We start from the raw sequence: 60,948 nt of genomic DNA on the forward strand, positions 1-60,948 counted from the left end.
AAGCCGTACAGAGTCAATGTGAGGCTATATTGCGAGCACGCACAGAGTCGATGTGGAGTGTTATATACAGGAGCACCCCAGAGTCGATGTGAGGCTATATTTATTGGTGTGGTACCGCACATGCGGAGGCTATATATAGGGCACGCACAGAGTCGACATATTATAGTACCCCGCATTAGATCCATGAGGTTATATACAGTAATGGTAATAATACGTGAGTGTTATATTAAAAAGGCCGCATGCAGTCAATGCGAGGTTATTAGGGGCACGTTGAAAGTCAATGCGGAGTGCTGGGGGCACGTACAGTGAGTCAATGCGGAAGAGCAGGGGGCAATGCTACAGCCAATGCGGAGGTTGGAGCATGCGGCAATGCGAGTCAATGCGGAGGCCATATAGCACGCACAGAGTCACGAGTGAGCGCCATATTATGTACCGGCGCCAGAGTCACGTGAGGTTGAGAGAGCAGGGGTGTCGTAAGGCAGCTATATACAGGCAATGCATGAGAGCCGGCGGAGGCTGAGCATATAGTACGCGAGTCGATGCGGAGCAGTTATACAGGGCAACAAGTATAGAGACAGGCACAGTAGTCGTATGTGAGGCTGCAGTAGGGGTACGCTAGTTGAGTCGAGCGTGGAGGCGACAGGGGGTACTGGCACAGAGTCGTGAGGTTATATGTTGCGTACCGGGCAGAGTCAATGGATGTTGTTATTGCGAGTACCGCACAGTATGTTATATGTTGCGAGTACCGCACAGAGTCGATGCGGAGGCTATATTGCGTACCGCAGTCGATGCGGAGGCTGGTATTGCGTACCGGTAGAGCTCCATGCGGAGTGGTTATATTAGTGGTACGCACAGAGTCACGTGAGTTATAGGCCAGCAATGGCAGACACGTGAGGCTACTCGCTGCCAGAAAGTCAGCGTATATTGCGTAAGTACCGCGACACGTGAGGCTGGGGGGGCGTATGGCAGAGTCGATGCGGAGTTGGCATAATAGGGGTACGCGAAGCAGAGTCGATGTGAGGCTATATTACAGGTCGCACAGAGTCATCGTGAGGCTATGCTACGCGAAAGGTCGGGTACAGAATGGCGTGGAGGTTAGCATATTGCGGAGCAATTGCAGTCGAGGAGGTTATGTTGCAAGTACTGGCATGAGTCGATGCGGGAGGCTATATAAAGTACCAGTATTATGTCGACAAAAAGAGATATAGCAATACATAAAGAGTCAATGCGGAGGCTATAGGGGTAATGCGTTGTATCGGCGTGATAGTTAGAGCATGCGTGAGGCTATATACAGGAGCAGTCGTGCTATATTGAAAATGCACAGAAGTCAAATGGCATATTGTAGGTACGTACAGAGTCACGTGGAAGGCATGCGTCCCGCATGAGTCACCGTGGAGTACTTAAATATTGCGCGTCGTACAGAGCCACGTGGAGGCTATATTACAGGGGTACCGGTGAAGAGTCGAGCGTGATGTTGCGATAGGGGTACGGTAGCAGAGTCGATGGAGTGTTATATACAGGGGCACTGGAAGCGTGGAGGCTATATACAGGAGTACGCAAGGTGAGATGTGGGCAGCTATATACAGGAAGCGTCGCAGAGTCGATGCGAGGCTGTTGTAGGGGTACCGGCATGAGTCGCCGTGGAGGCTATATAGTACCGGCAGCAGAGTCGAGTGTGAGGTTGGAGTATACAGGGGTACCGGCTTCCACGTGGAGGTTGATATTGCGGTACTGGCAATAGAAAGTCAATGTGCGGAGTTGAGTACAGTATTATATCAATGCGGAGGTTATGATGCCAGCGGTCGACGCGGAGGCCAGACAGGGGGTACGTACAGAGTCAATGCGGAGGTTACATTGCGGGGTACCGCAGAGCCACGCGGAGGCTAAAGGGCTGCGTGGGGCATAGAGTCATCGTGGAGCTATATACTAGGCATCAAGTACAGAGTCAATGAGGAGGCCATACAGGCAATGTCACGTGGAGTGTTATATATTGGTGTGGCGTCGCGCAGGTCGAGCGTGAGTGTTATATATTGTAAAGTGTACATTCGATGCGGAGGTTGCAGGTGTAAGTACCGGTACAGAGTCGCATGCGAGGCCATATACGTACCGGCAGAGTCGATGTGAGGTTACACAGGGCAACGCTATTGTATCGATGTGAGTGTTATATATTGCGCACCGGCAGAGTCATGCGGAGGCCAAGAATACAGTCGATGCGGGAGGCCAGATATTGTGGTACCGCGTTAGTAAGTTTGTCGTGAGTGCTATATACAGAAAGTACCGCAATAGAAATGAGGGAGGCTATAGTTAGGAGTACCGCACAGAAGTCGAGTGTGGAGGTTGATTGTAAGTAGCCGCACAGAGTCGATGCGGAGGCTATATTGCGGGGCAAGTCAGAAGCAGAGTTTTCCGCATGCGGAGGTTATAGGCGCTAAAGTGGGTGGAATGGCATTAGAAGTCAATGTGCGGAGGTTAGTATATTGGTGGGGCGTCGCAGTCACGTGGAGTGGCTTTCAGATATTGTGGGGTCGTACAGAGTCACGGAGCACAGAAGGTGTCGCAAGCCAGAGTCAACGTGAGGCTATATTGTTGTAAGTATCGGTATGTACGATGGAGCTATATATATGCGTCAGATATCATGCGGAGAGTTATGTGGGCACAAGATATCGATGTGAGGTTATATAGGGGTGTCGTGGCAGAGTCGGGCGTGAGGCTATATACAGGGAAGTGTCGCATAGAGCGTGAGGCTATATATAGGAGTGTCAGACAGAGTCGAGCAAAAGGGGTACGGGTATGTATCGATGAGGCTATATTGCGGGGTACCAGTACAGTGTCATGTGGAGGCTATACAGGGGGGTACGCTTACAGAGTCACGTGAGGTTAATAAGCCGGCACATGTGGAGCAGTACAGGGGTACCGCACATGTGAGGCTAAAGATATTAGTGTCGGGCATAGGTTTCCATGCGAGGCTATAGCGCGTCAGCATGAGTCGATGTGAGGCTGTTGTAATACGGTTTGTCGATGTGAGGCTATACAGGGGTACCGCACAGCCGAGCGTGGAGGCTATATTGTGGGGTACGTAGCAGAAGTCGGCGGAGGCTATATATTAGGGTAATGTTAAAAGTCGGCGTGAAGAGCAGGTTGTAAGGCGTACAGAGTCAACGCGGAGGCTTAAATAGTATCAATGCGGACGTGCTATGCATGCGGAGTGTACAGCAGTCAATGTGGGCTAGTATAGTACGCAGCCACGTGAGGCTATATATTGTGTAGTACGCAGAGTCGACGTGAAAGAAGAGTCGATGCGGGAGCATATTAGTACCGGTACAGTCGATGCGAGGCTGTGCGTCAGCCAGAAAGTCATGTGAGGTTGCGACAGGTACCGGGCATAGAGTCGGCGTGGTAAGCTATATACAGGCAGTCGCATATCGGCGTGAGGCTATATTGTGGGGTACAGGTGGCAGAGTCGACGTGGAGGCTATATACAGGGTACCGGCACAGAGCTCAATGTGGAGACTATATACAGGGGGCACCAGCACAGAGTCAATGTGGAGGCCATATACAGGGGGTACCGGCACAGAATCAATGTGGAGGCTATATACAGGGGGAACCGGCACAGAGCTCAATGTGAGGCTATATACAGGGGGACCGGCACAGAGCCAATGTGGAGGCTATATACAGGGGGAACGGCACAGAGTCAATATACAGGGGGAACGTGGAGTGCCATATACAGGGCCACAGGCACAGAGTCAATGTGGAGGCTATATACAGGGGGCACCGGCACAGAGTCAATGTGGAGGCCATATACAGGGGCGGTCGTTAAGGCCACGTGAGGTTACATACAGTGAGCAATACAGAGTCATGCGGAGGCTATGTTGCGGGGCGGGGTCGCGTTGCATTACGTGGAGGCTATATGCGAGTACCGGTACTTGTCAATGCGGAGGCGTGATACAGGGGCAATGGTACAGGTCACCGGAATCTATATACAGTGGGGTCGTTGGTTAGAACAACGTGGAGTGCTGCAACAGTACAGAAATGCGGGATGCTATATACAGAGGTATTGTGTTAGTCACGTGGAGGTTATGAAAACGCGTTATAGTCAATGTGAGGCCATATTATGTCGCAGCAATGCGAGTCATGTAGCTATATATTATGGAGTAATCGTACAGAGTCAATGCGGAGTAAGTTGGCATAATATGTGTACGCACAGAGTCATCGTGGAAGCAGAAAGGTGGTATCGTACAGAGTCAATCGCGGAGGCTATATTGTGGGGGTGTAAGGGCAGAGTCAATGTGAGGCCATATACGTAAAATGGGTACAATATCACGTGAGGCTATACAGGAGTACTGGTACAGAGTCACGTGGAGGCTATACCGCCACGTGGAGGCTATACAGGGGCAAGCCAGCGTTATCAATGTGGCAAGGCATATTGCGTACCGGGTACAGCATCAATGCGGACCCATATTGCGGGGTGTCGTATATCAATGCGGAGCAAGCGAACATTGTGTTAGTATTATCAATGTGATGCTATACAGCTGCGAGGTACCAGTACAATACGTGGAGGCTATATTGCAAGGGCTGGTACAGTATACGTGAGGTGTTAGCTGCGCGTCAAGTACAGAAAGTCATGCGAGTGTTAAGAGATAGGGGGCGTGTACAGTATCAATGCGGAGGCTATAGGTGCTGCGCGTCGGGTACAGAGTCACGTGATTATATACAGGGGGTACGCGTTGCAGTCGCGGAGGTACAGAGTATTGTGGGGTACCGTACAGCAGTCAATGCGGAGGCCATATTGTAAGTACGTACAGGAGTCAATGCGGAGTACAGCAGCTGCGTGCGTCGTATAGTATCACGTGATGCCATATACAGGGGTACGCGGCCAGAAAGTCACGTGAAGGGCACGGCACAGAGTCAATGTCGAACAGTAGCGGCAGGGGTACAGTGCTGGTATCGATGCGAGTGTTGCGCACAGGGGAAGTGTCGGGCACAGAAAGTCGATGCGGAGGCTGGTATTAGTGTCGGTAGATAGAGTCGATGCGGAGGCAAAGCAGTACAGGGGGGTACCGTAGCAGAGTCGCATGTGTGGAGGCTATATACAGGGGCACGGCACAGATAGCGTGAGGCCATATTAGGGGTGTCAGAGCAGAGCCGACGTGATGTTGAGGCATAGGAGTACCGGCATTGTCGCATGCGGGAGGCTATATACGCGGAGTACCGCACAGAGTCATGCGAGGTTGCGAGTTGCGTACCGGGCATCATCAACGTGAGGCTTAATTGTAGTACCGGCAATAGAGTCAGGAGGCAGGGGTACGGCAGAGTCGATGCGGAGGTTATACAGTGGCAATGTGGAACGTCGACAGTGAGTTATAGCCAGGCACCGGCAGAAGTCGATGCGGAGGTTAAGAAGTATTGGGGTACGTATACAAAGTCACGCGGAGTGTTATATACAAGTACCGCAGCCGATGCGGCGTTGTTGTAAGTATCGACGCGGAGGCTATATGCAGGGCAAGTGGTTGAAGTCATCGCGGAGGTTATACAGGGGAGGTTAGATCACGTGGTGTTATATACAGTGTAAGGTCATCGTAAGCACAGAGTCATGCGGAGTAAGCAGTATATTGTGTCATCAATGCGGGCGTTGGCATGGCAGCCAGAGTCACGCGTTGCATACAGGGGGTACCGTTGTGTCAATGCGGAGGTTGGTTGTTGCGGTACTCGCGGCAGAAGTCATCGGAGGTTATATTGTGGCAATCGGTACAGAAAGTCATCGATAATATAATAGGGGTACGCAGCCAGAAGTCACGCGGAGTGTTAGCATTGCGCAATGCTATTGCGAGTCATCGAGGCCATATACAGGGCAGTGCCGGTACAGAGTCAATGCGGAGGCTATATACAGAGGTGCAGTACCGGCAGAGTCAATGCGGAGGCTGGCATACAGGAAATTGCAGTACAGAGTCAATGCGGAGGCTATATGCAGGGCTACCGGGCACAGAGTCACGTGAGTTATGTTGTGTCGCGTTGCATGCGGAGGCCATATTATGGGCACGTGGTACAGAGGAGGCTTCATAGTTACGTACAGTATGCCATATACAGGGCATCGCGTCAGAAGTCACGTGAGGCTATATTATTGCGAGTGTTCAGCACAGAGTCACGCGGAGGTTATACAGTCGCGGCAGAGTCACGTGAGGTTATATATGTAAGTACCGGCATCATCGCGGAGGCCATATACGGTAAGTACCGGCAATGCAGTCATGCGTGCGTTCATACCGGTACAGAGTCAATGCGGAGGTGCCATTGCGTACCGGCGTGGAGGCCATATAGGGGCACAGGCAGAGTGTCAATGTGAGTGCTAAGCAGTGGCAGGGCAATGGGTGGTGAGTCAACGTGAGGCTGGTGGGGCAGGCAGAGTCGTGGAGGCAGTTGAGACAGGGGCCTGTGTCAATGTGAGGCTGCATACAGGTACTGGCACAGATCAATGTGAGGCTGAGGAGGCTGTGGCATGTGGAGGCTATATACAGGGGGGCTGGTACAGAGTCACGGGAGGCCATACACTGCATTCTGTATATAGCCTCCACATTGACTCTGTACCGGTACTCCCTGTATATAGCCTCCACATTGACTCTGTACCGGTACTCCCTGTATATAGCCTCCACATTGACTCTGTACCGGTACCCCTGTATATAGCCTCCACATTGACTCTGTACCGGTACCCCTGTATATAGCCTCCACATTGACTCTGTACCGGTACTCCCTGTATATAGCCTCCACATTGACTCTGTACCGGTACCCCCTGTATATAGCCTCCACATTGACTCTGTACCGGTACCCCTGTATATAGCCTCCACATTGACTCTGTACCGGTACCCCTGTATATAGCCTCCACATTGACTCTGTACCGGTACCCCTGTATATAGCCTCCACATTGACTCTGTACCGGTACCCCTGTATATAGCCTCCACATTGACTCTGTACCGGTACCCCTGTATATAGCCTCCACATTGACTCTGTACCGGTACCCCTGTATATAGCCTCCACATTGACTCTGTACCGGTACCCCTGTATATAGCCTCCACATTGACTCTGTACCGGTACTCCCTGTATATAGCCTCCACATTGACTCTGTACCGGTACTCCCTGTATATAGCCTCCACATTGACTCTGTACCGGTACCCCTGTATATAGCCTCCACATTGACTCTGTACCGGTACTCCCTGTATATAGCCTCCACATTGACTCTGTACCGGTACCCCTGTATATAGCCTCCACATTGACTCTGTACCGGTACCCCTGTATATAGCCTCCACATTGACTCTGTACCGGTACCCCTGTATATAGCCTCCACATTGACTCTGTACCGGTACTCCCTGTATATAGCCTCCACATTGACTCTGTACCGGTACTCCCTGTATATAGCCTCCACATTGACTCTGTACCGGTACCCCTGTATATAGCCTCCACATTGACTCTGTACCGGTACCCCTGTATATAGCCTCCACATTGACTCTGTACCGGTACCCCTGTATATAGCCTCCACATTGACTCTGTACCGGTACCCCTGTATATAGCCTCCACATTGACTCTGTACCGGTACCCCTGTATATAGCCTCCACATTGACTCTGTACCGGTACCCCTGTATATAGCCTCCACATTGACTCTGTACCGGTACCCCTGTATATAGCCTCCACATTGACTCTGTACCGGTACCCCTGTATATAGCCTCCACATTGACTCTGTACCGGTACCCCTGTATATAGCCTCCACATTGACCCTGTACCGGTACCCCTGTATATAGCCTCCACATTGACTCTGTACCGGTACCCCCTGTATATAGCCTCCACATTGACTCTGTACCGGTACCCCTGTATATAGCCTCCACATTGACTCTGTACCGGTACCCCTGTATATAGCCTCCACATTGACTCTGTACCGGTACCCCTGTATATAGCCTCCACATTGACTCTGTACCGGTACCCCTGTATATAGCCTCCACATTGACTCTGTACCGGTACCCCTGTATATAGCCTCCACATTGACTCTGTACCGGTACCCCTGTATATAGCCTCCACATTGACTCTGTACCGGTACCCCTGTATATAGCCTCCACATTGACTCTGTACCGGTACCCCTGTATATAGCCTCCACATTGACTCTGTACCGGTACCCCTGTATATAGCCTCCACATTGACTCTGTACCGGTACTCCCTGTATATAGCCTCCACATTGACTCTGTACCGGTACCCCTGTATATAGCCTCCACATTGACTCTGTACCGGTACCCCTGTATATAGCCTCCACATTGACTCTGTACCGGTACCCCTGTATATAGCCTCCACATTGACTCTGTACCGGTACCCCTGTATATAGCCTCCACATTGACTCTGTACCGGTACCCCTGTATATAGCCTCCACATTGACTCTGTACCGGTACCCCTGTATATAGCCTCCACATTGACTCTGTACCGGTACCCCTGTATATAGCCTCCACATTGACTCTGTACCGGTACCCCTGTATATAGCCTCCACATTGACTCTGTACCGGTACCCCTGTATATAGCCTCCACATTGACTCTGTACCGGTACCCCTGTATATAGCCTCCACATTGACTCTGTACCGGTACCCCTGTATATAGCCTCCACATTGACTCTGTACCGGTACCCCTGTATATAGCCTCCACATTGACTCTGTACCGGTACCCCTGTATATAGCCTCCACATTGACTCTGTACCGGTACCCCTGTATATAGCCTCCACATTGACTCTGTACCGGTACTCCCTGTATATAGCCTCCACATTGACTCTGTACCGGTACCCCTGTATATAGCCTCCACATTGACTCTGTACCAGTACTCCCTGTATATAGCCTCCACATTGACTCTGTACCGGTACCCCTGTATATAGCCTCCACATTGACTCTGTACTGGTACCCCTGTATATAGCCTCCACATTGACTCTGTACCGGTACCCCTGTATATAGCCTCCACATTGACTCTGTACCGGTACCCCTGTATATAGCCTCCACATTGACTCTGTACTGGTACCCCTGTATATAGCCTCCACATTGACTCTGTACCGGTACCCCTGTATATAGCCTCCACATTGACTCTGTACCGGTACTCCCTGTATATAGCCTCCACATTGACTCTGTACCGGTACCCCTGTATATAGCCTCCACATTGACTCTGTACCGGTACTCCCTGTATATAGCCTCCACATTGACTCTGTACCGGTACCCCTGTATATAGCCTCCACATTGACTCTGTACCGGTACCCCTGTATATAGCCTCCACATTGACTCTGTACCGGTACTCCCTGTATATAGCCTCCACATTGACTCTGTACCGGTACTCCCTGTATATAGCCTCCACATTGACTCTGTACCGGTACCCCTGTATATAGCCTCCACATTGACTCTGTACCGGTACCCCTGTATATAGCCTCCACATTGACTCTGTACCGGTACTTCTGTATATAGCATCCACATTGACTCTGTACTGGTACCCTGTATTTCGCTCCACATTGACTCTGTACCGGTACCCCTGTATATAGATTCCACATTGACTCTGTACCGCACTTCTGCATATAGCCTCCATTATTGACTCTGCACCGGTACTCCTGTATATAGCTCCACATTGACTCTGTACCGGCAATTCTGCATATACCTCCACATTGACTCTGTACCAGTAATTCTGCATATAGCCTCCACATTGGACTCTGCACCGGTACCCCCTGTATATAGCCTCCACATTGACTCTGTACCGGTACCCCCATAGCCTCCGCTACTGACTCTGGGTACCGGTACCCCCTGCATATAGCCCACATTGACTCTGTACCGGTACTCCACTGCATATAACCTCCACATCGACTCTGCACCGGTACCCCTGTATATAGCCTCCACATCGACTCTGTACCGGTACCCCTGTATATAGCCTCCACATCGACTCTGTACCGGTACCCCTGTATATAGCCTCCACATCGACTCTGTACCGGGTACCCCTGTATATAGCCTCCACATCGACTCTGTACCGGTACTCCCTGTATATAGCCTCCACATCGACTCTGTACCGGTACCCCTGTATATAGCCTCCACATCGACTCTGTACCGGTACCCTGTATATAGCCTCCACATCGACTCTGTACCGGTACCCCTGTATATAGCCTCCACATCGACTCTGTACCGGTACCCCTGTATATAGCCTCCACATCGACTCTGTACCGGTACCCCCTGTATATAGCCTCCACATCGACTCTGTACCGGTACCCCCTATAGCCTCCACATCGACTCTGTACCGGTACCCCTGTATATAGCCTCCACATCGACTCTGTACCGGTACCCCTGTATAGCCTCCACATTGACTCTGTTCCGGTACCCCTGTATATAGCCTCCACATTGACTCTGTACTGGTACCTCCTGTATAGCCTCCACATTGACTCTGTACCGGTACCCCCTGTATATAGCCTCCACATTGACTCTGTACTGGTACCTCCTGTATATAGCCTCCACATTGACTCTGTACTGGTACCCCTGTATATAGCCTCCACATCGACTCTGTACCGGTACCCTGTATATAGCCTCCACATCGACTCTGTACCGGTACCCTGTATATAGCCTCCACATCGACTCTGCACCGGTACCCCCTGTATATAGCCTCCACATCGACTCTGTACCGGTACCCTGTATATAGCCTCCACATCGACTCTGTACCGTACCCTGTATATAGCCTCCACATCGACTCTGTACCGGTACCCTGTATATAGCCTCCACATCGACTCTGTACCGGTACCCCCTGTATATAGCCTCCACATTGACTCTGTACCGGTACCCCTGTATATAGCCTCCACATCGACTCTGTACTGGTACCCCTGTATATAGCCTCCACATCGACTCTGTACCGGTACCCCTGTATATAGCCTCCACATCGACACTGTACCGGTACCCTGTATATAGCCTCCACATCGACTCTGTACCGGTACCCCTGGGTATATAGCCTCCACATTGACTCTGTACCGGTACCCCTGTATATAGCCTCCACATCGACTCTGTACCGGTACCCCCTGTATATAGCCTCCACATTGACTCTGTACCGGTACCCCTGTATATAGCCTCCACATCGACTCTGTACCGGTACCCCCTGTATATAGCCTCCACATCGACTCTGTACCGGTACCCCTGTATATAGCCTCCACATTGACTCTGTACCGGTACCCTGTATATAGCCTCCACATTGACTCTGTACCGGTACCCCTGTATATAGCCTCCACATTGACTCTGCACCGGTACCCCTGTATATAGCCTCCACATTGACTCTGTACCGGTACCCTGTATATAGCCTCCACATTGACTCTGTACCGGTACCCACTGTATATAACCTCCACATCGACTCTGTACCGGTACTCCCTGTATATAGCCTCCACATCGACTCTGTACCGGTACCCCTGTATATAGCCTCCACATCGACTCTGTACCGGTACCCCTGTATATAGCCTCCACATCGACTCTGTACCGGTACCCCTGTATATAGCCTCCACATTGACTCTGTACCGGTACCCCTGTATATAGCCTCCACATCGACTCTGTACCGGTACCCCCTGTATATAGCCTCCACATCGACTCTGTACCGGTACCCTGTATATAGCCTCCACATCGACTCTGTACCGTACCCCTGTATATAGCCTCCACATCGACTCTGTACCGGTACCCCCTGTATATAGCCTCCACATCGACTCTGTACCGGTACCCTGTATATAGCCTCCACATTGACTCTGTACCGGTACCCCCTGTATATAGCCTCCTCCACATCGACTCTGTACCGGTACCCCTGTATATAGCCTCCACATTGACTCTGTACCGGTACCCCTGTATATAGCCTCCACATTGACTCTGTACCGGTACCCCTGTATATAGCCTCCACATTGACTCTGTACCGGTACCCCTGTATATAGCCTCCACATTGACTCTGTACCGGTACCCCTGTATATAGCCTCCACATTGACTCTGTACCGGTACCCCTGTATATAGCCTCCACATTGACTCTGTACCGGTACCACTGTATATAACCTCCACATCGACTCTGTACCGGTACCCCCTGTATATAGCCTCCACATTGACTCTGTACCGGTACCCCTGTATATAGCCTCCACATCGACTCTGTACCGGTACCCCCTGTATATAGCCTCCACATCGACTCTGTACCGGTACTCCCTGTATATAGCCTCCACATCGACTCTGTACCGGTACTCCCTGTATATAGCCTCCACATTGACTCTGTACCGGTACCCCCTGTATATAGCCTCCACATCGACTCTGTACCGGTACCCCTGTATATAGCCTCCACATCGACTCTGACCGGGTACCCCTGTATATAGCCTCCACATTGACTCTGTACCGGTACCCTGTATTTCGCCTCCACATTGACTCTGTACCGGGACCCCTGTATATAGCCTCCACATTGACTCTGTACCGGTACCCCTGTATTTCGCCTCCACATTGACTCTGTACCGGGACCCCTGTATATAGCCTCCACATTGACTCTGTACCGGTACTCCCTGTATTTAGCCTCCACATTGACTCTGTACCGGTACCCCTGTATATAGCCTCCACATTGACTCTGTACCGGTACCCCTGTATATAGCCTCCACATTGACTCTGTACCGGTACCCCCTGTATATAGCCTCCACATCGACTCTGTACCGGTACCCCTGTATATAGCCTCCACATTGACTCTGTACCGGTACCCCTGTATATAGCCTCCACATCGACTCTGTACTGGTACCCCTGTATATAGCCTCCACATCGACTCTGTACCGGTACTCCCTGTATATAGCCTCCACATTGACTCTGTACCGGTACCCCTGTATATAGCCTCCACATCGACTCTGTACCGGTACTCCTGTATATAGCCTCCACATCGACTCTGTACCGGTACCCCCTGTATATAGCCTCCACATCGACTCTGTACCGGTACCCCCTGTATATAGCCTCCACATCGACTCTGTACCGGTACCCCTGTATATAGCCTCCACATCGACTCTGTACCGGTACCCCCTGTATATAGCCTCCACATTGACTCTGTACCGGTACCCCTGTATATAGCCTCCACATTGACTCTGTACCGGTACCCCTGTATATAGCCTCCACATTGACTCTGTACCGGTACCCCTGTATATAGCCTCCACATCGACTCTGTACCGGTACCCCTGTATATAGCCTCCACATCGACTCTGTACCGGTACCCCTGTATATAGCCTCCACATCGACTCTGTACCGGTACCCCTGTATATAGCCTCCACATCGACTCTGTACCGGTACTCCCTGTATATAGCCTCCACATCGACTCTGTACCGGTACTCCCTGTATATAGCCTCCACATCGACTCTGTACCGGTACCCCTGTATATAGCCTCCACATCGACTCTGTACCGGTACCCTGTATATAGCCTCCACATCGACTCTGTACCGGTACCCCTGTATATAGCCTCCACATCGACTCTGTACCGGTACCCCTGTATATAGCCTCCACATCGACTCTGTACCGGTACCCCTGTATATAGCCTCCACATCGACTCTGTACCGGTACCCCCTGTATATAGCCTCCACATCGACTCTGTACCGGTACCCCTGTATATAGCCTCCACATTGACTCTGTACCGGTACCCCTGTATATAGCCTCCACATTGACTCTGTACCGGTACCCCCTGTATATAGCCTCCACATTGACTCTGTACCGGTACCCCCTGTATATAGCCTCCACATTGACTCTGTACCGGTACCCCTGTATATAGCCTCCACATTGACTCTGTACCGGTACCCCTGTATATAGCCTCCACATTGACTCTGTACCGGTACCCCTGTATATAGCCTCCACATTGACTCTGTACCGGTACCCTGTATATAGCCTCCACATCGACTCTGTACCGGTACCCCTGTATATAGCCTCCACATCGACTCTGTACCGGTACCCCCCTGCCTATAACCTCCACATCGACTCTGTACCGGTACCCCTGTATATAGCCTCCACATCGACTCTGTACCGGTACCCCTGTATATAGCCTCCACATCGACTCTGTACCGGTACTCCCTGTATATAGCCTCCACATTGACTCTGTACCGGTACCCCTGTATATAGCCTCCACATCGACTCTGTACCGGTACCCCTGTATATAGCCTCCACATCGACTCTGTACCGGTACCCCTGTATATAGCCTCCACATCGACTCTGTACCGGTACCCCTGTATATAGCCTCCACATCGACTCTGTACCGGTACCCCCTGTATATAGCCTCCACATTGACTCTGTACCGGTACCCCTGTATTTAGCCTCCACATTGACTCTGTACCGGTACCCTGTATATAGCCTCCACATTGACTCTGTACCGGTACCCCTGTATATAGCCTCCACATTGACTCTGTACCGGTACCCCTGTATATAGCCTCCACATTGACTCTGTACCGGTACTCCTGTATATAGCCTCCACATTGACTCTGTACCGGTACCCCTGTATATAGCCTCCACATTGACTCTGTACCGGTACCCTGTATATAGCCTCCACATTGACTCTGTACCGGTACCCCTGTATATAGCCTCCACATTGACTCTGTACCGGTACCCCTGTATATAGCCTCCACATTGACTCTGTACCGGTACTCCCTGTATATAGCCTCCACATTGACTCTGTACCGGTACCCCTGTATATAGCCTCCACATTGACTCTGTACCGGTACTCCCTGTATATAGCCTCCACATTGACTCTGTACCGGTACCCCTGTATATAGCCTCCACATTGACTCTGTACCGGTACCCCCTGTATATAGCCTCCACATTGACTCTGTACCGGTACCCCTGTATATAGCCTCCACATTGACTCTGTACCGGTACCCCTGTATATAGCCTCCACATTGACTCTGTACCGGTACCCCTGTATATAGCCTCCACATTGACTCTGTACCGGTACTCCTGTATATAGCCTCCACATTGACTCTGTACCGGTACTCCCTGTATATAGCTCCACATTGACTCTGTACCGGTACCCCTGTATATAGCCTCCACATTGACTCTGTACCGGTACCCCCTGTATATAGCCTCCACATTGACTCTGTACCGGTACCCCTGTATATAGCCTCCACATTGACTCTGTACCGGTACCCCCTGTATATAGCCTCCACATTGACTCTGTACCGGTACCCCCTGTATATAGCCTCCACATCGACTCTGTACCGGTACCCCTGTATATAGCCTCCACATCGACTCTGTACCGGTACCCCCTGTATATAGCCTCCACATCGACTCTGTACCGGTACCCCTGTATATAGCCTCCACATTGACTCTGTACCGGTACCCCCTGTATATAGCCTCCACATTGACTCTGTACCGGTACCCCCTGTATATAGCCTCCACATTGACTCTGTACCGGTACCCTGTATATAGCCTCCACATTGACTCTGTACCGGTACCCTGTATATAGCCTCCACATTGACTCTGTACCGGTACCCTGTATATAGCCTCCACATTGACTCTGTACCGGTACCCCTGTATATAGCCTCCACATTGACTCTGTACCGGTACCCCCTGTATATAGCCTCCACATTGACTCTGTACCGGTACCCCTGTATATAGCCTCCACATTGACTCTGTACCGTACCCCTGTATATAGCCTCCACATTGACTCTGTACCGGTACCCACTGTATAACCTCCACATCGACTCTGTACCGGTACCCCTGTATATAGCCTCCACATCGACTCTGTACCGGTACCCCTGTATATAGCCTCCACATCGACTCTGTACCGGTACTCCCTGTATATAGCCTCCACATCGACTCTGTACCGGTACTCCCTGTATATAGCCTCCACATCGACTCTGTACCGGTACCCCTGTATATAGCCTCCACATCGACTCTGTACCGGTACCCCTGTATATAGCCTCCACATTGACTCTGTACCGGTACCCCCTGTATATAGCCTCCACATCGACTCTGTACCGGGACCCCTGTATATAGCCTCCACATTGACTCTGTACCGGTACCCCTGTATTTCGCCTCCACATTGACTCTGTACCGGTACCCCTGTATATAGCCTCCACATTGACTCTGTACCGGTACCCCCTGTATTTAGCCTCCACATTGACTCTGTACCGGTACCCCTGTATATAGCCTCCACATTGACTCTGTACCGGTACTACCTGTATATAGCCTCCACCTCTGTACCGGGTATGTATAGCCTCCACATTGACTCTGTACCGGTACTCCCCTGTATATAGCCTCCACATTGACTCTGTACCGGTACCCCTGTATATAGCCTCCACATTGACTCTGTACCGGTACCCCCTGTATATAGCCTCCACATTGACTCTGTACCGTACCCCTGTATATAGCCTCCACATTGACTCTGTACCGGTACCCCCTGTATATAGCCTCCACATTGACTCTGTACCGGTACTCCTGTATATAGCCTCCACATTGACTCTGTACCGGTACTCCTGTATATAGCCTCCACATTGACTCTGTACCGGTACCCCTGTATATAGCCTCCACATTGACTCTGTACCGGTACTCCTGTATATAGCCTCCACATTGACTCTGTACCGGTACCCCTGTATATAGCCTCCACATTGACTCTGTACCGGTACCCCTGTATATAGCCTCCACATTGACTCTGTACCGGTACCCCCTGTATATAGCCTCCACATTGACTCTGTACCGGTACTCCCTGTATATAGCCTCCACATTGACTCTGTACCGGTACTCCCCTGTATATAGCCTCCACATTGACTCTGTACCGGTACCCCTGTATATAGCCTCCACATTGACTCTGTACCGGTACCCCTGTATATAGCCTCCACATTGACTCTGTACCGTACCCCTGTATATAGCCTCCACATTGACTCTGTACCGGTACCCACTGTATATAACCTCCACATCGACTCTGTACCGGTACCCCTGTATATAGCCTCCACATCGACTCTGTACCGGTACCCCTGTATATAGCCTCCACATCGACTCTGTACCGGTACCCTGTATATAGCCTCCACATCGACTCTGTACCGGTACCCCTGTATATAGCCTCCACATCGACTCTGTACCGGTACCCCCTGTATATAGCCTCCACATCGACTCTGTACCGGTACCCCCTGTATATAGCCCACATCGACTCTGTACACCCCTGTATCGCCTCCACATCGACTCTGTACCGGTACCCCTGTATATAGCCTCCACATCGACTCTGTACCGGTACCCCCTGTATATAGCCTCCACATTGACTCTGTACCGGTACCCCTGTATATAGCCTCCACATTGACTCTGTACCGGTACCCCTGTATATAGCCTCCACATTGACTCTGTACCGGTACCCCCTGTATATAGCCTCCACATTGACTCTGTACCGGTACCCCCTGTATATAGCCTCCACATTGACTCTGTACCGGTACCCCCTGTATATAGCCTCCACATTGACTCTGTACCGGTACCCCCTGTATATAGCCTCCACATTGACTCTGTACCGGTACCCCTGTATATAGCCTCCACATTGACTCTGTACCGGTACCCCCTGTATATAGCCTCCACATTGACTCTGTACCGGTACCCCCTGTATATAGCCTCCACATTGACTCTGTACCGGTACTCCCTGTATCTGGCCTCCACATTGACTCTGTACCGGTACCCCCTGTATATAGCCTCCACATTGATACTGTACCGGTACCCCCTGTATCTGGCCTCCACATTGACTCTGTACCGGTACCCCCTGTATATAGCCTCCACATTGACTCTGTACCGGTACCCCCTGTATATAGCCTCCACATTGATACTGTACCGGTACCCCCTGTATCTGGCCTCCACATTGACTCTGTACCGGTACCCCCTGTATATAGCCTCCACATTGACTCTGTACCGGTACCCCCTGTATTTCGCCTCCACATTGACTCTGTACCGGTACCCCCTGTATATAGCCTCCACATTGACTCTGTACCGGTACCCCCTGTATATAGCCTCCACATTGACTCTGTACCGGTACCCCCTGTATTTCGCCTCCACATTGACTCTGTACCGGTACCCCCTGTATATAGCCTCCACATTGATACTGTACCGGTACCCCCTGTATCTGGCCTCCACATTGACTCTGTACCGGTACCCCCTGTATATAGCCTCCACATTGACTCTGTACCGGTACCCCCTGTATTTCGCCCTGCTATTGTTATTTACCGCTGCTCTTTAATTATTTCTTATCTCTTTTTTTTTATAGCTATTTTCTTAACTGCATTGTTGGTTAAGGGCTTGTAAATAAGCATTTCACTGTAAGGTGAAAAACACCTGTTGTATTCGGCGCATGTGACAAATAACATTTTATTTGATTCATCTATTTGACTTGCTTTGGCAATGTAAACATGTTTCCCATGCCAATAAAGCCCTTTCAATTCAATTGAACATTTGTGAGCAACCCCCCCCCTCCCCCGTCAGCCCTCCTGAGGACCAACTAGGTTCACCCAGCCACACAATAATACACCCAGCGCACCCTAGACCTTCTGTCTCAGGACCAACTAGGTTCACCCAGCGTGCCCTAGACCTTCTGTCTGAGGACCAACTAGGGTCACCCAGCCACACAATAATACACACAGGTACAAACAACCTGAGAGCACAGCAGGAAAGGGTGGCCACAGCACTCAAGGGAGTGATTGAAAAAGCTTCTTCTACTTTCCCCAACACAAGTGGTTATCTCAACCTTGCTACCCCAAAACGACGTCTACCCTGCTACCATACAGCGGTTAAACGCAAGTATTTCCTGTGACGGTGCCTCAAAACCAAATGTTTACCTGGCCCACCACTCCACCCTGGACTTGAACAGCCTTTGCGACCAGGTCCACCTCTACAAGGCAGCAGTACCCACCTTCGCCCGGGCCCTAAAGGACATCGCTCTCAAACGCAGCCTCAACACTTCACACAGGAGCAACATATCTTAAAAAATATATATATTTCACTTTTATTTAACCAGGTAGGCTAGTTGAGAACAAGTTTTCATTTACAACTGCGACCTGGCCAAGATAAAGCAAAGCAGTGCGACACAAACAACAACACAGAGTTACACATGGAATAAACAAACGTACAGTCAATAACACAATAGAAAAAAATCAAATCTATATACAGTGTGTGTAAATGGCATGAGGAGGTAGGCAATAAATAGGCCAGAGTAGTGAAGTAATTACAATTTAGCAGATTAACACTGGAGTGATAGATCCAAGAGGACCTACATCCAGACCACAGCACCACCATCCACATCCCCCCCCATTTAAGCAATACAGAAATACACAACGGAAAAAGAAGGAACAGCACGTCAGAAATCAGCTCAATGTAATTGAAGAATCCATAGACTTTAACCACTTCTGGGAAAATTGGAAAAGACTAAACAAACAACAACACAAATAATTATCTATGCAAAATGGAGATGTATGGGTAAACCACTTCTCCAATCCTTTTGGCTCTATCTATAACAAAGTACAAACAGCAAAAATGTATACATGATCAAATACAAATCTTCGAGTCAACTACTAAAGACTACCAGAACCCACTGGATTCTTCAATTGCCTTGAATGAACTACAGGACAAAATAAAAACCCTCCAACCCAAAAAGGCCTGTGGTGTTGGAGGTGTCCTCAATTAAATGATAAAATATACAGACAACTAATTCCAATTGGCTATACTAAAACTCTTTAACATCATCCTTAGCATCTTCCCCAATATTTGTAACCAAGGACCGATCACCCCAATCCACAAAAGTGGAGACAAACTTGACCCCAATAACTACAGTGGGATATGCGTCAACAGCAACCTTGGGAAAATCCTCTGCATTATCATTAACAGCAGACATTTCCTTAGTGAAAACAATGTACTGAGCAAATGTGAAATTGGCTTTTTACCAAATTATTGTACGACAGACCACGTATTCACCCTGTACACCCTAATTGACAAACAAACAAACCAAAACAAAGGCAAAGTCTTCTCATGCTTTGTTGATTTCAAAAAAGCCTTCGACTCAATTTGGCATGAGGGGCTGCTATACAAAATCCATGTAGACAAACAACAATTGCGCGGTTAAAATAGGCAAAAAACACACACTTCTTCCCACAGGGCCGTGGGTGAAACAGGGATGCAGCTTAAGCCCCACCCTCTTCAACATATATATCAACGAATTTGCGAGGGCACTAGAACAGTCTGCAGCACCCAGCATCACCCTACTAGACTCTGAAGTCAAATGTCTACTGTTTACTGATGATCGGGTGCTTTTGTCACCAACGAAGGAGGTCCTACAGCAGCATCTAAATAATCTGCACAGATTCTGCCAGACCTGGGCCCTGACAGTAAATCTCAGTAAGACCAAAATAATGGTGTTCCAAAAAAGGTCCAGTCGCCAACTTCCACAAAGCTGTGAACGTTCTGAGAGACAAGGCAAGAAAATGCTTTCTATGCCATCAAAAGGAACATAAAATTCGACATACCAATTAGGATCTGGCTAAAAATACTTGAATCAGTTATAGAACCCATTGCCCATTGTGAGGTCTGGCTCACTAACCAAGAATTCACAAAATGGGACAAACACCAAATTGAGACTCTGCGTGCAGAATTCTGCAAAAATATCCTCCGTGTACAATGTAAAACACCAAATAATGCACGCAGAGCAGAATTAGGCCGATACTCGCTAATTATTAAAATCCAGAAAAGAGCTGTTAAATTCTACAACCACCTAAAACGAAGCGATTCCCAAACCTTCCACAACAAAGCCATCACCTACAGAGAGATGAACCTGGAGAAGAGTCCCCTAAGCAAGCTGGTCTGGGGCTCTGTTCACAAACAGACCCCTCGGGGCCCCTGGACAGCAACACAATTAGACCCAACCAAATCATGAGAAAACAAAAAGATAATTACTTGCTACATTGGAAAGAATGAACAAAAAACAGAGCAAACTAGAATGCTATTTGGCCCTACACAGAGAGTACAGAGTGGCAGAATACCTGACCACTGTGACTGACCTAAAATTAAGGAAAGCTTTGACTATGTACAGACTCAGTGAGCATAGCCTTGCTATTGAGAAAGGCCGCCGTAGGCAGACATGGCTCTCACGAGAAGACAGGCTATGTGCACACTGCCCACAAAAGGAGGTGGAAACTGAGCTGCACTTCCTAACCTCCTGCCAAATGTATGACCATATTAGAGACACATATTTCCCTCAGATTACACAGACCCACAAAGAACTCGAAAACAAATCCAATTTTGATAAACTCCCATATCTACTAGGTTAAAATCCCAGTGTGCCATTGTAAATACAACCCATATTTGTACATCGCTACAACACTGTATATATACATAATTTGACATTTGTAATGTTTTTATTATATTGGAACTTCTGGGAGTGTAATGTTCACTGTTCATTTTATTCTTTATTTCACTTTTGTATATTATCTAATTCACAGGGAGAGATGGAGGACAAAGGGAGAGAGACAGAGAGAAGTATGAAAAAGTGTCCCATCTCCTGCTGCTTTTCACCATGCTGACTAATGACCTATCACCTCCCACGAGCCTCATCAACCCCTCCCCCTCCTCACGCCATCCATACCCTCCCCTAACCACCCAAGACTCTGAGGGAAGGGGAGGAGGAGGGGTGGGGTTGTGACGTCCATGATAGGTCTTTAGGTTAACCACATCGCTGTATAACACAAAGAGCCCCTCTGGCTGAGCCCCCTTCCAACAAAACAACTCTCCCCCTCTACCTCTCCTCCCTCCCCCCTGCTAGTGAGCCTGTGCGTAATGAGGGGGTGGAGCCGTGATATCACGAGGACAGAATGCTACTGGACAGGCTGTTAGGAACCCATCGCCGCTACCCTGCGTTTCATCAGACTTGTTGCCATCCTCTCCTCTCCTTTCCTCATAAAGACTTGTTGCCGTCCTCTCCTCTCCTTTCCTCATAAAGACTTGTTGCCGTCCTCTCCTCTCCTTTCCTCATAAAGACTTGTTGCCGTCCTCTCCTTTCCTCATAAAGACTTGTTGCCGTCCTCTCCTCTCCTTTCCTCATAAAGACTTGTTGCCGTCCTCTCATTTCCTCATAAAGACTTGTTGCCATCCTCTCCTCTCCTTTCCTCATAAAGACTTGTTGCCGTCCTCTCCTCTCCTTTCCTCATAAAGACTTGTTGCCGTCCTCTCCTTTCCTCATAAAGACTTCTTGCCGTCCTCTCCTTTCCTCATAAAGACTTGTTGCCGTCCTCTCCTCTCCTCATAAAGACTTGTTGCCATCCTCTCCTCTCCTTTCCTCATAAAGACTTCTTGCCGTCCTCTCCTCATAAAGACTTGTTGCCGTCCTCTCCTCTCTTCATAAATACTTGTTGCCGTCCTCACTTTTCATTTAAAAGAGACGTGGATATATTTGATCTACTCCAAAGTACTCTATTATTGTCTTAGTGAGAGGGGACACATTATCAGTCCCAAATCAACTTCTAACCCCTTCCCCTGGACACATGGATCTGAAAGGATGGCTATAACGTGGTTATAGCTCCACCTAGCCTTCCTGTGGGCTCAGTGAAGAGGTTTTCCACCACATTGTTTCCACCTATTCTATCCTTTGAGATAGGTGTATACCCTCATGAAAAAAGTACTACCGAATTACTATTCAAAAACTATTTGTGCAGTGGTGACTATGTAGATTTTTGTAAGAATTGTGTAGTTTATACTACTCAAGATACACAAGTAGAGTTTTGTAGTATTCAGTGGGAAAACAGTTGTTTCCAGTAGTAATCAGGTAAAGACTTTTACTACTTGACGTTTGTAGTAAATAAGTAGTCAAAACACTACAGCTTCACTACACAGGCTTTTCAATAGTAATCAGGTCGTTTTTACTACTTGTTTGTATAGTGAAAAACTACAGCCAGACTACATCTGCTTATCAGTAGTGATCATTACAGTTTTGCAGCTTGTAGCCTCTGTTTTCAATTCAAATCAATTTAAGGGCTTAATTGGCATGGGAAACATATGTTTACATTGCCAAAGAAAGTGAAATAGATAATAAACACAAGTCAAATAAACATTTTTTTTTTTTTTACAGTAAACATTATACTCACAAAAGTTCCAAAATAATAAAGATATTTGAAATGTCATGTGTTATCATGCTAGCTAATAAGTACAGTACATTCGGAAAATATTCAGACCCCTTCCCCTTTTCCACATTTTGTTGCATTTCCTCCTTATTCTAAAAAAAATGTAAAAACTCAATCTACACACAATAACCCATAATGACAAAGCAAAAACTGTTTTTTCCAAATTTAAAATGTATAAATAACAGAAATACCTTATTCACATAAGTATTCAGACCCTTTGCTATGATACTCGAAATTGAGCTCAAGTGCATCCTGTTTCCATTGATCATCAGGGAGATGTTTCTACAACTTGATTTGAGTCCACTTGTGTTAAATTCAATTGTTTGGACATGATTTGAAAAGGCACACACCTGACTATATAAGAGCAATGTAAGAGCAAAAACCAAGCCATGAGGTCGAAGGAATGTCCTTAGAGCTCCGAGACAGGATTGTTTCAAGACACAGATCTGGGGAAGGGTACCAAAACATTTCTGCAGCATTGAAGGTCCCCAAGAACAAAGTGGCCTCCATCATTCTTAAATGGAAGAAGTTTGGAACCACCAAGACTCTTCTTAGAACTGAGCAATCGGGGGAGAAGGGCCTTGGTCATTGAGGTGACCAAGACCCAATGGTCACTCTGAAAGAGCTCCAGAGTTCCTCGGGAGAACCTTCCAGAAGGACAACCATCTCTGCAGCACTCTACCATAAAGCCTGATTGGTGGAGTGGCCAGATGGAAGCCACTCCTCAGTAAAAGGCACATGACAGCCCGCTTGGAGTTTGCCAAAAGGCACCCAATTGCCCTCAGACCATGAGAAACAAGATTCTCTGGTCTGATGAAACCAAGATTGAACTCTTTTGGCTGAATGCCAACCGTTACATCTGGAAGAAACATGGCACCATCTCTACAGTGAAGCCTGGTGGTGGCAACATCATGCTGTGGAGATGTTTTTTAATGGCAGGGACTGGGAGACTAGTCAGGATCGAGGGAAGATTAACGGAACAAAGTACAGAGAGATCCTTGATGAAAATCAAATCAAATGTATTTATATAGCCCTTCGTACATCAGCTGATATCTCAAAGTGCTGTACAGAAACCCAGCCTAAAACCCAAACAGCAAGCAATGCAGGTGTAGAAGCACAGTGGCTAGGAAAAACTCCCTAGAAAGGCCAAAACCTAGGAAGAAACCTAGAGAGGAACCAGGCTATGTGGGGTGGCCAGTCCTCTTCTGGCTGTGCCGGGTGGAGATTATAACAGAACATTGCCAAGATGTTCAAATGTTCATAAATGACCAGCATGGTCGAATAATAATAAGGCAGAACAGTTGAAACTGGAGCAGCAGTACGGCCAGGTGGACAGCAAGGAGTCATCATGTCAGGTAGTCCTGCGGCATGGTCCTAGGGCTCAGGTCTTCCGAGAGAGAGAAAGAGAGGAGAGAATTAGAGAACGCACTTAGATTCACACAGGACACCGAATAGGACAGGAGAAGTACTCCAGATATAACAAACTGACCCTAGCCCCCCGACACATAAACTACTGCAGCATAAATACTGGAGGCTGAGACAGGAGGGGTCAGGAGACAAAAAAGAAAATCTGCTCCAGAACGCTAAGAACCTCAGACTGGGGCAAAGGTTAACCTTTCAACAAGACAACAACCCTAAGACAACACAGGAGTGGCTTCGGGATAAGTCTCTGAATGTCCTTGAGTGGCCCAGCCAGAGCCCGGACTTGAACACGATCGAACATCTCTGGAGAGACCTGAAAATAGCTGTGCAGTAACGCTCGCCATCCAACCTGACAGAGCTTTAGAGGATCTGCAGATAAGAATGGGAGAAACTCCAAATCTAGGTGTGCCAAGCTTGTAGCGTCAAACCCAAGAACACTTGAAGCTGTAATTGCTTCCAAAGGTGCTTCAACAAAGTACTGAGTAAAGGGTCTGAATACTTATGTAAATATGTTTCCGTTCTTTAAAAAAAATTGTGCAAACATTTCTAAAAACCTGTTTGCTTTGTTATTATGGGCTATTGTGTAGATTGGACATTTCTTTAAAAATACATTTTAGAACAAGGCTGTAACATAACAAATTGTGGAAAAAGTCAAGGGGTCTGAATATTTTCCGAATGCACTGTAAGTCCTGTAGGTCTACGTCAATTAGCATAAACCTGCCCGAAAAATAAGATTATGCAACAATTCAATTATTCAAAATGAACTTGCCCAAAGTGAAGCAATAAGACGCAATAAAAATCACACAATACTTACTTTAATACTTACCTATGATCCATGTTAGGCTACTATATAATAAAACGGTAGGCCTGCCTGAACTTTTGGACTGAGAATCTCCAAGTGCACCTGTGAACAGATGGACTTCAAATGGCAAAAATGGATCTGGTTGAGGATTTCAGAGAGGTTTTCTGGGCCACATTCCGTTGCCAAAGGTTGTCAAACGTTGCAGACAGAAATGTCACGAATAGCGACGACGTGATTCCTTATTGAACATGTCAGAGGCATGTTTGTTCGACATGGCATATTTCTTTCGGGAACTTTACAAAACGTGTAATCTGGTGGTGGAACAAGACATAGAAGTACAGTATATGATCTTTTACCAAGGATGTAGTTTAAACTGCACACTAGGTTACACCAAAGTGGGTCAGTGGACTTTCTATTATTCTTGCTGCTTTACCTCTGCATCAAAGCTGCCTTGTATTGTGGTAATATTCTCAGATGATTGTGTAGTGCACTGGGTAACACTTTACTATAAGGTACCTTTTAATGGGGGGTGTAAAGTCGAAGTCATTTCTAGATAGACATTAACAAACAACTTTGGTGCTTGTGAATGACTGGGTTTACATACGGCTGACCCTTTTCAACAGACTTCAAAAAGGGTACCTTAGTATAAAAAAGTGTTACCATGTATGGTTTGGTGGAGAGGGGTGTGCCCAGAGAGGGGTAAGCACGAGAATAAATGACACCATGGTGTTGTCCCAAACCTTTATTGCAGCCCCTCAACAGAACATTTACAGAAACTGTGACAGTCATCCAACCCTGCATACAGGATGCATTTTCACAGTCATTTAAAACACTTTTAGCCTGTATAGCAGGATACTATGTAAACCTCTGACATGTTTCTGTCTTGTGTGTGAACTTCTGTTCATATGTGAACTGCAATTTGAGATTGTAGTGATGTTTTCTGTTATTGCTAGTTGTGCAATGGCTTCCCCTTGGAGTTAATCTGTTCTGAGCAGCAGTGCCCACCTTTCACGTATGGCTTTCAAAAAAGTGGAACACTTTCTTTAAAATTCAGAAAAAAAGTTTTGATCCTAGAAAGTGTATTTTTATTTAAAAATCTAGAACAGATCTCGTAAAGTTTTGTATAATGTAAAATTAACACCACGTTAAAAATTCACATCAACTTCAAAAGTGTTAGGGAATAGAAAAATACCCATTAGTGTTATAGAAAAAAGACAAAATATGTCCTAAAAACTATATTGCAACCACTTGACTTGTTTTATATGTCAAAACAAACAGCTTCCCCCCCAGAAAAGATTTGCATTGCAGCATTTCCTACAGTCCATCACATTAAATCAGCATCATATCATCTGGCCCCTTAATACCACAATGCACAGAAAACTGCTACAATGGAAGATTTAAAAAATAAAACACACCAATTTGAATTCACAGAAACATTATGGAGGAGTTTGAACACAGACTAAACACGTAAACATGATCTTAACCCTCCAGCCTCATGTCCAGATCACGAGCTAGCATTGTCCTTGTAGTAAAAACAACAATGACAACCTTAATGACAATAACGTCAATAGTAAATGCTAGCCAAATTCGAGTTGGGTGTGGTTAGGATATTAGTTAACAGGTTACACAGTCACGTTCCATTCTAGACGTACTACAGCATTTCTCTTTGAACAGTTGGTTACAGCTGGTTTTAGGGGCTGCACTGAAATACATGCAGAGGGACAACAACAAGATGTGTTCCTGGTGTCTGCTAAAATCTTCCACAATCCCAGACATTCATACATCTTTGTTCCAAATGAAGCACTTACCCTGGGCTAGAGCCAGTTTAGAGAGAAATGGAACAAAAGAGTATGAACATTGTTGACGCAGACTTTTTTGTTTAAGTGTATTGAATTATGAATTTGGATTAATCAGATTCCTGTTGGACCAGGTGTGTGTGTGTGTGTGTGTGTGGCAGACCTATTGGGAGGACCTGGGACACACAGTGCACAGCAGTCAGGAGTGCCTGTTTCACCAGGAGACTGGGTGGGGTTGTGTCAGACCGTTAGCCCAGAGCAGCTACATCCACACTGAGCTAAACCTAAGAGTTACGACCATATACTCAGACACCCTGCCCTTCCCTCATCTCCCTGTGTTGTTTTTGTATCTGTTTTTCCCAGAACAAAATAACATACGCCAACATATCTTCCATTTGGAGAGTTTACTTCCAACCGAAATACTGTCCAAAAGTGACAAAAAAAAGTTTCAATAAAATAAAACTTGCATGGCTGGAAAATAAATGTGTTCCCATAGATCCTAAGAAATACAAAAAGATGTTCACTGTTGTGGCTCGTGGTCTGAGTGAGTCAAAAACACTTTCAGTACTTAAGAAATATCAGAGTGAGAGGTACTAGGAGTTGGAACAAACAAAAACGAAATGAGGAAGAGTCTCAAACACATCTTAATGAGAACTACGGCTAATCGGGATTGTTTTTCAAAGCGATATGTCTACAGACACACAGTCGCACGCACACACAAAACATCTACACACATTCTCAGTCATACACACTAAAGCTCACACACACTCGCCCAACACGTCACCTGACTTGTCCGAGTTTACCTTCCACGTGTAGTAGACTCACTACATACTGGTAATACAAAACTTACGAGTGAAATTGCCACGAAAGATCAGTGCAGCTTTGCATAATAACTTCACGTTTAACAAAAACATTGTTGAAGTTCTGACCCACGATTCAACAGGGTGAAAGCACACTGCTGAACTCGGTTCAGACATGTGAAGATCTTTCACTAGCAAAGCAACACGTGCCTCTGCTTGTTATACACAGGAAAGGAAAAACAACCTACAACTCACATGATCTACCTACATCCAGAAGAGAAATTCATTGATACTTTCCATTACAGGAAATGGGAATTCTTTAAACTAAAAAACGTGGAAACAAAGTAGAACAGCAAAGAAAACAAAAAGGCAAGAGAGAAAAACAACATACTAATCAAACAAGTAATGGAACAGTGAGATTTTACACTAATGGAAGAAAAACTTAATTCTGAGTGTGTGAGGGAAAAAACGGAGACAGTGGCGAAAGTCGTGGCAACGCTACTCTTTCTCTGGAGGTGGGGAAGCACGGCTGCACGTGCTCAGTGGGCTGGTCCTCGCTCCGTCTTACTGCGCTGAGACCGCAGGCTCTACGTTTCTATGGGAAGAAGATAGTCACTGTCACTTACTGACCTCACTGAGGAAAACAGCAGAATTCAAATCAAAGTCATCATTCAATGTAGTTCATATTTCAATTACAATCTTGTAGAGAAAATATTGAGACAACATAATGTACTAATACAATGTATATGATTACTACATCATTACTACAAAATGACAGCACAATCAATTTGATAAAAACAGAATTGATGCCCTCCATTTCAGTTCTACTCACATCATAAGTAATCTTGCAATAAGTTGTTTAATAGGATCAAAAAATCCCCTTAAACAATATGAAAATATGTCAAATGAGTGGAATTGCCCCGAGCCATTTTATAAACTGTTTCATAAACCAGCCTCAAGGGGGAGCTACAGCCTACACTACAAATAGCTGCACTGGCCTCCATTACACACCACAAGGAAAAGTTAAGGGAAAGCCTAAACGGGATCCTTGGGACATCCCAACTGATATAAGTAACCCCATTGAAGTTGAAATTGACGAGTTAAGTTTAAGTATGGGTCAGGGTAAGGATCACGGCTAGCACTAGCTGAGAGTTAAGTCCTTTGAACAAAACCTATCTTGATAGGATTAATCCACTGACCAATAATTGCAGTCAACATTGCTTACACAAAGTCCATATTAAGCTTCAACACAACACAATAAAACCATAACGCCAAATAGTGTGACCAATGGGTCTTCTCTTTGGCAGAACGTGCCATAAGGCCAACACATTATAGACAACACTACCTATTGATCAAGCGTTTCCTACCTGGCATGGGCTTCGAAGTCAGGAAAATCTTATCGTACAATATACACAGACAGGCTATTTTTTGTCTGCTGTGGAAACAAGCCCAAAGGTCAGACTCACTGGAAAAGCTGGGTTTCTAGGGACACGTTTTCTTAGATAGCATGATACAATACTGTATGATATTGTACTGCTGATTTAATATCCAAAGGGAAAACTATCTATTAAACAATGATTATGTACTCAGTATAGTAGGGCTACATCCAGCTGGAAAATGTAGATTCTGTGAAATGTTGATTCTTAGTTAAAGTTTACCTGTTGGTGCATCTTCAATCTGTTCTTCTACCTCGGTATGCTCTTCTGTAGAAACAAAACAAACCACCGCTGGAACTAAAAGACAGCTTTAACAGTCTTGAGTACACTACAGAGCAGTACTACTGGCAATGCGCTCAGAGAACAGGATCAATGGCCACTATGAAAGAACACAGAGAGAAGAGCTGTTCCTAGTTAGGACACTGGACTGAGTTATCTTAGCACCAACCTGTGAACTCCTCAAATGGCTCATCAAATTCATCTACCTCCTCTGCAACAGAAAAGCAACAGTTGCAGTTAGTTGAGGGAGAGACAGAGACAGAAAGAGAGAGACATACAGACACACAGAGAGAGAGACGCAGAGACACAGAGAGAAAGAGACACAGAGAGAGAGAGACACAGAGAGAAAGAGACACACAGAGAGAAAGAGACACAGAGAAAGAGACACAGAGAGAAAGACGCAGAGACACAGAGAGAAAGAGACGCAGACACAGAGAAAGAGACACAGAGAGAAAGACGCAGAGACAGAGAGAAAGAGACACAGAGAGAGAGACACAGAGAGAAAGAGACACAGAGAGAGAGACGCAGAGACAAGGAGAGAAAGAGACACGGAGAGAAAGAGACACAGAGAGAGAGACGCAGAGACACAGAGAGAAAGAGACAGAGAGAGACGCAGACACACACAGAAAGAGACACATAGAGAAAGAGACACAGAGAGAGGCACAGAGAGAAAGAGACACAGAGAGAAAGAGACACAGAGAAAAAGACACAGAGAGAAAGAGAGCACTGAAGAAAGAATGAAAGTAAATTACATTCACGGTTGCAACATCTGGAGGTACAGCTGAAGTTGGAAGTTTACATACACTTAGGTTGGAATCATTAAAACTCGTTATTCAACCACTCCACAAACTTCTTGTTAACAAACTATAGTTTTGGCAAGTCGGTTAGGACATCTACTTTGTGCATGACACAAGTCATTTTTCAAACAATTGTTTACAGACAGATTATTTCACTTATAATTCACTGTATCACAATTCCAGTGGGTCAGAAGTTTACATATACTAAGTTGACTGTGCCTTTAAACAGCTTGGAAAATTCCAGAAAATTATGTCATGGCTTTAGAAGCTTCTGATAGGCTGATTGACATCATTTGAGTCAATTGGGGGTGTACCTGTGGATGTATTTCAAGGCCTACCTTCAAACTCAGTGCCTCTTTGCTTGACATCATGGGAAAATCCAACAAAATCAGCCAAGACCTCAGAAAAAGATATTGCAGACCTCCACAAGTCTGGTTCATCCTTGGGAGCAAATCCAAACGTCTGAAGGTACAACGTACAACTGTACAAACAATACGCAAGTATAAACACCATGGGACCACGCAGCCGTCATACCGCTCAGGAAGGAGACGCGTTCTGTCTCCTAGAGATGAACGTACTTTGGTGAGAAAAGTGCAAATCAATCCCAGAACAACAGCAAAGGACCTTGTGAAGATGCTAGAGGAAACAGGTACAAAATGATCTATATCCACAGTAAAACGAGTCCTATATCGACATAACCTGAAAGGCCCCTCAGCAAGGAAGAAGCCACTGCTCCAAAACCGCCATAAAGCCAGACTACGGTTTGCAACCGCACATGGGGACAAAGATCGTACTTTTTGGAGAAATGTCCTCGTCTGATGAAACAAAAATAGAACTGTTTGGCCATAATGACCATTGTTATGTTTGGGGGAAAAAGGGGGATGCTTGCAAGCCGAAGAACACCATCCCAACCGTAAAGCACGGGGGTGGCAGCATCATGTTGTGGGTGTGATTTTCTGCAGGAGGGACTGGTGCACTTCACAAAATAGATGGCATCATGAAGATGGAAAATGATGTGGATGATTGAAGCAACATCTCAAGATATTAGTCAGGAAGTTTAAGCTTGGTCGCAAATGGGTCTTCCAAATGGACAATGATCCCAAGCATATTTGCAAAGTTGTTTCGAAATGGCTTAAGGGCAACAAAGTCAAGGTATTGGTGTGGCCATCACAAAGCCCTGGCCTCAATCCTGTAGAAAATTTGTGGGCAGAACTGAAAAAGCATGTGCAAGCAAGGAGGCCTACAAACCTGACTCAGTTACACCAGCTCTGACAGGAGGAATGGGCCAAAATTCACCCAACTTATTGTGGGAAGTTTGTGGAAGGCTACCTGAAATGTTTGACCCAAGTTAAACAATTTAAAGGCAATGCTACCAAATACTAATTGAGTGTATGTAAACTTCTGACCCACTGGGAATGTGATGTCAGAAATAAAAGCTGAAATAAATCATTCTCTACTATTATTCTGACATTTCACATTCTTAAAATAAAGTGGTGATCCTAACTGATCTAAGACGGGGAATTTTTACTAGGATTAAATGTTAGGAATTGTAAAAAACTGAGTTTAAATATATTTGGCTACGGTGTATGTAAACTTCCAACTTCAACTGTATATGCTTGCATGTGCTCATACGTAGTCACACACACACACAAACACCTACCTGGAAGCTCTTCCTGAAGAGCTTCCTCCTCTTGAGTTTCTTCTGATTCAGCTTCTACTTCCTGTTCAGACTCTTCTTCTTCTGCTGCTTCTTCTTCTACTGCTTCTTCTTCTTCTTCTTCTTCTACTTTCTTCTTCTACTGCTTCTTCTTCTTCTACTGCTTCTTTGGGGCAAAGCAACAATGGATATAAGAAAACACCATTATTTTCCAAAACACTGATTGAATCTATTATTTTCCAAAAGGTGACATAAGCAATGAAAAACGGACAGGAGACGTTGAGTGCACTTTTCACTACCCCAAGATGAGATGTGAGAAGGGCCTGTGCATGATCCCTCTACATACATGTAGCTATTCTCAGCAGATAATGTGTCATACACTTCAGCAATGCAGCACCTGGCGTTCAACAGTGCTCGTTCTGAGAGCAGTGCTCGTTCTGAGAGCAGTGTGAAATTATTTTTGGTTCAATACTTTTTAGACCCAGATTAAGCCTACCTGGAATAAAAGCCTATTGTTCTGTTCTGGATTATCTTTCCTTACCCTCTTCTGCTAGTGCTGCCTCCTCATCCAATGTCTCCTCTGCTGCTGGCTCCTTCTCCACAGCTTCCTCGTCAACTGGTGCAGCCTCTTCTTCTGCGGGGTTGGCCTCTTCCTCAACAGCCTGTTCCACGGCATCGACTTCCCAATCAACTGGGACGGCTTCCTCTTCAACGGGTGCATCCTCTTCCTCCTCAGGTGTGGCCTCTTCATCAACCACCTCCTCAACAGGTTCATCCTCAGGTGCAGCTTCCTCCTTGACTGGGGCAGCTTCCTCTACAACCTCTTCCTCAACGGGGGCAGCCTCTTCCTCGAAGGTCTCTTCTACAGTGGCAACTACCTCCTCCACAGGGATAGCCTCTTCTTCAACTGGTACGGCCTCCTCAATAACCTCCTCCTCCTCATCCTCTGGCTCATCCTCCAGTACTTCGGGCTCTTCCTCGATTTGAGGCTCATCCTCCTCGAAGTGAGCAGAATCCTCCTCGAAGTGAGCAGAATCCTCCTCGAAGGGAAAAGAATGCTCCTCGAAGGGAAAAGAATGCTCCTCGAAGGGAGAAGAATGCTCCTCGGAGGGAGAAGAATGCTCCTCGAAGGGAGAAGAATCATCCTCCAGAACTTCGGGCTCTTCCTCAAAGATTTCAGGCACATCCACCTCAGGCTCTTCCTCCTCAACAACCTCAGGCTCTGGAGGGAAAAGACAGTGTTAAGCAATTTAGCTGATAACGTGGATTTCCTGACAAAGCCAACTAAAGCAAGTTTGAACATGACACTAAGTTATACGAGTCTATTGGGATTTTTTCATTTAAAATTTGACAATTTCAAGCCACAATCCATTCAAACATCTTAGAAAATGTTGTCAGGCTCACACACACACCTGGTGGGAAAGCAGCAGCTTCCTCTGCTTTGGCGGCCTCGATCACTTCTTCAAAAATGTGTTCTGGTGTGGATGAATGGGGCAGCGGGGAGAGATAAGGGAGCAGAGGGGAACCGTTAAGACCATCCACCTGGTCCTTAACTTGAACTAAGGCATTACCTGGCATACTGTCTTCCTCTAGCACAGAATATTTCAAATGTCTTCCTTGAGACACATTTAAGAAACTGCTAAGTTTGTGTGTCAATAAAGAATAAAAAATACAAAAAAGTGTATGCTCCTTTATTAAAAACTCAAATAAATCATGAACCTCTAGACCTACAGTACAGAAACTGCTGACTAAAACCATGGTAGGTATAGCTCTGGTACATTAGCTTGTATTATGTCACAACAGGTATAGGTGTCTAATCGTCTAGTAGGTGAAAGCATGTCGTGTACACAGCAGTGCCAGGTATTTGGAAAAAAACAGATTATCAGAGCCAATGGATAAATGGTACCTCAACCAATGACAGCCCCTCTGGGGAAACATGTGTAGACTGGACAGGTGGCAGACATATGGAATAAATAGAGTCTACATGTTTGTACAATGATTTGACTGATTAACTCTTGACATAGATAGCTACAGCAGCACCATGTGGGTGTTTGGTGGTGGACACAGTCCTACTGAGGCTAAAGGTTTCATAAAGACCATCCCTTAAGAGCGAGTCAGCCTTAAAGAGCGCTCGTGAGATTCTAGTTCTAATTTTGTCTAGTCCAGCCCACAGTTCAATAAAAACAGTGAGGAATAACTTGCATGTTTAAGCAATTAGGATACTGCATAAACATCTGACAAGGGAAAGTAATATAATTGTAACATGAGGAAATGAGGTAGTAGGCTATGTTTGAGTATGGCCACATTCTTAATGTACAGAAGGTATACAACAGTGTGGTAGAGTGTCTGCTAAATGATTCAAATGTCAATGTGTTTGTGGCATCTGTATGGTGTTCAAGGGATTCGCCCACCACCGATGCTAGCAGAGTATTCTCCTTTGGGTGGGATTCATTGAGAGAGCATAAGCTACCTCTTATGAGCTTTACCATCTACTACAATTAAATGCTGCTGTGTGTGTGCACGTGTGTGTGTGCAGACCCGCAGGAGTTGTACCTTCTTCCACAGGTGCTGCAGGAGCCTCCTCTGGTGCTCCCTCTCTGCTAATGTCGACAGTAGCCTTCTCTTTCAGTCCTGGGGGTTTTACATGTGATGCAGGGGGATGAGGATGACATGGCAACAACTCATGTTCAGGAGAAGTGCCTTTACGAAGGCCACAACTCCATATCATGTATACTGTATTTGGTTACGTGGCTTAATAATATTCATGGCTAGTAATAATATAGTAACATTAGGATTGAGATTTAGGAGGTCTTACGTAACTTTTAGAAAACAAACATCATTCAAAAGGACAAAAAAAAGAGATAACATTTAAAGGCTGATTTGGGTTGACTTTTGCACTTCAACACTGAATTTGTATTGTGTTCCAATATGCTGTGAAAAAGCGAGGTCTATAGTGCTAAGAGAGAGAGATCAGGATAGGAGAACAAAAGAAGAGTGTTCCAGTAGAACAGGAGAAAGTTCCTTTTCGGCACCTTGTGTATACATGTGATTCCCATTTGTGTAACACCAAAGCATCTTATTGAACCGTGTGAGACAAGTGCACTTGAAGACAGGAAACCTTCAAGTATCCAGCAACTTTATTAACACGGAACACACACAACTGATCCTTTCAAATCTATCATTTGTCCCTGGATAAAAGCACGAGTTTCATCTCCACTAAATGCAAAATAAATGACTGCGTCCTTGTCCAATTCTACTACTGTATTCTAGAGTGCCTCTAAAGAAAGTAATCTTTCTGATGTAAGACCTTGTGGTCCTCTGGGCACCGTTCATTTAACAGTTCATACTTCTATAGAGGACAGCATTGTGATTCTCACAAGCAGGGAGTAGCTAAAACAATATGCACTATACATTGCGGGAATGGGCACCTTGCACACTAGGGGGTTTCCTACTCCCATTCGCAGAGGTTTGTAACTGGAGTGAGACCTCTCACAGGAGGGGTTTCTCATTGATCTTGTAACATCCTGTGTCACTGTCATCGGGGGCGGTTGAATGATCACCGACATCAGTGCAGGTGTGAAGTCTCGCATCATTTCCTCACCCCCTATCAGACACCTTGAGCTTTTTAGCAGATGCTTTGGGGGCCTCTTTACTTTTGGCCTCTGCCTTCTGCCCCACTGCCTCTGCCCCTTTCCCTGAATTCTTCTCTGCCTTCTGCCCCACTGCCTCTGCCCCTTTCCCTGAATTCTTCTCTGCCTTCTGCCCCACTGCCTCTGCCCCTTTCCCTGAATTCTTCTCTGGCTTCTTCTCCTTCTTATCTTTCTTGCCCTTCTCTTCCTCCTGCTCTTTGTCTCTCCTAATCTTCGCCAAGGCCTTCTCAAACTCCTCCTTCTCTATCTTCTCCTCCTCCTCCTTCATCCTAGCTGCCACCGCCACCTTGGCCTTCTTTGCCGACTCATCTCTCGTCAGCCCCAGGACCTTCTCTTCCTCCTCCCTGGCCAGGATGTTCCTCACCTCGGCCAGCGCCATCTTGGCAATCTTTTTAGCCTCCACTCGCTCATGGATGATGGCTAGCTGCTGTTTCAGGGCCTCCCTCAGCTTCCAGCCCACATCTTTGGTCAGAGGGTGTTCTGGGATACGAGAATACCATTTAGCTGTTTTGAAAAAAGATTCGCCGCCAGGCTGCTAGGATCACACTGCAAGCATTTGTCGGACCGCACTCCAAGCATTTAGTAGGTTGCAAAGCACCCTGGGTATTTGTATTTGCTGACTGGGAGTGTTAGGATAACAGCAAGTGGCATCTTTCTGCACTTTAGAAAGGTGTCGCTAGAATTGACACTGTCAAAATATAAGGTATATAGGGGCTTGGTCTGACACCTCTTACTACACGGATGGGATTCAGTTAGTCCAACAGTTATATGATGCTGTCCAATATAACACCTAGCACACCACTGACAAGGTGAATTTCAATGATTTCATACCAAATACCCTATTACTACAAAAGCAGTAGTCAAATAGAGCATGCGACTAGAAACCAATTCACGTGTTTATGCCAAGAAGCATAATCGTAATTTTCATCAATTCAATCTTCATTCTACTAGTAAATAGACATTCTAAAGACCACAATGTGGTTATTAGAACGAAAGCAAGACCTTTTTAGCTACTGTACACTGGAACACACACGGTTCCTCATGCAAGACCTTTTTAGCTACTGTACACCACGGTTCCTCATGCAATACCTTTTTAGCTACTGTACACTGGAACACACACGGTTCCTCATGCAATACCTTTTTAGCTACTGTACACTGGAACACACACAGTTCCTCATGCAAGACCTTTTTAGCTACTGTACACTGGAACACACACGGTTCCTCATGCAATACCTTTTTGGGCTTCTCTCTTGGCAGCATGTCTTGGCTTTTCATCTGAGGTTTAGGAAAACAACAGGTTCAATACGGTTATAGTCTCAGATGGGTGTATCTGCTTGGTACTCAACCACCAATAGGAACAGCCGAATCGAAAAGCCTACCAATAGTAGGGGAGAGCAACTATTACAACAGAACAAAACCAAGCTCAACCAATAACAGATGGAAGTATTGTACCCCGCTCAGCTTTCACACCATTGGTAGGCTTACACACAGGCAAATATTTATCATCCAGCGGGGCTTTTCTTTCACAATCTAATAGTAAAGCCTTTGACATACAGCTTTTGGCATATTAAGAGTCATTTGTACCATAGCAGCTGGGGTATAGTCACAATTTAGGGGCAAATTCAGTATGAATTCAAAAACCAAATGAGCCAGACCTCAATCATAGAGTCTGAGTTATAGGCAAAACACGGAAAAGCTGACACAATTCTACAACTAGGCAACCTACAAAGCAATCTGGACATTGATCCACGATAAAGTACCTTCTGTCGCCTTATTTTTCTTGAACTCTGTTTTTGGAGATTCTGTTTCAACTAAGTCGATAGGGAAAAGAAAAAACAATGACTGCTGAAAGAAATCATCACTAACTTAGTCATGTTAAGTTTTCAACATTTTAGCAGGATATACAGGTTCTCTAACTAGCAGACCAGCTTTCCATGAATGTGATGCCATGCATTCACACATCTAAAAAGTAGACATTTGGCTGAGTCGGCTACTCAGAGCTTCTTGACGTTTTACTCTCAGCAGAGATAATTGGGGTGGGGTACCTCTGTGTCTCGATCTTTTCCGATCACGTCGAGGTTCATCTGATATTTTTCAAAAGGAACATGGCATTAGTAGCTAACAATCAGATGACCATTAAAAAAATGATCTGAATATTTGACAACTCAAAACATGCCCATGCTACACCTCATAGACAACACATGCTAACACACTCACGACTGCATAGTGCTTATCCATATGTCCTATTCTGATGGTTTCATTACATTACTTGTAGGAGTGTGTACAACTCGGAAATGACGACTACGTGAGTGTAACATGACTGTATAAGGAATTTTACACCTAACCAATACATTTGGATTCATATTCATTCAATTTGAGGATCATTTACCCTTCTGTCAATGGTGCCAAAGACCAAATAAAACAATAGACGGTAGTCACCCATTAACCTCACCAGTTGAACCTGTCATGTAGCTATACTGTCGTTGTTTAGTCATTGGACATTGGCAACAAGTCAATTCTAAATTATTGAAGCCAATATGAAATCTGAATGGGCTCCACCCAAAAGCTTGTTCAGCAGGTTTCTTGCATCTTCAACAGTGTACCTTTTGTGTTTGCTAATACTTACTAGAAGCCTGTGTTTTTTACAAAAAACGTTCAATGTTGTCATAGATTACACATTTATTTTACCGTGCAATTACAAATGACTGGAACTTCCCTCTCCAGCTGCTGAGTTCCACCTATAGGCTACAATGTTTAGCATTTAAAGACTAAGCTAGCTGGGTGAGTCTCTTTAGGGTGTGAGTGTGAGTCAGCACTGATCTGTTTCAGAGATCTGGGGTTGAGGTTCTGACGTTGGGGTTGACATGAGGATAATGCCATATCTTCTGTGTCTCAAATCAGGTAAAATGTTCATGGGGTGTGGAATTTGGTAAAAGTCCTTGAACTCATTTTAGCCATTGAGTCAGGCTCCAAATGCATGGAATCCTCAACAGGGAGCACGCTTTCCCAAAACGACATCATATTTCATAACCCTGTTTTAGGACTTCTAGACAATTGGTTTAAGGAACAGCCAAAAGCTAGTTTTTCAGGGGGTTTGCTTTAACAAAAGAAATGATTAACCTGTGTAATGGGTCCTTCATCCAGCCGGTCTCTGAATATCTAACAGTACACGATCATATGTGCAGTCTCTTGGCCAATACATCAAAATGCACTACTTATCCAGACACAAATGCACACTATTTGTATTGTGTTTAACAAATTGATGATGATGACAAAAATGGAAAGACGGGGACAAATAGCTCCCGAAGACGTTTAAAAACCAACAAACATGGAAAATGAATAATAATCCTAGAGACAAAGAAATACCATAATGAGGGAATACACTTCAACAAGCTTCAATAAACTAACACGGACAAGAGACAAAGAAATACCATAATGAGGAAATACACTTCAACAAGCTTCAATAAACTACCACAGACAAGAGACAAAGAAATACCATAATGAGGAAATACACTTCAACAAGCTTCAATAAACTAACACGGAATGATGAACAACTCAAGTAAAAAAAAATACAAATATAATTCCTGCTAGGTGGATAAATATGTGCTGTGGTTAGTACCCTAGGACATGCAGTACTGTGGTTGGAAAAAGGAGACTGTTGTCAAAGTGCAACTGTTCATTGCATAAGTTCGTAGTTTGCTGGGTATTGCAAGCAGTCTTCTCAGTGGAAATTCACATATCCTAGAAAAGCATTATTCAGTCTGGAAAGTGCTCCAAAAATCTTGAAGGCATAGTCTTTGTCCCTCTATAGGAAATCTTCAAAAAGAGGCTTGAGGGGTTGACTGTGCCATGATGAAACCCTTTAAAAAGTATTGTACTAAGGATTGGTGATTTTGAGGAGGGGTTTTCCACAAACGCTTGCTCCTCAAGCAATGGGAAACAAGCCTAAAGGAGCAACAAGTTGGGACCTCATACCAAGAGGGATATGGCTACTGGTTGTGGAGACCTAAGATCACACAACCCTTTCGCAGAACCTCGTCAGTCTGAGAAGTGCCAGCACTTTCTTCCTCCTCCTCCGCTGTTCCCTCCTCATCCTCAAATGGTTCAAACGGGTTTATGAGGCCATAGAGGAAGGTGAAGAAGCCTTGAAACCAATCAGAGCCCTCCTCCGCTAACATATCCAGGACCTCCTCGAGGGAGTCCGAGCTTTCCTGACTGCCATCTTTGGTCAGGCCTACGCAAAGAGGGGAAAACAAGGAAAGAGAGGAAGGAAGGGAGAAAAGGAAAGAGAGGAGAAAGATGTGGTAGAGCAGGAAAAAAGGAGGAAAGGAGAGGGTGGAAAGTTTTAAGCGAGGTTAGGCAGCAAGGGAAACTATATGTAGGTCTAAGGTCGCATGAAGCAGAGTTAGAAACTAAAGAGAGGAGAGGATAGCAATAGAAGAGCCTAGAGAGGGGCATGCAGAGGGACTCTACAGAATCTATCACTAGCAGCAGGGGGACAACAGCTGTGCCAGACAGGCAGTGGTCTGGGCGACAAAGCAGAGCAGGAGTCTTTATGGCAGAGAGCGGCAGAGGAGACAATATCAGAACACGGGACCACCTCTTTGGTGAAAACACTCCTGAAGTAAGTTCTCTCCCTTTTGTTTATAAAGAAAATAGCAACTTTAAGATATGACAAGCGACTTTGAGATGAGAGAATACCACATCTACGTCCTGGTTAAGTTATTCTTAAAGCATGCAGCAGTTTGGCCATGTGCTATTTGTTGTGCATGTCTATTGATAAACGGATGTCGTGTCAGTGGTGTGGGCCTGAAACACAATGGTCAGCATGGAATCCATTTCCAGACACCATTTCACACCATGCACATGCAGACCTCGTGGATTCATTGTTCAGTTCATTTGGTACAATTGACTAAAATAGTCTTGTGGTAGAGATCTGATAAACCAAAGTCAGTCATGCAAAACAAAACCCAAATCAGTTGGTGGGAGGAGCTGCTCATTGGAATGGGCTCATTGTAATGACTGGAATGGAATCAAACACAAACGATATGGAAATCACATTTGACTCCGTTCCATTTCTGCCATTCCAGCCATTACAATGAGCCAATCCTCCTATAGCACAGCCCACCAGCCTCCCCTGATTATCCCACAAACGCGTCAATAAATAACAACCCAGTAAAATCGATGAACTTGCCTAGTAATACTTTAGCATCCTCCACATCGAAGTCACCATCTCCATCGGCGTCATAGGACGAAAGTTTACCTAGCAAAGAAACAGGAGCCAGTCTTTAGCCACGGGTCAGTGGGGGTTGGGTATGAATGGTGAAATGAGGGGGGATAATACAGTATGCCATTGAATCGAAAGCGGGATGGGGAAACAATAGCATTTAAGTTATAATAACATGTTCATGGCCACTATTCTTACATGATTATTAGTATAATCATTAACATTCATTTCTGCATTTCCAGAAGTTACATCGTTAAATTGCTATTAATTTTCATTGGCAATGTTATCATGAGCAATTATTTAAATGATCATACTAGTGTTTCTGGTAAAATCACATTAGCATTATAGTATCATGTTAGCGTTTCAATATTTATTTACTTTTAATTATGAGGTATAATCACAACATAGCGGGGCTAAGTATTATTTTTTATAAATTGTCTAGCTCAGCATTAAAAAAGCAAGGAAAATATTATTTTGCCAGCTTTGCATTACATTTGTTCATTTACATTGCATTGTATCTATGGCAGTGGGAACGTAATAATTAGAAATACAGTGTGAAGGTAGTCTTTCCTATGATGTTAATTTAAGACTTAAAATGGGTTATCTTTTCTTCGATAAGAATTGAGTCAAAAGCAAGTGATTAGATGACATGTATGGGAAACAAATGAATTATTTCAATTAGGACAGGAAGGTTAGTGAGTGAAATGGTTGAGGGGGCATGATCATAGGCACAAATATCATACCTTGCAGTGTCTCAGAGAGGGTACTGTGCATGTCCTTTGCCTTGGCTGCATGCAAGATTAAGACCAGATGAAAACATTCACATTGGAGAAATGACATTATTTAAACATGAATCCAAACATGATTAGTGTACAGGCATATTGCGAGCCACACACTGAGCATGTGCACACATGCACCAAAGGTAAAACAACGTCAAGGTTGAAAAGTTTAAAGTTCAATGTTAAAATGCATCAAAGCACTCAGTATCACTTTGGGTTATTACTCAATGACGATGTGACTGGCGAAGGCTGAAAGTTCTGTCAACAGACTGCGACAGGCTGCTTGCTGTAGCTAGTAGGAAATGTATCCTTCCTACAGTTAACAGTTGTTTTTCACTTACCAATGGTGCCTTGGTAGTCGACCAGGTCGAAGTAGACGACGGCCACGGAGGTCCAGACCCCCAGGAGGGCCAACACCATGAACCAGGTGAAGAAGGAGCTTCCACCTGCTCCCTCAGGCTTCTTGCCATTCTTACTGGCTAGCTGTGCTTTGCCCTCTGTAACGGTGGGCGAGAGAGAAAAGAGTCAGACCTGAAGCCAATACTGTACAGGATAATGGCTACACACAAATTCACACAAACGCAATTTGTTCCATTTGAGTTGTGAGATGGTCAAAATACAGGCCTAAATGTTATCCCAATCAGAAAGCCTTTGTAATTAAAAGAAGCTGACAGCTGAGAGAGATACTGCACCATAATACTTTGGATTATATGTTGTTTTGTTATTGCATTCATATATAAAAAAAGGAAGTAAATGGGTAAGAATAGAGAAAACCCACGGACTACTTTTTTGCCACTTACAAGAGCAAATGGTATATAAAGTATTGCCTAAAAAGAGCACGAAAACTAAATGAAAGTCACAAACCTCACGAGGATTAAACATAGGCCGAGAGTTTTCAACTAACTGAATTATAATTCAGTGTGTGAATGTTCAAGCAAAAGCCCAATAAATCTATGAATATCCTTAGTGAGGCAACAAGACAAAATCAGTAGAGTAGCTAGTTATTCTGGGTGCATTTGACACTGTACACAGAGCACTATGGGTAAAAATATCAATGTATTCGAAGAGATGGCAATGGAAGAATGAACAGGTGCCGAGTCCCCTACCCTCAAGCTAGGTCAAACCATTCACACATAGGCAGATGCACCATATTCAGATACACAGCACCTGCTCATGTCAATGTCGTGACAGTTATAAAAATATGTCTCGGTAAGTCCCAACAAAATATCCCACTGCCCTCTGTCATAATTAATGCACCTATTAGTCAACTTTTTTGCAAATCCATCCTCACACTACAGTTTCTGATGTTTCATTCTAAAAGTTAAATAAAGTTGTTCCACATTTGCACCAAAACCAACCCAAAAACTCAATCCTTTTCCACAGAGCGGTGTCCTTTGTTCTTCTCGTCCCTAAGCTGAGCAGAACAAAGCGAAAGTATTACCCCAAGGTCTGGACCCCTCAGAAAAAACGGTTTCTCAAGGTCTGGACCCCTCGGTTTCTCTACCATCACCAAAATCAGATGCCACGGGTCAAATCAACATATATGTATACATCTATATATTCCTTATTCCAGATGAAGTTGTTATGTGGCAGTCGCTCCATCTACCTTCGGTCTGTTCGACAACCACCGCGGGTTCAAGCACCCGGGTGGGTTCCACTATCGGCTCTTCCATCTGTGCAGACTGCCCTGACCAGTCCGATTGGGAAAAGCCTCCGTGCGTCTCTTATCACCCTTATACTTCCTTCCCCCAAACCTCTGTGCCCTCCTCCTCTTTTTGATCCTGGCAAACTCAGCCGGAACCTGATATGGGACCTGAACCAGCAAATAGGGCTATTTTTAGAGCTGTCCTCTTGTCCAGCCAGAAGACATTCAGGCACTCATATGGAGAGGCTCTGTTAACGCCATGCCAATGGGACATTACCCAGCATCCCTCTTGGCTGTCATTATAGTGCTGCCTCTCGGGCTGGGAATTGCCAGGGACCTCACGATAAGATATTATCTCGATACTTAGGTGCCAATATGATTTTTACATTGCGATTCTCACAATTCAATATGTATTGTGTATTTGCGATTTGATAATGCGATGTTATTGCGATTTGATGTTCCAAACTTATTGCTCACTATATGCCTGCTGTAGAGAGAAGAGACAAGCATGAAGAAAGTAGTTTTGATCAGTCATGGAAATAAAAGTGATGAAAAAAAGTTTGGCTCACTATTTAAAAATGGATGATCAAACTAGCCTTCGCTAATGCTACTTTGCAAAATAATTATGAATAAAATTGATACTGTATAGATTCGCCCCCCTCCCCCATCACCAGCTGCCCCCCGCTCCGGTAACAATAGAACAGCATCAGGTAGAGAAGGGGAGATCTTTACTAGGAGAACTGGCTGACACCTAATCACACACACATACTGCCATGTGATTGAGCGGACTGAGGGAGAGGGATTTAAAGGCTACAGGCCACAGGCCATGCAAATCCTGGCTTTCAGTGACTTTGCCTGGTTGTCAGGGGGATACTCGTTAGCCCTACATGGGCGGTTTAAGCAGGCTCAGAGAGTGTGGAGGCATTTCAAAACTGCCGACTACTCTGCCTACTCAGGAAATGAGGGACAACGCCTTTCACAAATGTACCTTACCTGTGACAAATGCACCTTACCTGTGACATAGGACAATCTGCTGAAAAACAGTGTGCAAGTTGGGGGAAGGGGTTGGGTTATTTTTTGTGTTAAATGTTGCTCATCCAGAACATCCCTCGCATGACCACAAATCATAGCAAGGTACAGCAAGCAAACACATAAATGCACAATGAGCCACACATTGCCAAGCACACATGAAAATCACATTTAAATACTTGGGAGGCCGTACAAACTGTAGAAACAATCAACCACTAGGCAGGCTAATCTGTCCGAACCCTGGTCACTGTCCAAACCTTGGTCAGAAAGTTGTTGGTCATGTTAAAACCAGAATCTTTCGCACTATTTTCATCTGTTTGGTTTCAAGTATTTGCTACTCGATGTAGGCATACAGTTCTGAACACTAAGCCTACACAATGTTACAACAGAATGAAAAAAGCCTAAGTAGGCAGACAAACTTTCTAAACAGTTTGCAATCCTCATGAGAACATTGGTACTGACAATCCTGAAAAGGGTGCTGCCCTAATCTAGCAGACCTGGTTCTCATGTCCCCTGAGCCATTTGTGCAGGCGTTTACTGCACACCATTCCCTACCAAATCTCTGGAGAGCCTCATAGCCAACTCCCCCCGACATTTACATTGTAGTCAGTTAGCAGATGCTCTTATCTAGAGCATTCATCTTAATATAGCTGGGTGGGACGACCACATATATCAGTCATAGTAAGTTCATTTTTCCTCAAAGTAGCTATCAGCAAAGTCAGTGCTCGTAGGAGGGAAAAGTAAAGATTACTAACTGAATGCGGCTGCCATTGTGTACTACCTATCACAGACAGGTATTAACACACATACACACATCCTCTGATGCAAAAATAACATTTACAGTGTGAATGTATTCAACACACAAGCACACCACACGCACCGTGTCTTTCTGCTGGATGCTCCATGACCACAACACCCCAGTAGTTCCACTCTAACCTCTTTTCAAATGTTTAGTAAGTTAGTTGGAGGAAACGGACTCCTTCTCCCTGTTCTCGGTCTCTGCTTGTCGTTTGTGAGTACATATTGTTCAGTCTGAGCTTACATAAGGATCCTGTGGAATGTCTGCTTTGACACACTCCCCTTCTTTTCTCTCTTTCAAACATACAAACACACCCTCAAAACACACACCATGACATTTTGGGACAGAAATTGGTGGTTATTGTCAAGGTGACAAGTTAATGTTACTCCAGTCCTCGACCCCCCCCCCCAAGGCCAGTTTGATCTAATCATGATGTGTTCAGTTTTCCAGAGAATGCCCTCAGGTTATAACCATAAAACCTGCTTGGTATCCATCCCACACATGATGCCCCACCCTCATACACCTATACACTGTAATGGTTTGGTTAAAAGGGCCAGTCCCATGTCACCAAGTCCACAGATAGTAGAGTTAAAAGAGACTCCAGACCAGATACAGGGTTACCATATTGCTGAAAACTCCTTCTAAACACATGGAGCCAACACACTAGTTTGCATGTATAACCAAAGTGACCTTTAGTGATACTACTCACATTACCAGTAACGTAACAGCATTGTGATAGCCTATATAATGCTATGTGGGAACATCAGGAAATTAGCCTAACAATGGTGCTTAGTTGAAATCTAAAATTAATAGTGTTGCACGGTATACCCGAAACGTCTGTACTTTTTCGACACTAGAACACAAAAAAACGGTTAAGTACTAGAAATATTTAAAACTTTCAGTACGTCTGTCAAATTTGTCTCGTCATATACGGAATACAGATTGAGAGGATGGAATCTGTCTAGTAATTTGTCTGAATCTTCTCATGGGGGCAGTAGTAAGCTAGCCAGGCTACTTGTCATCTCATGGGGGCAGTAGTAAGCTAGCCAGGCTACTTGTCATCTCATGGGGGCAGTAGTAAGCTAGCCAGGCTACTTGTCTTCTCAAGGGGGCAGTAGTAAGCTAGCCAGGCTACTTGTCTTCTCAAGGGGCAGTAGTAAGCTAGCCAGGCTACATGTCTTCTCAAGGGGGCAGTAGTAAGCTAGCCAGGCTACTTGTCTTCTCAAGGGGGCAGTAGTAAGCTAGCCAGGCTACTTGTCTTCTCAAGGGGGCAGCAGTAAGATAGCCAGGCTACTTGTCTTCTCATGGGGGCAGTAGTAAGATAGCCAGGCTACTTGTCTTCTCAAGGGGGCAGCAGTAAGATAGCCAGGCTACTTGTCTTCTCATGGGAGCAGTAGTAAGATAGCCAGGCTACTTGTCTTCTCAAGGGGGCAGTAGTAAGATAGCCAGGCTACTTGTCTTCTCATGGGGGCAGTAGTAAGCTATCCAGGCTTCTTGCGCATGATGCTGACAGCGCGTGCTAGCCACTTTTGAGAAGCAAGCCAAACTTCTGGCTTCAGAAGCTAATTATATAAATACTTTGCTTAGCGAGCAGATGAGGGCCAGCCCACCAAAACAACTAAGCAAAATATGTTACAAAGCAGTGCAGTGCAAGGGAGGTTGAGTTCCAAAACAACATAAAAAAAAAAACGATTTCACACATGACATTTGCATTGTAACGTTATTCTACTAGCAACTGAATTCAAATGATTTTTGAGTGACATTGTCATGAAAATATCTTTAGTATGAAATTCATGTGAGCATTTTAAATATGATTACAACCCAAAAGTCATGTGAAACACTTCACATTTGTCTGTGCTTGCTAACGCCTAGGTATAATAAGAACTAGAGACCGTGTCCAAGATGTCAGATCTTGTTTTAAACGTAATCTACTCACGTTCACATACACCGATTCATGGACCATCTATATCCGGGTTGCATTCATTTGAGGTTACTTTTACAAATAACCCAAAAATATATATACTTATTTTATTTATTTAATTAACAAAGTTATGCAACACCCAGTTCCCCCGTGTGAAAATGCTTCCTGTAGTTGTTGATCAGTCTCTCAAATCGTTGTGGAGGAATGCAGAACTGCTTTAACTCAGGGACATTTGTGGGTTTTCAAGTATGAACTGCACGTTTCAAGTCCCGTCACAACATTTCAATTGGGATTAGGTCTGGACTTTGAATCGACCATTCTAAAACTTAATATTTGTTGCTTTTTAACCATTTTCATGTAGACTTGATTGTGTGTTTTGGATCATTGTCTTACTGCATGACCCAGCTGCGCTTCAGCTCACAGACGGATGACCTGACATTCTCCTGTAGAATTCTCTGATACAGAGCAGAATTCATGGTTCCTCCTGTTAATGGAAGTCATCCAGGTCCTGAGGCAGCAAAGCATCCCCAAACCATCACCATGCTGGACCCCAAACCATCACACTACCAATTACCATGCTTGACCGTTGGTATGAGGTTCTTACTGTGAAAGGCAGTGTTTGGTTTTTGTCAGACTGGGGCGAAGGTTCACCTTCCAACAGAACAACGACCCTAAGCACACAGCCAAGACAACACAGGAATGGCTTTACGACAAGTCTCAATGTCCTTGAGTGGCCCAGCCAGAGCCCAGATTTGAACCTGATCGAACATCTCTGTAGAAACCTGAAAATAGCTGTGCAGCGGCACTCCCCATCCAACTTGAGAGGATCTGCAGAGAAGAATAGGAGAAACTCCCCAAATACAGGTTTGCCAAGCTTGTAGCGTCATACCCAAGAACACTCGAGGCTGTAATCGCTGCCAAAGGTGCTTCAACAAAGTACTGAGTAAAGGGTTGGAATACTTATGTAAATGTGATATTTCTGTTTTATTTTAAATAAATGCGCAAAAAAAATAACTGTTTGTGCTTTGTCATTATTGGGTATTGTGTGTAGACTGAGTAAAAAATGATGCATTCCAAAAGTCAAGGGGTCGGAATACGTTCCAAATGCACTGTGTGTGTGTATCTATCTATCTCACGGTGGTACGGGATATTAACTAACAGGTTATAAACAACGCTATTACCACATCACATAGGTTGTAATATGGCTTTTCTTCCTGACCTGGCATCCTCCGTGACTTCATCCACGCACCGCTACTGTCGAAATATTAAACTTGGTATCAAGGTCAAAATTCTAGTATCGTGACAACACTAAAAATGAATCTTTTTAAAGGCAAATAGCTAAAATCATCTCAAAACCATATTACTGACTCTTCATAAAGACTAGCTAGTCTCTCCTTCAATAGTTGTAGAACCCCGAAATGCATAACCATAGTTCAAACTGAACAAACCGTGTCCAGGCTCTGAGATGCAGCAGGCCTACATACTGTACGCAGGACTCTTAGCAATAAAACCGTGTCCAGGCTCTGAGATGCAGCAGGCCTACATACTGTACGCAGGACTCTAGCAATAAAACCGTGTCCAGGCTCTGAGATGCAGCAGGCCTACATACTGTACGCAGGACTCTAGCAATAAAACCGTGTCCAGGCTCTGAGATGCAGCAGGCCTACATACTGTACGCAGGACTCTAGCAATAAAACCGTGTCCAGGCTCTGAGATGCAGCAGGCCTACATACTGTACGCAGGACTCTAGCAATAAAACCGTGTCCAGGCTCTGAGATGCAGCAGGCCTACATACTGTACGCAGGACTCTTAGCAATAAAACCGTGTCCAGGCTCTGAGATGCAGCAGGCCTACATACTGTACGCAGGACTCTAGCAATAAAACCGTGTCCAGGCTCTGAGATGCAGCAGGCCTACATACTGTACGCAGGACTCTTAGCAATAAAACCGTGTCCAGGCTCTGAGATGCAGCAGGCCTACATACTGTACGCAGGACTCTTAGCAATAAAACCGTGTCCAGGCTCTGAGATGCAGCAGGCCTACATACTGTACGCAGGACTCTAGCAATAAAACCGTGTCCAGGCTCTGAGATGCAGCAGGCCTACATACTGTACGCAGGACTCTAGCAATAAAACCGTGTCCAGGCTCTGAGATGCAGCAGGCCTACATACTGTACGCAGGACTCTTAGCAATAAAACCGTGTCCAGGCTCTGAGATGCAGCAGGCCTACATACTGTACGCAGGACTCTAGCAATAAAACCGTGTCCAGGCTCTGAGATGCAGCAGGCCTACATACTGTACGCAGGACTCTAGCAATAAAACCGTGTCCAGGCTCTGAGATGCAGCAGGCCTACATACTGTACGCAGGACTCTAGCAATAAAACCGTGTCCAGGCTCTGAGATGCAGCAGGCCTACATACTGTACGCAGGACTCTTAGCAATAAAACCGTGTCCAGGCTCTGAGATGCAGCAGGCCTACATACTGTACGCAGGACTCTAGCAATAAAACCGTGTCCAGGCTCTGAGATGCAGCAGGCCTACATACTGTACGCAGGACTCTAGCAATAAAACCGTGTCCAGGCTCTGAGATGCAGCAGGCCTACATACATACTAAAACCGTGTCCAGGCGCAGGACTCTAGCAATAAAACCGTGTCCAGGCTCTGAGATGCAGCAGGCCTACATACTGTACGCAGGACTCTAGCAATAAAACCGTGTCCAGGCTCTGAGATGCAGCAGGCCTACATACTGTACGCAGGACTCTTAGCAATAAAACCGTGTCCAGGCTCTGAGATGCAGCAGGCCTACATACTGTACGCAGGACTCTTAGCAATAAAACCGTGTCCAGGCTCTGAGATGCAGCAGGCCTACATACTGTACGCAGGACTCTTAGCAATAAAACCGTGTCCAGGCTCTGAGATGCAGCAGGCCTACATACTGTACGCAGGACTCTAGCAATAAAACCGTGTCCAGGCTCTGAGATGCAGCAGGCCTACATACTGTACGCAGGACTCTAGCAATAAAACCGTGTCCAGGCTCTGAGATGCAGCAGGCCTACATAAAACTGTCCAGGCTCTGAGATGCAGGACTCTTAGCAATAAAACCGTGTCCAGGCTCTGAGATGCAGCAGGCCTACATACTGTACGCAGGACTCTAGCAATAAAACCGTGTCCAGGCTCTGAGATGCAGCAGGCCTACATACTGTACGCAGGACTCTTAGCAATAAAACCGTGTCCAGGCTCTGAGATGCAGCAGGCCTACATACTGTACGCAGGACTCTTAGCAATAAAACCGTGTCCAGGCTCTGAGATGCAGCAGGCCTACATACTGTACGCAGGACTCTAGCAATAAAACCGTGTCCAGGCTCTGAGATGCAGCAGGCCTACATACTGTACGCAGGACTCTAGCAATAAAACCGTGTCCAGGCTCTGAGATGCAGCAGGCCTACATACTGTACGCAGGACTCTAGCAATAAAACCGTGTCCAGGCTCTGAGATGCAGCAGGCCTACATACTGTACGCAGGACTCTTAGCAATAAAACCGTGTCCAGGCTCTGAGATGCAGCAGGCCTACATACTGTACGCAGGACTCTAGCAATAAAACCGTGTCCAGGCTCTGAGATGCAGCAGGCCTACATACTGTACGCAGGACTCTTAGCAATAAAACCGTGTCCAGGCTCTGAGATGCAGCAGGCCTACATACTGTACGCAGGACTCTTAGCAATAAAACCGTGTCCAGGCTCTGAGATGCAGCAGGCCTACATACTGTACGCAGGACTCTAGCAATAAAACCGTGTCCAGGCTCTGAGATGCAGCAGGCCTACATACTGTACGCAGGACTCTAGCAATAAAACCGTGTCCAGGCTCTGAGATGCAGCAGGCCTACATACTGTACGCAGGACTCTAGCAATAAAACCGTGTCCAGGCTCTGAGATGCAGCAGGCCTACATACTGTACGCAGGACTCTTAGCAATAAAACCGTGTCCAGGCTCTGAGATGCAGCAGGCCTACATACTGTACGCAGGACTCTTAGCAATAAAACCGTGTCCAGGCTCTGAGATGCAGCAGGCCTACATACTGTACGCAGGACTCTAGCAATAAAACCGTGTCCAGGCTCTGAGATGCAGCAGGCTCTGACATACTGTACGCAGGACTCTAGCAATAAAACCGTGTCCAGGCTCTGAGATGCAGCAGGCCTACATACTGTACGCAGGACTCTAGCAATAAAACCGTGTCCAGGCTCTGAGATGCAGCAGGCCTACATACTGTACGCAGGACTCTTAGCAATAAAACCGTGTCCAGGCTCTGAGATGCAGCAGGCCTACATACTGTACGCAGGACTCTAGCAATAAAACCGTGTCCAGGCTCTGAGATGCAGCAGGCCTACATACTGTACGCAGGACTCTAGCAATAAAACCGTGTCCAGGCTCTGAGATGCAGCAGGCCTACATACTGTACGCAGGACTCTTAGCAATAAAACCGTGTCCAGGCTCTGAGATGCAGCAGGCCTACATACTGTACGCAGGACTCTTAGCAATAAAACCGTGTCCAGGCTCTGAGATGCAGCAGGCCTACATACTGTACGCAGGACTCTTAGCAATAAAATGGGCAGATTAACTATAATCCAAATATTGATACTTCTGTGTTATCAATTCAATAGCAGTAAAATTAACTCAAGCATCAGTGAGGGCAAAAACAAACAACTTCAGCATTGCTGAAGAGCATGTGAAAAGTTTATACAACATTTTCCAATCCTGCCACTCTTGTACAAGTAAGCTAAAACAAAACATCCCATACAAACAAGCTCACACCACACATGCAAGATTATTCCTCAAGAATAGCATTTAGTTTGGGGTAAATACACTGCAAAGAAAAAACATGTTCACACAGGTCAGGGCAAGCAGTTGTTGCCTTTACCAGTTCTTTGGCCTTCGTCCAATTAAACCAAGCATCTGAGAGATGAGGAAGCCTGGGATGGGGCAATTTCATTTTTTATAAATATCAATTTGATAATACATAATAAAATGTCCATAGAAAACCATTGTAGAATATCATTGTCAATCAAACCTCTAAACAAACAATTTGGTGAAAGAACGCACATTCAAAAGAAAACATTTGAAAATATTTGGTTACATACATTTTTAGATTGGTCATAAAGAACAGCATTTGACTTGGCATATACTTTTACCTGCTTATTTCATAATCATTAAATGCAGAATCGAAAACAGCTTTCACTTTCATGTATCAATAAGTCACATCCCTATAGCTATAGGCAGGCAGTTCATAGTCAGACGTTGGGCAGTGAGTAGGAGGCCTGTTCAGGGCGGTGCGACGTAACCAATGTTAACTCATAAATGTATGACAGATGCTTCTCGGTCGTGTAGAATAGTAAATTATGTCACCTCGACATATTACACTAGATTTCTTTCTGCAACTTCCTGATCAACGGTCAACATACATGAAGGAGGAGGCGGCTGTCTTGTGAAATAGTCTGATAACTGTACATAATGTTCCAAAGTAAAAAAACAAACATCATTCTACCTTTATCACTGGACATACGACGTGTGTTGACCCATCTTCAACTCATTTGCAACCACTAAATTGATATAACGTTTGTAATTCATTTTTTGATTACTTTTCATTACTTATCATATTTATTTAAAGAGTGCAAAACAGTGGACATCAGGCGTTCTGTATCGGATGAATGAAGTCATTGGATTTAGAAATACATTTCTAGAAGTAGCCTAGCCTATTGTAGGAAGGGCACCGAAACTGATGTTATGAGATTATGCCAATATTTTACTATGTGCAACACATTCTACGACTACGTCATATGCCAACACACATTTCGGGTACACTTTTCTACGGCCACGTGTCACAATGCAACTGGAGTTTTGCAAAGGGGACATACATTTAGCATGACTCGTAGGCTACATGTAAAGCCCGCGCCCCCTTGCAGTCAGGCTGCCCTTAAACCACTAGTTAACGTTTAAAGTATGGAGCTCAGACCACGCCATTGTAACTTATTATCTGGATAACTTGGGGAACGGCGCCATATTATTAAAACGTCTCCATAGGGGTCCTGGTTTGAAACCGCGACGACGATAAAAGCCACGTGTAACCCCTCCCACGTTCTTCCATTATTGACACGTGAACACTTGGAGAAATGACCGAAAACGAAAAAAGGGGACGATACCCTCGTCTACTGATGTAGTTTCTGTTGGTAGTCTACGAGGGATATATTTAATTGGCCTTGCTGCGTACAACGGCACAATTGGGAATGATAGGACTCAAAGTCCTCATTAGTGCACGAACCACTCAATTTTAATAAAAAATTGACCTGATACCCTCTCAAGCTATGCTTCTCTGCAACCTGACGAATTGCAACACTGCTTCAAATCGAACGAATGCCTCGTCCGTTATACAATGTAGCAGAGAGGCAAAGCGCCTATCATCTGGATACAAAGACACTTGTGATGTTTACTATAACTCGACAAATGTATAGTTGGTGGTGACTCCATAAAAAGGGACACAATTGTTTGGGAACTTTTGGGGTATATTGTGGACGTTGTGCTACATCTTGTCCAGTTATGAGTCTATAGTATTGTAGGCTAACTTGCATTGCCTAAATGAAAAGATAAATCTTGCCGGCCGATTAACTTTCTAAGGCCTTCTGTAGCCAAGTGAAGGTTGGTTGCATGCGCCACTGCCATTACTGAAATTGAAATTACGAACCTTTCAGTTTCTGTCCTCGTGGGTTTTTCTTCGTGACCATGGCTATTCGAAGTTGCTTGAATTCAAGTGGAAATTCAAAATTAGCGAGCGTCACTGTCAATTTCTTGCAATAAAGGTGGCCCAGTAGAAATCAAATCTCTCTGCCCTCATAAACCGAAGCCCATAATAGCAACCCCGTCGACTTTTGAGTGACTGCGCCCTCAGCCAGTGAGGGTTTTACGAAGACAAGATGGGCGGAGAAAGGGAAAATGTCGTCCAATTCGCTTTCAGAGGATGTTGTCTTATTCAATCGTGTGGATACCCGCAGGTTAGAACCACCTCGTCAATGGTCATGTCTAGATGGGATACAGTTTTTCCCGAATTTGACCTCAAAAGGAGGTTTTCGCTAACCCTAACCTTAACTATTTTCCTAACCATGACCTAATTCTCCGGACCTGATACGTTAATTATCATAATCTGCTGCGTAAATTGTCGTAAACCTGATACATAAAGTCAATTTTGACAAAAGTTGTATCCCTTCTAGAGAAAGCCTTCGTTCATGCCCGTTTTTTTTTCTGTACTGGAACGTGGCAAGATAGAATATAAATCCATCGCGAGACCAGACGGTGTTCTTCACAGTACTATAATAGCTATTTATTACGTAACCTATGTAATCACGGAGTCATAGTGCAGTTGTAAACCGTTTTGAACAAATATGTCGCTTAAAGCCACGTTGCCTTGTGACGGAATTTGATTAATGGCGCATGTTAGCTGTGCATTTGATAGAAAGGCCTACTAAAAGTGAGTTATCACAAACAAGACGAGAGACCGTGTGTAGAGAATGGCCGTGTTCGAGAGGATCAACACCGTAATGTGTCATGGGTAAATTGTGACTGACTGATCTACAAATAATAATGAGTATTTATTATTGATGCAACGTTTTTTGTAGATCAACCAGTCGGCAGTTGCCTGCACGGTCGGCTGCAATTTCGAACAAGCCCAATTAATTGCATAGCCTAGTAGCTTCCATGAGCTCATTGGTGTTTGCACACTTACATCCAGTGTCAGCACAATGCTGATTCTGCTCTAATTCTTCTGAAACGGATATCTATAATTATCAAAGTCAAGTACTCCCTTCATGCACTGCAAGTATGCGGCAGTATACAAATAATTACTTTCCAGTTGAATATTAAATTATGTGACGTACACTTGTGCTAAACCTGCGCTCACGTGCCCAGTCATGCAGAAGTCCAAATCATCCTTAAATGGGTTCGTGGCAGGCAGAGAATTCTAGACATGCTTTGCCGGAATACAACCGCACAACTGGACAATTGTTGATTGAAGTAGAAAAAATGTGTGTGTGTGTATATATATTTACAGTACCAGTCAAAGGTTTGGACACACCTACTCATTCCAGGGTTTGTGTTTATTTTATTTTTTCCCCACATTGTAGAATAATAGTGAAGACATCAAAACCATGAAATAACACAAATGGAATCATGTACTAACCAAGAAAGTGTTGAACAAATCAAAATATATGTTATATTTCAGATTCTTCAAAGTAACCACCTTTTGCTTCGATGACAGCTTTGCACACTCTTAGCATCCTCTCAACCAGCTTCATGAGGTAGTCACCTGGAATGCATTTAAATTAAATGGTGTGCCTTGTTAAAAGTTATTTAGTGGAATTTCTTTCCTTCTTAATGTGTTTGAGCCAATCAGTTGTGTTGTGACAAGGTAGAGGTGGTATACAGAAGACAGCCCTATTTGGCAAAAGACAAAGCCCATATTATGGCAAAAACAGCTCAAATAAGCAAAAAGAAACAACACTCCATCATTACTTTAAGACATGAAGGTCGGTCAATCTGGAGTATTTCAAGAAATTTGAAATTTTCTCCAAGTGCAGTCGCAAAAACCATCAAGCACTATGATGAAACTGCCTCTAATGAGGACCTCCACAGGAAAGGAAGACCCAGAGTTACCTCTGCTGTAGAGGATAAATTCATTAGAGTTAACTGCACCTCTGATTGCAGCCCAAATAAATGTTTCACAGAGTTCAAGTAACAGACACATCTCAACATCAAAACTGTTCAGAGGAGACTGTGAATCAGGACTTCATGGCCAAATTTATGCAAAGAAACCACTACTACAGGACACCAATAATAAGAAGAGACTTGCTTGGGCCAAGAAATCTGTCCTTTGGTCTGATGAGTCCAAATTTGAGATTTTTGGTTCCAACTGCCGTGTCTTTGTGAGACACAGAGTAGGTGAACGTATGATCTCCGCATGTGTGGTTCCCACAGTGAAGCATTGAGGAGGTCTGATGGTGTGGGGGTGCTTTGCTGGTGACACTGTCAGTGATTTATTTAGAATTCAAGGCACACTTAACCAGCATGGCAACCACAGCATTCTGCAGCGATTCGCCATCCCATCTGGTTTGCGCTTAGTGGGACTGTCATTTGTTTTTCAACAGGACAACGACCCAACACACCTCCAGGCTATGTAAGGGCTATTTGGCCAAGAAGGAGAGTGATGGAGTGCTGAATCAGATGAACTGGCCTCCATCCAATTGAGATGGTTTGGGATGAGTTGGACAGCAGAGTGAGAGAGAATGCCAAGAGTGTGCAAAGCTGTCATCAAGGCAAAGAGTGGTTACTTTGAAGAATCTAAAATATATTTAGATTTGTTTAACACTTGTTTGGTTACTACATTATTCCATATGTGTTATTTCATAGTTTATGTCTTCACTATTATTCTAAAATATAGAAAATAATACAAATTAAGAAAAACCCTTGAATGAGCAGGTGTGTCCAAACTTTTGACTGGTACTGTGTATATATAGTAATATCTTATGTATGTGTAATTACTTGCTACATTATATTCAGTTGTGTAAAGTACTTGAAAAAGTGCAGTGAAAAGGTATTTGCCCCTTTTACATTTTTGCATATTTTCTATATTGAATGTTATCAGATGTTGTACCAAAACCTAATATTAGATAAAGGGAACCTTTACAAATAACAAAAACATATAGAGTTGAAGTTGGAAGTTTACATACACTTAGTTTGGGCTCCTTAAAATCTCGTTTTTCAACCATTCCACAAATTTCTTGTTAACAAACTATAGTTTTGGCAAGTCGGTTAGGACATCTACTTGGTGCATGACACAAGTCATTTTTCCAACAATTGTTTACAGACAGATTATTTCACTTATAATTCACTCTATCACAATTCCAGTGGGTCATAAGTTTACATACACTAAGATAACTGTGCCTTAAAACAGCTTGGAAAATTCCAGAAAATGATGTCATGGCTTTAGAAGCTTCTGATAGGCTAATTGACATAATTTGAGTCAATTGGAGGTGTCTCGTCTCCTAGAGATGACGTACTTTGTTGCGAAAAGTGAAAATCCATCCCAGAACAACAGCAACGGACCTTGTGAAGATGCTGGAGGAAACAGGTTCAAAATGATCTATATCCACAGTAAAACGAGTTGTATATCGACATCACCTGAAAGGCCGCTCAGCAAGGAAGCAACTGCTCCAAAACCGCCATAAAAAAAGCCAGACTACGGTTTGCAACTGCACAACAAAAATAGAACTGTTTGGCCATAATGACCATCGTTATGTTTGGAGGAAAAAGGGGGATCTTTGCAAGCCGAAGAACACCATCCCACCCGTGAAGCACGGGGGTGGCAGCATCATGTTGTGGGGGTGCTTTGCTGTAGGAGGGACTGGTGCACTTCACAAAATAGATGGCATCATGAGGATGGACAATTATGTGGATATATTGAAGCAACATCTCAAGATATCAGTTAAGTTAAAGCTTGGTCGCAAATGGGTCTTCCAAATGGACAATGACCCCAAGCATACTTCAAAAGTTGTGGAAACATGGCTTAAGGACAACAAAGTCAAGGTATTGGAGTGGCCATCACAAAGCTCTGACCTCGATCCTATAGAACATTTGTGGACAGAACTGAAAAAGCATGTGCGAGCAAGGAGGCCTTACAAACCTGACTCAGTTACACCAGCTCTGTCAGGAGGAATGCGCCAAAATTCACCCAACTTATTGTGGGCAGCTTGTTGAAGGCTACCCAAAATGTTTGACCCAAATTAAACAATTTAAAGGCAATGCTCCTAAATACCACTGGGAATGTGATGAAAGAATAAAAGCTGAAATAAATCATTCTCTCTACTATTATTCTGACATTTCACATTCTTAAAACAAAGTGGTGATTTTAACAGACCTAAGACAGGGAATTTTTACTCAAGAATTGTGAAAAACTGAGTTTAAATGTATTTGGCTAAAGTGTATGTAAACTTCCAACTTCAACTGTATATACTTATTTTATTTATTTAATGAACAAAGTTATGCAACAACCAGTTCCCCCGTGTGAAAAAGTAATTGCACCATTACACTCAATAACTGGTTGTTGTGGCACCTTCACATGCAATGACTGCAACCAAATGCTTCCTGTAGTTGTTGATCAGTCTCTCAAATCGTTGTGGAGGAATGCAGAACTGCTTTAACTCAGGGACATTTGTGGGTTTTCAAGCATGAACTGCTCGTTTCAAGTCCTGTCACAACATTTCAATTGGGATTAGGTCTGGACTTTGAATCGACCATTCTAAAACTTAATATTTGTTGCTTTTTAACCATTTTCATGTAGACTTGATTGTGTGTTTTGGATCATTGTCTTACTGCATGACCCAGCTGCGCTTCAGCTCACAGACGGATGACCTGACATTCTCCTGTAGAATTCTCTGATACAGAGCAGAATTCATGGTTCCTTCTATTAAGGCAAGTCCTCCGGGTCCTGAGGCAGCAAAGCATCCCCAAACCATCACACTGCCACCACCATGCTTGACCGTTGGTATGAAGTTCTTACTGTGAAAGGCAGTGTTTGGTTTTTGTCAGACATAATGGGACCCATCTCATCCAAAAAGTTGATTCAAGTTTGCCAGAAAATAACCTGGAAGCACCTGAATGATCATCAAGACTCCTGGAAGAATGTTCTATGGACGGATGAATCAAAAGTGTAACTGTTTTAAAGACGTGGGTCCCATTATGCCTGGCGAAAACCAAATACTGCATTTCACAGTAAGAACCTTATACCAACGGTCAAGCATGGTGGTGGTAGTGTGATGGTTTGGGGATGCTTTGCCCCCCATCTATCTTCAGAGCTCGTGCTGTTAGGTGACCTAAACTGGGACATGCTTAACACCCTGGCCATCCTACAATCTAAGCTTGATGCCCTCAATCTCACACAAATTATCATGGAACCTACCAGGTACAACCCCAAATCCGTAAACATGGGCACCCTCATAGATATCATCCTAACCAACCTGCCCTCCAAATAAACCTCTGCTGTGTTCAACCAGGATCTCAGCGATCACTGCCTCATTGCCTGCACCTGAAATGGGTCTGCGGTCAAACGACCACCCCTCATCTCTGTCAAACGCTCCCTAAAAGACTTTAGCGAGCCTGCCCGGGTATCCTGGAAGGATATTGACCTCATTCCATCAGTAAAGGATGCCTTGGTTATTCATTAAATGTGCTTTCCTCACCATCTTCAATAAACATGCCCCATTCAATAAAAAATAAAAAACAGGAACAGATATAGCCCTTGGTTCACTCCAGACCTGACTGCCCTTGACCAGCACAAAACATCCTGTGGCGTACTGCATTAGCATCGAATAGCCCCCGCAATATGCAACTTTTCAGGGAAGTTAGGAACCAATCTACACAGGCAGTTAGGAAAGGAAAGGCTAGCGTTATCAAACAGAAATTTGCATCTTGTAACACAAACTCCAAAACGTTCTGTGACACTGTAAAGTCCATGGAGAATAAGAGCACCTCCTCCCAGCTGCCCACTGCACTGAGGTTAGAAACACTGTCACCCCCGATAAATCCGCGATAATTGAGAATTTCAATAAGCATTTTCTACGGCTGGCCATGCTTTCCACCTGGCTACCTCTATATTTACATTTACATTTAAGTCATTTAGCAGACGCTCTTATCCAGAGCGACTTACAAATAGGTGCATTCACCTTATGACATCCAGTAGAGCAGCCACTTTACAATAGTGCATCTAAATCTTTTAAGGGGGGGGGGGTGAGAAGGATTACTTTATCCTATCCTAGGTATTCCTTAAAGAGGTGGGGTTTCAGGTGTCTCCGGAAGGTGGTGATTGACTCCGCTGTCCTGGCGTCGTGAGGGAGTTTGTTCCACCATTGGGGGGCCAGAGCAGCGAACAGTTTTGACTGGGCTGAGCGGGAACTGTACTTCCTCAGTGGTAGGGAGGCGAGCAGGCCAGAGGTGGATGAACGCAGTGCCCTTGTTTGGGTGTAGGGCCTGATCAGAGCCTGGAGGTACTGAGGTGCTGTTCCCCTCACAGCTCCGTAGGCAAGCACCATGGTCTACCCCGGTCAACAGCCCTGTACACCCCACAGAAACGTGCCCAAGCCTCCCCCATTTCTCCTTCACTCAAATCCAGATAGCTGATGTTCTGAAAGAGCTGCAAAATCTGGACACCTACAAATCAGCCGGGCTAGACAATCTGGACCCTCTCTTTCTAAAATATTCGTCGTCAAACCCACTGGCTCCAGGTCATCTATAAGTCTTTGCTAGGTAAAGCCCCGCCTTATCTCAGCTCACTGGTCACCATAGCAGCACCCACCCATGGCACGCGCTCCAGCAGGTATATTTCACTGGTCATCCCTAAGCCAATTCCTCCTTCGGCCACCTTTCCTTCCAGTTCTCTGCTGCCAATGACTGGAACAAATTGCAAAAATCACTGAAGCTGGAGACTCATATCTCCCTCACTAACTTCAAGCACCAGCTATCAGAGCAGCTCACAGATCATTGCACCTGTACATAGCCCATCTATCTGTAAATAGCCCATCCAACTACCTCATCCCCGTACTGTTATTTATTTAGCTCCTTTGCACCCCAATATCTCTACTTGCACACTCATCTTCTGCACATCTATCATTCCAGTGTTTATTTGCTATATTGTTATTATTTTGACACTCTGGCCTATTCATTGCCTTACCTCCCTTATCCTACCTCATTTACACACACGGTA

The 60,948-nt window shown here is 45.2% G+C and overlaps 1 protein-coding gene across 9 annotated transcripts; it reads right to left on the minus strand.

Moving 5' to 3' along the window:
- Positions 1–26,067: 26,067 nt before the first annotated feature.
- Positions 26,068–54,231, minus strand: LOC115103174 (aspartyl/asparaginyl beta-hydroxylase-like). Of its 9 annotated transcripts, none has more exons than XM_065005814.1 (11): positions 53,887–54,231; positions 42,103–42,258; positions 41,726–41,770; positions 40,950–41,018; positions 34,659–34,736; positions 33,518–33,580; positions 32,647–33,327; positions 32,109–32,213; positions 29,821–29,862; positions 29,595–29,639; positions 26,068–28,531 (listed from the first exon to the last, which is right to left on the minus strand). In XM_065005814.1, exons 1-11 carry the CDS (start codon positions 53,924–53,926, stop codon positions 28,524–28,526), a joined length of 1,332 nt encoding a protein of 443 aa, XP_064861886.1. In that variant the 5' UTR covers positions 53,927–54,231; the 3' UTR covers positions 26,068–28,523. The 9 variants fall into 9 exon arrangements, 6 of the variants coding, with proteins under 6 accessions (XP_064861886.1, XP_064861887.1, XP_064861885.1 ...); XM_065005815.1 differs by lacking the exon at positions 53,887–54,231 and adding an exon at positions 45,316–45,466; XM_065005813.1 differs by lacking the exon at positions 53,887–54,231 and adding an exon at positions 43,368–43,550 and having other exon boundaries at positions 32,109–32,210.
- Positions 54,232–60,948: the final 6,717 nt, after the last annotated feature.

The sequence above is a fragment of the Oncorhynchus nerka genome, linkage group LG20 (genome assembly GCF_034236695.1).
Source record: "Oncorhynchus nerka isolate Pitt River linkage group LG20, Oner_Uvic_2.0, whole genome shotgun sequence".
Classification (NCBI taxonomy): domain Eukaryota; kingdom Metazoa; phylum Chordata; class Actinopteri; order Salmoniformes; family Salmonidae; genus Oncorhynchus; species Oncorhynchus nerka.

What these genes read in the sequence shown, in the direction of transcription:
- LOC115103174 (XM_065005812.1), bottom strand. Translation starts at nt 43,434, where the DNA reads ATGGAAGAGCCGATAGTGGAACCCACCCGGGTGCTTGAACCCGCGGTG. An exon ending in GGATGCTAAAGTATTACTAG is followed by an intron (nt 34,737 to 40,949) that starts GCAAGTTCATCG and finishes TAAAACCCCCAG; the next exon opens with GACTGAAAGAGAAGGCTACT. An exon ending in GGCAGCACTAGCAGAAGAGG is followed by an intron (nt 32,214 to 32,646) that starts GTAAGGAAAGAT and finishes AAGAAGAAGAAG; the next exon opens with AAGCAGTAGAAGAAGAAGCA.